At 26.3% G+C, this 72,089-nt stretch overlaps 4 protein-coding genes and 2 non-coding genes across 6 annotated transcripts; 2 read left to right on the top strand and 4 right to left on the bottom strand.

Annotated features, from left to right (window-relative positions):
* Positions 1-19,806: 19,806 nt before the first annotated feature.
* LOC128959310 (uncharacterized) lies at positions 19,807-21,744 on the bottom strand. The gene is made up of 3 exons (XM_054305253.1): positions 21,528-21,744; positions 20,715-20,963; positions 19,807-19,896 (listed from the first exon to the last, which is right to left on the bottom strand). Exons 1-3 carry the CDS (start codon positions 21,735-21,737, stop codon positions 19,870-19,872), a joined length of 486 nt encoding a protein of 161 aa, XP_054161228.1. The 5' UTR covers positions 21,738-21,744; the 3' UTR covers positions 19,807-19,869.
* Positions 21,745-34,865: 13,121 nt separating this feature from the next.
* On the top strand, positions 34,866-34,937 carry Trnae-cuc (transfer RNA glutamic acid (anticodon CUC)). Its single transcript has one exon. It is a non-coding gene; the product is annotated as a tRNA-Glu (tRNA).
* Positions 34,938-34,988: 51 nt separating this feature from the next.
* On the bottom strand, positions 34,989-35,060 carry Trnae-cuc (transfer RNA glutamic acid (anticodon CUC)). The gene has a single exon. It is a non-coding gene; the product is annotated as a tRNA-Glu (tRNA).
* A 1,981-nt stretch (positions 35,061-37,041) lies between these two features.
* Positions 37,042-45,779, top strand: LOC128959315 (protein mesh-like). Its single transcript, XM_054305257.1, has 14 exons — positions 37,042-37,062; positions 37,571-37,944; positions 38,489-38,830; positions 39,474-39,599; positions 39,681-39,875; positions 39,965-40,142; positions 40,695-40,757; positions 40,857-41,273; positions 41,900-42,152; positions 42,560-42,692; positions 42,873-43,032; positions 43,111-43,584; positions 44,202-44,482; positions 45,165-45,779. Exons 2-14 carry the CDS (start codon positions 37,777-37,779, stop codon positions 45,738-45,740), a joined length of 3,366 nt encoding a protein of 1,121 aa, XP_054161232.1. The 5' UTR covers positions 37,042-37,062; positions 37,571-37,776; the 3' UTR covers positions 45,741-45,779.
* Positions 45,780-46,320: 541 nt separating this feature from the next.
* LOC128959291 (sodium/potassium-transporting ATPase subunit alpha-3-like) lies at positions 46,321-57,154 on the bottom strand. The gene is made up of 14 exons (XM_054305234.1): positions 57,117-57,154; positions 55,833-56,156; positions 54,965-55,174; positions 53,980-54,186; positions 53,136-53,766; positions 52,289-52,400; positions 51,333-51,655; positions 50,452-50,767; positions 50,133-50,362; positions 48,867-49,206; positions 48,321-48,495; positions 46,731-46,861; positions 46,508-46,609; positions 46,321-46,441 (listed from the first exon to the last, which is right to left on the bottom strand). Exons 1-14 carry the CDS (start codon positions 57,129-57,131, stop codon positions 46,321-46,323), a joined length of 3,237 nt encoding a protein of 1,078 aa, XP_054161209.1. The 5' UTR covers positions 57,132-57,154.
* Positions 57,155-66,087: 8,933 nt separating this feature from the next.
* Positions 66,088-66,615, bottom strand: LOC128959313 (uncharacterized). The gene is made up of 2 exons (XM_054305255.1): positions 66,562-66,615; positions 66,088-66,465 (listed from the first exon to the last, which is right to left on the bottom strand). The coding sequence occupies exons 1-2, from the start codon at positions 66,613-66,615 to the stop codon at positions 66,088-66,090; spliced, it is 432 nt and encodes a 143-aa protein (XP_054161230.1).
* Between the last annotated feature and the right edge of the window lie 5,474 nt (positions 66,616-72,089).

Genomic DNA, 72,089 nt, shown 5'->3' with positions numbered 1-72,089 from the left:
ATTAATTAGTCATAAAAACTATTTATTATTATTTTTATTAACTTTCAATAAATTGTAGTTTTTGTACATAAGTTTCAATTAATTGCTTAACAATTGAATTGTTTGATTGAATTTTGTTTAGTATTTTATCGATGGGTTCCCTATTGTATGAAACCATAGGTCTGGCATAGACTTCCAATATTACTAAATCTATTCACGAAAAAAATATACAAAAAATATATATATAATTAATGTATTTTTTTATAAATATCTCTCTCTCTCTCTCTCTCTCTCTCTGTCCATCTATCTCTCTGTCTATCTATCTATCTCTCTGTCTATCTATCTATCTATCTATCTATCTATCTATAAATTACTAATTAATATATTTTAATAAAAAAAATTTAAATGTTTTTTTTTTAAATTATAAATAATAATAAATTAAAATTTTTTTTTTATAGATATATAGAGATACATAAATAATTTTCAGTATAGATATTATTAAAATTATTATTATTAATAATATTATTAACAATTATTAATATTATTAATATTATTAAAACAATTAGCAATAGTTGCTTAAACATGGTATCAGTTTTAAGTGTAATTTATTATTTTATTATTAATTTTTAAAAAAAAAATTTAATTAGTTTTTTAAATTTTTTTTAGTGTGTTTATGTGTTTACTTAACAAATATTTTCTAACCTAATGAGTTGGCAATGATCTTTTTGTTGTATTTTTGTCTAAATAAATATATTTTAATAATTTATTAAATTAAATTTACGCCATTTTTTTCAATATCTATTAATATTTATAATATTCTTTAAAAAAATTACATTTATTTTTTTGTAAAATAATATTTTATTTATTTTTAGAATTTATTTTTAGAATTTATTTTTTTCACATTTAAATTTATTAAGCAAATAATATACAGTACTGTATAATATAATATTATATTATAAAAATTAATTAAAAATTTTTTTTTTATTGTGTATACTATGATTGATGACTAAGAAAATGTAGTTTTGGTACATATTCTCCAATTAATTGTTTAATTATTGAATTGTTTGATTGAATTTTGTTTAATATTTCATCGATGGGTTTCCTATTGTATGAAACCATAGGTCTGGCATAGACTTCCAAAAGTGCTAAATATATAGACAAAAAAATACAAAAAAAAATATATAATTAATATATTTTTTAAAATATAAATAGTTCTCTCTCTCTCTCTCTCTCTCTCTCTCTCTCTCTCTCTCTCTGTCTGTCTGTCTGTCTGTCTCTCTCTCTCTCTCATTGTTATTATAATTAGATATATTATATAATTATTTTGTATTAATTATCTCATATATATATTGATATATATTACGATGATTTGGATGTCCATGCGGTACAAGTAATACAATACGATAATCATTATCAAGATATACATAGTATTGATGTCTCAATTGTTTAGGTATGGTATGGAAATCGGTATCGACTAACAGTACACGACTGTCCCCACCTCCCAGTGCTACAGGTCTAACAATACCTGTACCCAGATATTGATTTTTGTAACTATTTATATTAAAAACAAAACAAAAAAAGATATACAGTTAGTATCATAAATATATAATATTGTCAATATAAAATCTATTATATAATACCCTTTATATATATATATATATAAAAAATTACTAACAAAGAAAATTTTTTCGATGTACATTAAAATTGCACACAAATATACTACATATAACATTTTAGTATAACGAAAAATCCAACTTTTTCTCCCCAACCATAGTATAAATCTATATAATATTTTCCCTATTCAGTGCCAGAATTACCAATTTTATATATATGTCATTACATAACATAGCATAAATAGTGTTATATTGAAACAGTTTTCGCACCAACACATCACAAAATTATTCCTTACCTCCCTTTAAAAAAATACATTGATGCGACCGAGACTATAAAACCCCGTGTATTCTCAATGATTTTATCATTGAGATACTGGTAGTCATTGGCATAGACTAGTACTGCTAAGAGCCGTTAGCAGATCAGTTCTCTCCCCCTCTGGTTCGACCCCCTTCTCATTGATGGTCCGTATACTTGGATGTATACCACTTTGATGTCTTTTTAAATAAAAACCTTTTGGATTTAATGTAAGTTTTTACCATTTATTGTCTCCTATTTTTTTTCTAAGCGACCTAAATCCGTGGGTTCCCGCGTCGGGAGCTCCAGTATCGTAAAGGTCCCTTCTTATCTACAGTCTTAAGGTAAGATGACTGGCCAGACGGTTCCGCCGTGTCGGGGGATCTGTTCGGTCATGTTGTCGAACCTTTCCGCGAAAATAGCTAACGGTCGGATCCGCCGTGTCGGGGGGTCCGGTCCAGTTATATGATGATACCATACCTTATCCTAACCTACCTTATGATGGTTGACCATCGGATCCGCCGTGTCGGGGGATTCGTACGGTCCTGCCGTCATTCCTTTACCATTGATAGTGTGCTAACGGGTCTGTCGTGTCGAGAGATCTGTACGGCTACGCTGTCCTCCTCCCTTACCTCCTTCGACCTATACTTAGTTATTGTTGGTATAGACTACTATATGTGTCATATGGAAGTCTCCGACATCCCCGAGATTGTACCAGGCCGCCGAAGGCTCTGCCCGATTTTTCGGCAATAGTCCTACGTCTTAGTGAAACAGTTGTAGTTTTGTCGGTTCTCAGTGTTATTTAACACTAATAGTCTGACCTTAAAATACAATTTACTAGGTGATCCAATAGTTGCTGTCTTCGTGACAATAGCACTAGTTTGGTTGATTGTTGTAATTATCGGCTGTTTGAGTGAATGTGTGTGTGAATGCATAGCAGTGGATTTCTCGAGTACATATGTGCTTTCGCTAACCTAGTTGGGAAATGCATAGTTACTATTCGATACCGACTGACTAGGCAGGCCAGTGGTCCCAAGAGGGTTCCGGTCTCCCGATCGCGTGATTGTGTGTTAATAGCCGATAACGGACACTGAGTTTAAGACCGTTAACATACGCTCCTCAATAGTGATCCGAGAGTATAGTTAAGGTTTGCCTTAACTTTATGAGTCTATAGTCACCTTCGGGATTGACTGACCCGGTATAAATAAATATTTGGACACCTAATAGTTTATTGTTGTTACATATGCACTGTTCTTACAATATCACGGCCAAAAACCTATAGGTGATGTCAATTGACCCCAGAGACGACATAGTTATGTCTGACCAGATTTAACTGAATACCGTATGTGAGATAATAGAAATGTTACGATAATTATGTAATACTGTCGGCAATCTGTCGGTCATGTATTGTCTTTATCGTACTTGAGTGTATGATGTGTTTCTATAGTTTTACGTTAATTTATGTGATCGGTGACTCTCCGGCGATGCATTCGTTGACCGATGCGGCGGCGGTTGTGTACGCGACACCGCTTGCTGTAGTTGATGAGCGCCTTGTCATTGCCGCCACCACACATACAATTTTGTCTAATATAGTCCTTGTCTATGTATGTTAGTTGAGTGTAATTTTGTTGTCTATTGTTATGATATACAGTACAGATTAGTAGTCCAGTGATAGTCACCGTAACACAGGTTTCGGGTGATATCACATTTCACCGACGAGTGTCGGGTAGGGTTTAACTAGTGTTTAAACGCCTTTATTTAGTGCCGGGTAGGTACGGCTGGAGAGACATAGATGGGTTAGATTCCCCCTGAGATTGCTTGTGACGGTTTCATGGTTATGTCATCAGAGTCAGAGGACTCTGATTTATAGTTTGGCCACAGGGTTGGTCAACGGGTATAGCATTACTTATCCTATAGTGGGTATTTGAATAGACTATACGCCGGTTTTACCGACGGTAGTACCGAGTGATGGTACTGACCATTAGACTCAGTCTTACTAGTAGATTGGGTATTGAGTTGCATGTTTTGGTTAGAGGGAGGCTTTGAGGCTTCTCTCGTTGGCAATTATTGGTAGGGCCCGACCAGTTAGTCAATCGTTATGTTTTAGTTACCAGTTTATAATTGCGACAAGACATTTGTTGTCATTGAGTAATGTCGGTTTTTGTTTGTTTTTAGCGCAAGTGTTGCGGCTAGCCAGCCATTGTATGGATGCTGATAACACTGTATCGTCCTGTCTTCAGTATACTATAGTTGTGTCACGTGTAGTGAGTGACCAAACTAGTAAAATAGTTTTTACTGGTCTCAGAGCTTCTGACCAGACCCGAGTGGTACAGACTTCGAGTCTTAACTCTCAAAACAATGAGTCTGTCTTAACATTGAATAGTGTTTCGTTTGATAGTAAAGGTCAAATTGAATTAAATAATCTCAGGACCAGAGATAATACCTTTTATATAATTGGTCCGCAAAGTAGTAATGTCTTAATTTACGATCAATCAGACATAGATTGTATTAATAATTGTGTAGTAAAAGCTAATATTGTGCCCAATGTACAATTAAGACAACCTAAACCACTACAGGAGTACTGTGCCAATAGTGGCGGCCATTCCAGTGGTTTACGTGAAATCATTGCATGGAAAGTGAAGCGAGTAACTCACCCCAAAAATTCTCATGAAACATCTAAATAATCAACACTTTCCAGATATAAATGGCAATGCTATTAAAATAATATTGAAACGGTATAGAAATAGGATATATTATAGTTATAACAGTAATGATAAAATCTACTCATTACATCATGGTGGAGGTGCTCCGGTATAGAATGTAGATTGAAATTATAATTACTATTTTTTCAACTCTTGAGCTCATTCTAATCTTAATATTTAAGCTGTCTTATTTGATTAAGCGATTTTCTGTACTTTATACGCAAATGTTATAACTATAATAGTTAAATTTATATCTATAATATGTACATCTAAGCGCATAAATATAATGTAATATGCAATATAAAGTTTGAATGAAAAAAAATCAATATACATATAACTATTAGAAATAAAAATTTGGTGGTCACTTGTAGTTTCGTATTTGAGAGTACAAAGTCGTTTTATAATATAAGTATTAAATAGTGAAAAATAAAATTAATGAAATTTTTTTTATGTGATTTAACTATTTGGTAAATTTTGTTAAAATTAATAAATCAATTATTATTCAGCAAACTTATTATATATTGGTGGTGTAATTTATTCAGGTATTTAATATAAAGAATAATATTTTATTTGTAATTTATTTTTTTTTGTTTACGATTATATATAACAGTGTATGCTATGCTGAGCTCGTGATTACCCGCGTCGGGTGGTACAATGCCGCCAAACAGCAAATTAGACTGCATTGTTGTATATGATTTTATTGTTTTGTGTATTATATTAGACAATATTTTATTTTTTTTTATTTTTGAATTAAAATTTATATTTTAACATATAAATAATATTTTACTTAAATTGTATACACTTTATAGTTTATAAAATAAAAATTGACTTCAAATCAAATGCTTAACTATTAGTTACAGACTTACGTAAAACAAAATAGCGAATATATATTGTTTTTTTTATAATAAATAGAGTGAAAGTTTAACAACTTTAAAAAGTAGAGACAATTGATTCCCAATATTAACATAAATAGATTTAAATGTAAATTTTTATTATTTATTATGAAAACTTTTTCTGAGTTCACAATAACAGTCTTAAGAAAATAACAAAAGTCGGGATAATTCACGTAATTTTATTTTCCGATCTATTACTTATAGAATATATTATTAAAATTGAATTAAATTTTTAACAATAGCTCATATGAATGACTAATACTATTACTATTATACATAAATTCCCAAAGTATTTCCTATAATAGAGTTATAGTTAGTAGAGTATAGAGATATTAAATAATACGATGAGCCGTCACTCCTATGACTACCCGACCCAATACTTCTATTGAAATTGTTTTGATTGACTCACGCTTTGGTTATCTCTAATCTCTTTGTTTGCTTACTGTTTCCCTCAAAGATCTGGTCGCACGTGTTGCTGACACTCAGATATATATATATACCGTACCATATGTACTATAGTGCAATATGTTATACAGTGTCAATATATGCATATAACTGAACTTAAGCTTTTTAGGGGAACCGAACCTAAATCAAATAAACCAAATATAAAGTGAAATATAGCGAAAACCAGATAATTATTGTTTTTATAATCACTTTTTCTAACTATCTATTATATAATAATAGTAATAATTTAAAAAAAAACAAAGTATTCAAATATTAATGATTTACTATTAATTAACAGATAATAATATTTATTTTATATTATAATTATGTGATAATTATATATCGAAAAAATTATACATTATAAATCATAATTATCAGTACAGTATATAAGCTTATTTGTAGTTTAATATGTTAACCTTTGCATCATTTTATATATTTTTAATAGTAAATATATTGGTGCAAAATATAGTAAATTAAAAAAAAAAAAAGCTTAATAATATTTGTATTAATTATGTCTATATATTAAATATGTTTGCTCTGTATATATATTAAACAATATTGATATTATTAATATGAATGAAGAGATGTTTATTTAAGTCAATCATTCATTGAAAAAACTATTATTAATTACATTAAATGTATAAATATTTACTTAATTTTATAATTTTTTATATTTTAAGCTCAACTTGTTCCGAATTGGTAATAACTCTCGTGACCCCAAATTTTTGTCTATCGCTAATAGAAGTGTGCGATTTTTTTGGATATTTATAATTTTGGCCGCAACCAAAATAAAAAGTATGCCTATTTGCATAAAAATTAATAAGAAAATTTTTAAATTAAGTAGTTTTAACCATAAAAAATTTGAGAAAGAAATTTTAAAAGATAGTAAAAGAGCAATCGATATGTTTTGTAAAAAATTTTTAATTAAATATCAATTTAATTTTGAAAAATTTTATAATGAAAAAGTTTGTGGCGTAACACAGCAGTTTGTTAGTTATAAATTAGAAGTACAAGGTTTTGACAAAATTTTAGTAGATATTTCAACTAAAACTCATAATTATAAAAATAAAATATATACCGAAGCGGCTTTACAATTGCATAAGCAATTTTTTAATTTAGAACAAGAAATTATTTCTAATAAGGAAGCTAAGCAAATATTTAAAATAAGAAAGAGAAAAAATACGAAAAAAATAAATTAACCTTGCTAATTTTTAATAAACTATTTCATTATATTTTTTTTTTAAAAAAAAATATCCTTTATATTAATATATAAAATAATTAAACAACTAACATAAACACTATATTTAATATAAATCTAAAATTTAATATTTAACTATCTTAATAATTATTGTATATGATTTAATAAAATACTGTAAATTTAAAAAATAACCTAACTAACCTTTTATATCTAACATGATTTTATAATTTACATAATTGTACTGAATTTATAAATAAAATAAATAATTCCCATCAAAACTAATCCATAGATTAGGATTAACGGGACATTTTTTTTGTTAGCGAAAGTCGTCAAAAGCGAGAGTTAGCTAAATCTTTGAACGGCATTGAGTGCCTGCTTTAGCCGTCAGTATTATTGCTCTCAATTACGCTGCATTACTGCTGTAGTGAGTGAATGCATTGATTGCATTAATGTGTTATTATGGCAAACGTTAAACTATTTTTTAGTTACTATATACTACACTTATTATGAAATATTTATTATTATTTGATATCATATATGGCTTCATATTTTGTAACAATTATATGTCTAATATATAAATAATACAAATTGCATACTATTTGAAATCTCAAATGACATCTCAATTATTTGATTTGAATAATCAATATTATATATACTGTATATATAAGTATTGTTTTGTAGTAATGAATATCCAAAAAAATGATGTTTGTCTGTGATTATCATAGATTATAAGTGAAGCCAACATAAGATAAGTGATGTGAACATTAGGTGATGTTTTCTAGTCTATCATCTGTAACACAACTCCCTTCAGAGCGGATGTGTTAGGTATATATCTATACGCACGACTCACAGCTTATATTTATACTTTATATATATATACTGTCTGTCGGTCTATAATCTATGTGTTAGTCCCACTCATAAAAGGAAAGTCACTCTATTAATGAATCGACGTTTTTGTTGACCTTTTTTATTTGTATATTTATCATATAATATCATTTATCTACCCAATTCACACTTATGTTTATCGATTAGTTTAAAGATGAAACTTATATTTTGTAATTACATTAATTTAAATATCAGTTGTTTTGCGACAAATTTTTTTTTGAAATATTTAAAATACTGTCACTATATGTTAGAAACTTATTTGAAATACAAAAAGTTATTTTTGGATCAAATTTCTATAATAGTGTGGTTTTATTATTAAAAAGTGCTAAAAAGTTTAAGTGAACATTGATTTTTAATAATTATATTATAAAATACTTAAATATTATTAACAAATAGTCTATTTTGAGTCACTTGATTATCTCTAATTTAAGTATAAATTTTGGATTTATCATTTGTTTGTTTGATTTAAAGTTTCCTATATATAGCTTTAATTGAATCAATGACGTACTCTCCCGACTTTCGATATTTGTGAGTCACTGACGGGTAGTTTTCGTATAAGTTAGTATTAGCTTTGTATGAGATATATAGGGAAATTCCTGTATGCATTAAATAATGTTCCCCTCATTGTATATAATGCAGGTTATTGTTCATACCATACATACATTGAGTTAAACTATTGATAACTTTTCTATGAGTCACTCTCTCTCTTTTATTCATTTCCTAGCGATCCCTCAATTTATCTCCTCACTTGTTATCGACCCTATCTTAGGCTGTATGACTCAACAATTGGAGTCCCTTTATTATAATGCAACTAATATAAATAAATATTGTAATCATGTATAGTATGTATTGCATGTACTGCTTGTGCATCACCTCGTGCTTTGCTCCACATTAGCCTAAAAAGACTTAACGAAATACTATTTCAGTTACCATAGAGATTGCATTCAATTCATTTGATCCAGTGGTGTGTATATGAGGCACTGGTATATCGCGGTATATATATATATGTGTGATATTGTGAACACTTTGATATACAGTTTATATTAAAGAAATTTTGCAATTACTAAATGCATTATCATTTACTTTTGGATCACACATTGAAAACACATATACAAATATACTGTATATACCTTTTGTGTCATCCATTAAAAGACATTTATTTAGTAAGTCATTTGAAATTATTAGTTGTTTTTATTTATGATAAAAAATTTGATTTCATTTGATTGAATTCAATACTATCCAGAGAGTAGATAACCAATGCTAGAGTGGGTGTATTTATTTGATATGCCGTTTAGTAACAAGTTTGTAATCTATAGCTTTACAGGGGCTAACACATGCATAAGGGCTCAGGGATCACTAGACCTGTGAGCACTAGAAAAACGAATTAGTTTAAGCAAACATATTATTGTGATAGAAGTAGTGATGTCTGAATAGTATGTGAGTGTATGTTTTGCACACAAAAAGTAATAATCTTTTTAGTTATGCCATTCATTTAGAGCCCAAAATCAATTGATTTTTGTCGCTTTTAAAGGTCTGCAAATTGCATCCCAAATGAAAGCCCATAATAATGTAGTTAAATGCCATTTCATACCATTCCATAGCAAACTACTACACTATTTCATACAATTTGATAGCATTTCATAACAGTGGTATTAATGACATAGACATTCAGTGGCAAATGTTGGTCTCTACTTTAGTTTAGTATAGTATTTGATCCATTCGTACGATTCATAGTATATATGAGTTTTATATTGTATTTGATCCAAATATTTCTCTTGTGTCACACAGAGGAGTATTAATGTCTAACAGTATACTCTAATACAATTCTGTTGTATACTCTATACCACTGTCATAGCTATACAACACTCAATGCCATCCATTTGATATCTCTTGTGTATCCAGTTTGGTATAAATTTATATTGTGTCTATCTATGCCGTAATCACACAAAATATTAGCTGTCTTCTATAGTAGCAGTAATATAAGTCCGTTAAAATAAAAATTTTTAATATATATATATTGTTACGGTATTAAAACTATTTATCGCATAATGATAAAAATAACAAATACTAATAAATTATTAATTATATTACAGACCTAATATCCCGGACCAAAACGTTCCCTTCCCTCCGTCGCAACGTTTCCCAAAATTTTTCTAGTAAAAATTAAAATAAATTAAAATTATAATCATTTTATTGTATAAAATTTAAATCACAATTATGAATGAAATATACACTGAAAACTGTGAAGTAAATGCCACTAAACAGAGAAATTGTAAAATTAGTAATATTATAAATAAATTCAATAATGACTATAAAGTTAATTACCAATTTCAACAAGATATTAGATTAGGTCTACACCATAGTAAAGATAATTATTATTATGAACTTTATAGTTTTGGTGATTTTACTTATAATAAAAATACAATTCATTTCTTGATTAAACAAAAATTCAAACCCAAACGGCCTCTTATTAGACTTAAATATATGTTAATCAATTATAAAGACATAATAGAACAGTATTATAAAACAGATAATATTAAGTTGCTAACAAATTATAATACACCAGATCTAAGCGATGAATTGATAGAAATTATTATAAGAAATAATAGTATTATTAAAAATAATTTTGATAAGTATTTAAAAGTAAATTATTGTCCATTTTGTGATAATTTTAGAAGTACAAGTATTTCTAATACTAAGAAGCATTTGCTGAATGAACTAAGTTTGAATAATTATTGTAATCACTTATGTTCAGAATTGTGTTATAAGAATACACATTTTAAAATACATAAACATATAAATTATGTAAAAACTGATTGGATTAATCAGTTTATATACAACACAAACAAATTTAATTATAAACTATATTATTGTCAACTATGTCAAACAAATTATAATCAAATAGAAAATTTTTCACTTAAAAATACCTTTTTAATATTAGAGCATTTTTATAATCACTATAATTTTAAAACCCTTATTTGTTTACTTTGTAAAGACGCAGAAACATATGTTGCCAATGATATTGGTTTTGCAATTATTCATTTTAAAACACATTTGAATTCATTGGATAAAAATTTATCAAATGAAATCAGTAATTTTTATTATGGAGATAATATTACCATAAACCTACTTAACTTATTATTTACCAATTATATTATATTAACTGAATCAATAATTGAGAAAAATATTAAAATTAAATGTTTAGATAATTATCCAAATTCTAAAATATACAATTCAGTTGCTTTTATTCGTAAATCCTTGAATATTGTAAAAGATTTTACTGATAAGAGTAATTTAGACAGTATTATATTTAAAAACTCTGATTTAACGATAAATATAAATTCTTCCTATTTGAAATGTAAAAATATTTCAAATAAAAAATGTTTGAAACGATTAAATAAAGTTAAGTTTTCAAGTTCAAAGAAAGTTAAAGTATGGTTAAAAAATAATGAAAATCTTAGAAATTCTTTCTCTAAAATTAGCACTTCAGTTAGCACTTCAAATTATATAATTAAAAGATTCACTAATAAATATGAATTGCCGTTGAAAAATTTAAATAAAGATATAATTATTTGTCCTGAATTGTATTTAGAATTTGATTTTAATTATCTATTTGAAATGTCCCAAAATGTATGGTTAAAACAAAATTTTGTTGATGGGTTCTTATATATTGCCCAAAATTTTGTAAACAAAAATGATTGTCTTGTATTACTTTCTACTGAAGTCAATACCATTATTAATCATAAGACTGATTTTACCAAAATTTTAAGACGACAGCAATATTACATAAAAAACACAAAAATAATCATTTTTCCAATTATTTACAACAAACATTGGTTATTATTGTTATATAATAAACAAAAAAACACACTGTATAATTATGATTCAATGCTTAATTCTCGATATACACAAACCAACTGTCACAATCAAATAATTAAATACATTCAAAGTGTTTTTAATAAGACACCAGAATTAGTAATTGAAAATTGTTTAATACAATTTGATAATAATTCTTGTGGATTATTTATGATTTATAATTTATGTATATATTTAAAATTAGCCGAAGAAGACACGATCCTTGACGTTAATAGATTTAGAATATTTATGTTAAATGTAATAATTGATAATAATTACCAAAATTGTAATTTATTCTTATAGGTTTTAACGTCAAAATCACTGTGTAATAAAATAATAATAAAATTTTTATAATTATAATAATAAAACTATTTAATTTAAGAACTATATTTGAGAACTATATATTTTTATAATATCAATACAAAAAAAAAAAGAAAATCACCAAAATATGTCACATTTAATATTAAATTTAAAACATAATTGTAACATAAATTGTAAACTATATGAACAACATAGAGCACCAACACCCGAGTTGCCAAAGCTTACATCTGCTGATTTACGTCCATTTGAAAAAACAATTATTAAATTAAATAAACAATTTAATAAAAAATATTTTTTAAGAAAAGATATTAAATTTGGTGATCAGTATGTGATAAATGACAATAATAAAGGTTTACTCTATCAGCAATATTTATTTGGACCAATTAAAGAAGATGACAATAGAGAACGTATGAAATTTCTTGTATGTTCAAGTTTGCTTAAAAAAAGATCATTGAAATATAAACTTACTTCAGATTATACAAAAGTTTGTATTAATAACTATTATAAAACTAACTTTTTACCACCTGTTTATTATATACCTAATTATTCACATAACTTAAATAAAATCATTAATAACAATTTTTCACTAATTAATAAAAATAAAATCAAATTTATTTGTGTATACTGTAATTATAAATGTAAAGACAGCAAAGAGTTTATTAATCATCTAAATAAAGAAATGGATACTGAGATACAACATATTTGTAATAATTATTGTGTAGAAATGTGTATAAATCATATACATAGCAAAAACGACAATAACATTAATTTGAATCATTGTAAACATATATGTATTATTAAAAGTTTTAATAATATCATCAAAACAAAACTTACTAATAATTTTATTAACAATCATAAAACATATAAATTCTGTGCTTATTGTCAAGGATTGACCAGTCGAACTGAACTGAAAAAACTAATTAAAACAAAAAATATAATTGAATTATTAAAAATTTTTTACAATCACATTAATATGAAATCTGTGTTATGTTTGTTGTGTCGTGCGAAATATTTTAGTCAATACAAAAATGGACATTCTATTGAACATTATATTACAAATGATTTAAGCATTATTATTGATCATTTGATATCACATCATGTAACCGATATCCAAGAACCTCTACATCTGGAAGTCTCTACATTTAATTATGGTGATGACATCACAATCGACGCTCTGGCATGGATTAGACAGTACGTCTACGATGTTGGAGTAACTAAAATTGAAGAAATCATCAAAAACAACATCAAGAAAGCATCGCCGGATTCAGTTGTCTATTCATCACTAACAAAGGCGATTTCGGATATTGGGACACTGGGTGAATTTAATTCGTTTTATACCATACCTACTGAAGATGATAACATAGCAGCCGATGATATAATCAATGACTTATTTAATAAACTTAATTAATAATTTAAACTTACTTATATAACCTTATAAACAATGTTTTTATTATATAAAACGTATTTTATTGTCAACTAATTATTGCAACCAAATACTATTATAATCGATATACTTACATAATCTGAATATTGTATACACAATTTTACCCTTTTATAATTATATAATATACACTTATTATCCAATAATTTTACTCCTAGTATACTATTTACTATATATAAATATCACAATTAATGAGACTATTCTGATATAATTTATATTATTATATAACCGTAACTATGAATATATTATTATATAATCTATTAATATATTTTGTGACTTACATTACATTACATGCAAAACTAAAATAACCAATTCATTTATTTGTTTAAATATTTCCCAATATAAACACCTATTAGTGTAACTTAATATTATACTCTAATCAATATTATATAATGAATATTTAAACATATTTATTATAACATTTATATTACATTTATAACAATTTTACTTTATATCCTATTTAATTGTAATTTTAATCTTTATAAGCGGACAGATATCATGAGATTCGAGTCGAATCTACAGGGAGAAGAGAGTGATGTCAATATAAAATCTATTATATAATACCCTTTATATATATATATATATAAAAAATTACTAACAAAGAAAATTTTTTCGATGTACATTAAAATTGCACACAAATATACTACATATAACATTTTAGTATAACGAAAAATCCAACTTTTTCTCCCCAACCATAGTATAAATCTATATAATATTTTCCCTATTCAGTGCCAGAATTACCAATTTTATATATATGTCATTACATAACATAGCATAAATAGTGTTATATTGAAACAGTTTTCGCACCAACACATCACAAAATTATTCCTTACCTCCCTTTAAAAAATACATTGATGCGACCGAGACTATAAAACCCCGTGTATTCTCAATGATTTTATCATTGAGATACTGGTAGTCATTGGCATAGACTAGTACTGCTAAGAGCCGTTAGCAGATCAGTTCTCTCCCCCTCTGGTTCGACCCCCTTCTCATTGATGGTCCGTATACTTGGATGTATACCACTTTGATGTCTTTTTAAATAAAAACCTTTTGGATTTAATGTAAGTTTTTACCATTTATTGTCTCCTATTTTTTTTCTAAGCGACCTAAATCCGTGGGTTCCCGCGTCGGGAGCTCCAGTATCGTAAAGGTCCCTTCTTATCTACAGTCTTAAGGTAAGATGACTGGCCAGACGGTTCCGCCGTGTCGGGGGATCTGTTCGGTCATGTTGTCGAACCTTTCCGCGAAAATAGCTAACGGTCGGATCCGCCGTGTCGGGGGGTCCGGTCCAGTTATATGATGATACCATACCTTATCCTAACCTACCTTATGATGGTTGACCATCGGATCCGCCGTGTCGGGGGATTCGTACGGTCCTGCCGTCATTCCTTTACCATTGATAGTGTGCTAACGGGTCTGTCGTGTCGAGAGATCTGTACGGCTACGCTGTCCTCCTCCCTTACCTCCTTCGACCTATACTTAGTTATTGTTGGTATAGACTACTATATGTGTCATATGGAAGTCTCCGACATCCCCGAGATTGTACCAGGCCGCCGAAGGCTCTGCCCGATTTTTCGGCAATAGTCCTACGTCTTAGTGAAACAGTTGTAGTTTTGTCGGTTCTCAGTGTTATTTAACACTAATAGTCTGACCTTAAAATACAATTTACTAGGTGATCCAATAGTTGCTGTCTTCGTGACAATAGCACTAGTTTGGTTGATTGTTGTAATTATCGGCTGTTTGAGTGAATGTGTGTGTGAATGCATAGCAGTGGATTTCTCGAGTACATATGTGCTTTCGCTAACCTAGTTGGGAAATGCATAGTTACTATTCGATACCGACTGACTAGGCAGGCCAGTGGTCCCAAGAGGGTTCCGGTCTCCCGATCGCGTGATTGTGTGTTAATAGCCGATAACGGACACTGAGTTTAAGACCGTTAACATACGCTCCTCAATAGTGATCCGAGAGTATAGTTAAGGTTTGCCTTAACTTTATGAGTCTATAGTCACCTTCGGGATTGACTGACCCGGTATAAATAAATATTTGGACACCTAATAGTTTATTGTTGTTACATATGCACTGTTCTTACAATATCACGGCCAAAAACCTATAGGTGATGTCAATTGACCCCAGAGACGACATAGTTATGTCTGACCAGATTTAACTGAATACCGTATGTGAGATAATAGAAATGTTACGATAATTATGTAATACTGTCGGCAATCTGTCGGTCATGTATTGTCTTTATCGTACTTGAGTGTATGATGTGTTTCTATAGTTTTACGTTAATTTATGTGATCGGTGACTCTCCGGCGATGCATTCGTTGACCGATGCGGCGGCGGTTGTGTACGCGACACCGCTTGCTGTAGTTGATGAGCGCCTTGTCATTGCCGCCACCACACATACAATTTTGTCTAATATAGTCCTTGTCTATGTATGTTAGTTGAGTGTAATTTTGTTGTCTATTGTTATGATATACAGTACAGATTAGTAGTCCAGTGATAGTCACCGTAACACAGGTTTCGGGTGATATCACATTTCACCGACGAGTGTCGGGTAGGGTTTAACTAGTGTTTAAACGCCTTTATTTAGTGCCGGGTAGGTACGGCTGGAGAGACATAGATGGGTTAGATTCCCCCTGAGATTGCTTGTGACGGTTTCATGGTTATGTCATCAGAGTCAGAGGACTCTGATTTATAGTTTGGCCACAGGGTTGGTCAACGGGTATAGCATTACTTATCCTATAGTGGGTATTTGAATAGACTATACGCCGGTTTTACCGACGGTAGTACCGAGTGATGGTACTGACCATTAGACTCAGTCTTACTAGTAGATTGGGTATTGAGTTGCATGTTTTGGTTAGAGGGAGGCTTTGAGGCTTCTCTCGTTGGCAATTATTGGTAGGGCCCGACCAGTTAGTCAATCGTTATGTTTTAGTTACCAGTTTATAATTGCGACAAGACATTTGTTGTCATTGAGTAATGTCGGTTTTTGTTTGTTTTTAGCGCAAGTGTTGCGGCTAGCCAGCCATTGTATGGATGCTGATAACACTGTATCGTCCTGTCTTCAGTATACTATAGTTGTGTCACGTGTAGTGAGTGACCAAACTAGTAAAATAGTTTTTACTGGTCTCAGAGCTTCTGACCAGACCCGAGTGGTACAGACTTCGAGTCTTAACTCTCAAAACAATGAGTCTGTCTTAACATTGAATAGTGTTTCGTTTGATAGTAAAGGTCAAATTGAATTAAATAATCTCAGGACCAGAGATAATACCTTTTATATAATTGGTCCGCAAAGTAGTAATGTCTTAATTTACGATCAATCAGACATAGATTGTATTAATAATTGTGTAGTAAAAGCTAATATTGTGCCCAATGTACAATTAAGACAACCTAAACCACTACAGGAGTACTGTGCCAATAGTGGCGGCCATTCCAGTGGTTTACGTGAAATCATTGCATGGAAAGTGAAGCGAGTAACTCACCCCAAAAATTCTCATGAAACATCTAAATAATCAACACTTTCCAGATATAAATGGCAATGCTATTAAAATAATATTGAAACGGTATAGAAATAGGATATATTATAGTTATAACAGTAATGATAAAATCTACTCATTACAATATGTTTTTAAAGTATTATTTAAAATATTTATTTATTTTTTTTAAATAATACAATTTTAATGTTATTACATACTATTTGGTAATTTTAATACCACCGGGAATTTCCTCGAAAACATTTTGCGAAAATTTAACATTAGTTGGCAATAAATTTGATGCCCTTATCGACCAATTGCCGACCAACTAAATAAATTAATTAATTAAATATATATATATAATATACAGTATTATTAGTAATAAAAATTTTTAAAAAAATATATTTATAAATATTTTTTAAATTAAAAATTAAAAAAAAAACTAAATAAAAACTTTTTTAAAGTCGACTTTTATAATATCATTTTCGGCAAATTTAAATGCGCTTGGTGTTAATTCTAAGTTAAATAAAATAATAATTTATTTTTTTTAATAAATTAATTACTATAAATATTTAATTATATTAATATTATATATACTGTATATAAATTACCTGTACTAGTTGAATTTGTGCCAGCTAAATTATTGAATATCATCATGCTAATTAAACTAATTAACAATAGTAATTGTTTCATGATTGCAGCAATGTATCTATAGTTTAATATTTTATTATTATTATTATTATTATTATTTAGTTAAAACTTGGAAAAAATTTTCAACTAATTTGTTGTCCAAATAAATAAACTTTATTTTCATTTAACTATATTTTTTTGTTATTGAAAATATATTATTAAATTTACGCCATTTATTTTTTTATAGAAATATATAATATTGATAATTAAAAATTATTTCCACAAAAAAAATCTGTTTTATATAAACTATATAAACTATATATATATATTTCATATGATTTAATTTTCAATAAAATAATAGTTATTTAAAAAAAAAAAATTACTTTTAATAATATCAATAGTTTGTGCAATACTATTATTATTATTATTAATATTAATAGTTAAATAAAACATAAAAAACTTAATTTTATGTTTTAATGATTAAATTGTATTTATTATTATTATTATTATTATTAATTTGAAACAATATTGTGTTTTACAAGAAAATTAATTAAAAAAAATTTATTTATAGATATTATTATTATTATCGTTATATTAATTAGTTATAAAAACTATTTATTATTTTATTGACTTTCAATAAATTGTAGTTTAGGTACATATTCTCCAATTAATTGCTTAACAATTGAATTGTTTGCTTGAATTTTGTTTAGTATTTTATCGATGGGTTCCCTATTGTATGAAACCCTAGGTCTGGCATAGACTTTCAAAAATGCTATATTTTTTTAAACAAAAATATTTTTTTTAATAAACATTATTATCTATTAGTATGATTACCGTCATCTGACTGTCCATTAGGCACTACTACTACCAGTACTATATGATACTGACTGTCCAGATATAGATAGTATAGATATTTCAATTGTTTTAAGTGTATGAAATCGGTTAGTGTTTTCAAAACACGACTACCCTTTACTACTACTGGCATTAGTATAGCTGTACCTAAATTTTCCGTTAAATTACTAAAAAAAAAATAATTATTTTTATGATATTTTTTTTGAAAATAATAAACTTATAAATTAAATAAATAAAAATAAAAACTCATAAATAAATTAAAAATAAACTCATATAAAGTTTAGAGTTATCTGTAATTTGAATATATATTGATAAATAATTTTTTTTTTAAATTTATATAATTTTATTAATTATTTTTTTTTACTATTTAGTTACTTTAATGCCACTATTTTGATCTAGCTGATAATTATTTAAATGTTTAAAATTATTTAGTTTAATATCCGATTCAATTATTGTTGTAGCCCTTAATGTCCAATTGCCGACTAACTATAGTTATAAATAATTAATAAAATAAAAAAAATAAAATAAATATTTATTGAATATTTATAAAAAAAAATTATTATTATTATTTTAATTAAAAAATTTTATTATCAAAAAAATAATTAACCTTATTCAATTCAACTTGTAGTATATTATTTTCGGCAAATTTAAATCTACTAGGTGTTTTATCATCTATTTTATATAATTTTTTTTTAAAAAAAATTATTAATTACAATTTTATGAATTTAATATTTTTTTAAATAAATATATATATTTAAATAATTTACCATCAATTGGTGTATTATTGCTAACAGTTTTCAGTGTAATAGTAATTAAAACAATTATAACTATTGTGTTTAACATGGCTTTCAAAATAATAAAAATCTAAAATTTAAATAATAGCACAAAATAATAAAAAAAATAATTTATTAAATTTTTTATACACCATTTTATTAATTATTAAATAATTAATTAAAGAAATTTATTTATTTATTTTAATGTTAATTTCATAAATTAATTGAATTTATTTGAACCAGATTTTATGCAATTTATTTATTTTTTAATTTTTTTTTCGAAAAAAAGTAATTTTTGAATAATTATCACAATTAACATTGAATTTAGTTTTATTTATAAAATGTAATTTCAAAAATATTTTATATTTTATTTTATGAATTTTTAAAATAATTTATATAAATTATAGCAATTTATAAAAAATATTAAAAAAAATAGATAACTTTAGCGGACAGTCAATCATTCAATTAATTAATCAATTAATCAATCAATTAGTTAATGATTTTTTTAGCTTTTATTTTATGGCAGTTCTTATACATGTCTATAAACAAAACAAAAAGTTAAAAAAAATTATTAAAAAAGTAATAATTTATATATCAATCCAATAAAACATTTAAAAAATAAAAAATAGTGAGTGACTGAGTGAGTGAGTGGGTGTAATAATAATAATAATAAAGTATATATATATATATAGATTTAAATTTAAATGTGTGTATGGTTGGGGTAAGGGAGGGCGATTGAAGTATAGGGAGGGGTGTTTTATTTTATTGATTTTTGATAATAAAATCAAATCTACTACTAGGGTATAAAAATTATTAAAAAAAATAAAACACAAAATACTAGATAAACAATATACTACTGTATATACAGTATATATATATATAATTAATGTGTGTTTGTGGGGGAGGGGAAGGGCTGGGCTATTGAAGTATAGGGAGGGGTGTTTTATTTTATTGATTTTTGATAATAAAATCAAATCTACTACTAGTATATAAAAAAAAATTTTAAAAATAAAACAAAAATACTAGATAAACAATATATTACTGTATATACAGTATATATATATATAATTAATGTGTGTTTGTGGGGGAGGGGAAGGGCTGGGCTATTGAAGTATAGGGAGGGGTGTTTTATTTTATTGATTTTTGATAATAAAATCAAATCTACTACTAGGGTATAAAAATTATTAAAAAAAAATAAAACACAAAATACTAGATAAACAATATACTACTGTATATACAGTATATATATATATATAATTAATGTGTGTATGGGGGAGGGGAGGGACTGGGCGATTGAATGATAGGTATAGGGGGTGTGGTAGTAGTAGTAGTAATTTAAAAAAAAAATCTAACTAACCTGAAATTCGGTTATTTTAGCTTGATCAAATTTTTTGGGTGCATCATCACCATCGCCGGCACCGGTACCCGAAGCAGCGGATTCTTTATGTTTTTTAACCCATTTATCTTTCATACACTTATGAAACGATTCGCTACACCACGAGGACAGTGTCATCTTGCGTTTGAGGTCACCGGCCGTATCGACTTTGGTATAGGCCTTGAGGTCGGCCTCCGATCCCGGACTACACTCCTTATCCAATTCGGCCATCTATTTAGGTGGGGGGAGGGGGGGTTAGCTATTAAAAATCAATAATAATAATAATAATGAGGGATCAGTTAGACATATAATAATATGATAGATAAGCGATCAAAAATAGATAGGATAGCTAACTAACTGAGCAATAAGTTATTAATTTTAATTTAAATAATAATAATAATAATAAACAAATAATAGGCTTTTAATAATTAATTAATTAAATAACTACTTTAAATGATTATTAAATAAACTATTATTATTATATAATAGTTATGTGAAAAAAAATTTAAAACAAAAAAAATTAATTTTTTAATAAATATTAATTTAAAAATTTTGTAAATAATAAACTAATTGTTTTGTTTGTTTGTTTGTTAAACAAAACAAAACAATTATATAGTATAACAATAACTACTAAATTTGAATTGAAATTATATTTAATAAATACTAATTAATTAATTAATTTTTTCTTTAAAAAAATCCTTAAAAAATAAGTTAAGTTATTTGAATAATTAATTTAAATTAAGTATTATTTTTTTTTAATAAAATAAAATTTTTTTTAAGTAATTTTTAATTTACTTTAGCATTCATTTCATCGGCATTTTTGACCATATGTTTTGATTTGCATTCAACTACCCGATCGACTTTAGCCGTATCGGTAGTATCGGGTTTGCATAGGCCGTCCTTGATTTCCTTGTGAAAGGCCATCCATTCGGGACTGGCCAACGAGCACTGGTAGGTCATGGAGGCAACTAACAAACCGACAGTCAGTAACTTATTGATAGACATATTGTTGTTTTTTTTTAGTTAAAACTGAATTTTTTAAACTAAAAAAATTAATTATTAGTAACTCTATGATGATATCAATTGATTATAATAATGTATAACAAAATAAAATGATAATAATATGATTGTTTGACACTAATTATATACTGTAATGAAAAATATAAATGTATTATAATTAGTGATTTATTTAGTTATCATTATTATTGATATTAATCAACTGTTTAAACAAACAATTTTTTTTTTATTTTTTTTTTTTGATAGTTAAGTCAATAATATAATGAATGTTAAAATATATTTGAAAGATAATTAACTTGATTTTGCAATTTTCTATATATATATATATATTTAATTTTTGCGATAAAATACATAAATACATTGTTAGTTGTATTGTATGCCAAACAAGTAAACTATCTAAACAACTAAAATACGGTTCATTGTCACAGTTAGGACCGGCTACACAACCATTTGAAATTATATCAATTGATACTAAGGGTGGCCTAAGTGGCTACAACTCACATAAACAGTACATACATATAGCTATAGACCACTTTACCCGCTATTTATGGACATTTGCTTCCCGTACTCAAAGTGCAAAAGATTTCATTAATTTAATTAATCTAATAGTCAAAACTGAAAAACCAAAGCTAATACTCGCTGATAGATATACTGCTATCAAATCAAATGAGTTTAAAAAGTTTTTAGAAAAAAATAATATCAAAATAATGTTTATCTCAACAAACTGTAGCCAAAGTAATGGTTTGTGTGAACGTGTTGTCCAAACAGTTGTCACTAGACTTAGATGTAAATTCAATGATAATAATACACAGAAATGTTGGCCAAAATTATTGATTGATGTAACAAATGATTACAATAATACACCACACAATGTAACTACATATACACCTAAATATCTAATGTTTGGGATAAAACCATATGAATTGTATATTACAAAAAATACTTTAGAAAATAATAGAGAAATTGCTTTTAATAATAGTATTAAAAGTCATGAATTGAATAAAAAATATTACGATAAGAAACATATACCCATTGAATTAAATGTTAATGATTTAGTTTATATTGAAAATAAAAATGTTATATCTAGAGGTAAATTAGAGCCCATTATGATAGGTCCATATAAAATACTTGAAAAATTATCAAATGTTTCCTATCGTATACAGTGTGACAAAAAGGGTAAAACTTCAGATATATWTCATATCTCAAAACTKCGRTTATATACCCCATAAACAAAGTTATAAAACAGGGGGATGTAAGGTATGCCGAAAATTATAACTAAACATACAATTAATACATTTATTTTTATAAACATTTATAATAGAAAATTTACAGTAAATATATTTATACTGTATTTTATTACACTTTACATATTTCAATACCTATGTTAAAAGGGTTTTCATTTAATTTTATCAATAATTATACACTAAATATAAAATCAATTGTTAAACACAATAAATAAACTTAATGTCAATCCATACGCAAACAATGAAAATACATATTTGATAATTGATACAAAAGTACCGATAAAAGTACTAAAATTTAAATATAACTTCACTTTCAATATTTACAATATATTTAACATTATCTCAACTTTTCAAATATTTTAATTATTATATTTCACTTGAATTTTGTATCCTAAATATGGGTCACCAGTAATGTAGGTATCCTTGAGTCCCACCATAAATAGGGAGACTCACTGGACATACCTCACGGTGTCATATGAGGAGCACATACAGTATAATAGTGCTAAAACTTTATACTATAATAATATTAATACTGTATTTTTCAATGAATTTAAATAAAGTTATATTTCCATAAAAWCAACAACACGACTGCCAATTAATTTAACTAGTTTTAATAAATTTAAAATATTATATTAAATAATAATAGTTTTTTTAAATCCAAAAAATATCCTACAAGTCGGCAGGATTAGTGATCCTCCAAAACATATACTTTATGTTATTATATAAAAAACTTTTAATTATCTGTGTTGTGCTCTGTGTACTGAACGGCACCGTCATCTGTGGTCGACTTCTCACTTTTGTCTTCAAAACAATCAAAAAAGTTGTGCTCCCGGTTGTGGCTACCGAAGTGGGCATAGAAGCTGCTGAAAGAGGTATCGACGCTCTCATCACTCATCAAACTAATCAATCAAAAGAGGAACTGTTGGACGCATCCATACAACCAAACAATGCCTACGAGACGTCAGCGACGGCAACGCCGACAGTCAGTTTCATCTCAACCACCAGTACTACAATCGGAACCGGAGATCGAAATACCACCCAATCCAGTGATGCCGTCACCAAATCAAGTGTTGATCTCATCAAACCAATCGACGGACTCAGAAACTGAAGACATCTCATCCGACAAACAAATTGTTGTTTCTAACAGTAAGCCTAAGTTACAGATTTTTCGCGGCTCTAGCGATAAGGTTTCTATTGAAAACTGGTTAAAGAGATATGAGATTATATCTAATTATTATAAATGGTCTGATAGTGTGAAAGCAGTTATGTTAGGTAACTATTTAATGGATGATGCATTAAATTGGTATATTGAAAATTATTGTAATGATAACTATTTGGACATTAAACACAAACTAATTAACCGATTTGGCGTTGAAACAGTAGATCCAATCATTGAGTTTATAAACATTAAATATGATATTAAAATTGGYGTTAAAGAATATTTTGAGAGTAAAAGACGATTAGGTTTATTAGCGAAACTAACTGAGCAACAAATGATACCTCTATTAATCAATAATTTGCATCCAAAAATGATTGACAATTTCATTGCYGTTAAACCGAAAACTTTCTGTGAGTTTTATAATATAGCAAAATCTGCTGAAAACAATCTAAAGAGATTTCAAACTTTCAAAACTAATACAAATTTTAGTAAYAAAACTCAGGCYAAACCTAACTTTAAGTTTAATAAATCAAAGCCTCCCAACCCTTGCATGATATGTGAGAAAATAGGTTTCAACGGCCGATATCATTGGGCCAGAGATTGTCGAAACAATAAGTTTAAGAGAGATAACAGTCAATCACATAGTAATACTAAAGCAATCAATACTATTGATAATAATACAGTACAGTCGGCACAGTCTGAAAACGATATCAATGATATCGATTTAAACTAATAGTGAGATCTAAATATGTTCCCCTGATATACATATACACTATACTTAATAATCAAATAATTTATGCACTATTTGATCCAGGGGCAAACATATCAATAATTAATAATAAAATATGCAAACAATTAAATATAAATATTAGTAAAACATATACTAATTTTAATACTATTAGTAATACAAATACATGTTTAGGTCTCTCACTAGTATACCTCACCATAGGTTCTCAAACGCATAAAATAAAATTATATGTCATAAGCAATGCTAATTATAATCTATTATTAGGATTAGATATTATTAAAATATTTAAGCTAAAAATGAATGAAAATTTTCAAATATTTCAAGTAATTAATGATAATAAATGTGAACAAATAGTTTCAAATTATATGAACTTAGAGTTAAGTAAATACTGTTTCAATGAAACAAATGAATTAAAAAAGTCAATAAATATAAATGAATATAAAATGACAAATATATATGACATAAATAATGAATATGATATTAAATTAAATAATTTACTTAACAAATACAGTAATATGTTTTCTAAGGATAAGTATGACATAGGATGTATAGATATTGAATACTGTACACTAAACCTAACAAACAATATGCCAATTAATTTAAGACCCTATCGGTGCTCAGATACCGATCAGCAAACAATTGATCAACAATTAGAGATGTTGGTAGAAAAAGGTATGATTAGGCGTTCCCTTAGTCCCTATGCTTTTCCCGTGACCTTAGCTGATAAAAAAGATGAGGGGACACGATGTAGGCTATGTTGTGATTACCGGAAACTGAATCTAATTACTGTACCTGATAATTTCCCATTTCCTTTATTTAGTGATATAATTGATAATTTGCTTGATTGCGTAYATTTTACAACACTAGATATTACTTCAGGTTATTGGCATATAAGAGTACATCCAAATGATGTATATAAGACAGCTATTGTTACAAAAAATAATCACTTAGAATGGCTAGTAATGCCATTTGGCTATAGAAATAGTCCATCAATTTTTCAAAGAGCTATACAAACTATAATAAATAAACATAATTTGCAAAAAATATGCAAAAATTATTTAGATGATATATTAATATTTAGCAAAACATACAATGAACACATAAAACACATTGAATTAGTGTTAAACTCATTGCGATTAGAAAATATAAAATTAAAATTATCAAAATGTAATTTTGCTAAACAAACTGTAAAATTTTTAGGTCATATTATACAGTGTAATAAGTATAGCCCACTAAATGATAATACAATAGCTATCAAACAATTCCCAGTCCCTAAAAATGTCAAATCAATACAAAAATTTTTAGGTAAAGTTAATTTTTACTTTAAATACATACCTAATGCATACAATATGTTAAATCCAATGTATAAGTTATTAAAGAAAAATACACAATTTAATTGGTCTAATGATTGCGAAAATGCTTTCAACAAAATTAAAGATTATTTAATATCTAACCCTATATTATGTATTTATAACCCAAATAGGGAATGCATACTATATACTGATGCCTCTAAAATAGGTGTCGGTGCTGTCTTCAAACAGTTACAAAATGATGGACAGTTACATCCAATTGGATATTTTTCAAAAAAATTATTAAGTTATCAAATAAATTATGATATTACTGAGCTTGAGTGTCTGGCACTAGTATTAGCTATTGAGTATTGGCACCATTATCTCTATAATAAAACAATTATCGTTTATACCGATCATAACCCACTTAAATGGTTGAAATCCGTTAAAAAGCCAAACACACGGCTATTCAATTGGTCAGTCAGGTTAAGCCAGTATAACATTGAAATAAAATATATACCGGGTTCTCAAAATATTGAAGCAGATCTGTTAAGTAGAAACCCAATGTCAGATCAATCAAATGATAATTATATTTTAAAATACGTTAATCTCATTGATATAAATGTTATTAAAAATTCACAAAAAAATTATCTAAATAATTTGCCTAAAAATACTATAGTTAATAATGATTTGATAGTTAAAAATAAAAATGATTTGATGAAAATCTATATACCTATTGATATAGAAAATACGGTAATTGAAAATTGTCATATAAATTATGGTCATATAGGTTATCGAAAAATGTTGCAATTAATTAGTAATAGTTATCACATTGAAAATATTTGCGATAAAATACATAAATACATTGTTAGTTGTATTGTATGCCAAACAAGTAAACTATCTAAACAACTAAAATACGGTTCATTGTCACAGTTAGGACCGGCTACACAACCATTTGAAATTATATCAATTGATACTAAGGGTGGCCTAAGTGGCTACAACTCACATAAACAGTACATACATATAGCTATAGACCACTTTACCCGCTATTTATGGACATTTGCTTCCCGTACTCAAAGTGCAAAAGATTTCATTAATTTAATTAATTTGATAATCAAAACTGAAAAACCAAAGCTAATACTGGCTGATAGATATACTGCTATCAAATCAAATGAGTTTAAAAAGTTTTTAGAAAAAAATAATATCAAAATAATGTTTATCTCAACAAACTGTAGCCAAAGTAATGGTTTGTGTGAACGTGTTGTCCAAACAGTTGTCACTAGACTTAGATGTAAATTCAATGATAATAATACACAGAAATGTTGGCCTAAATTATTGATTGATGTAACAAATGATTACAATAATACACCACATAATGTAACTACATATACACCTAAATATTTAATGTTTGGTATAAAACCATATGAAATGTATAACACAAAAAACACTTTAGAAAATAATAGAGAAATCGCTTTTAATAATAGTATTAAAAGTCATGAATTAAATAAAAAATATTACGATAAGAAACATATACCCATTGAATTAAATRTTAATGATTTAGTTTATATTGAAAAYAAAAATKYTATATCTAGAGGTAAATTAGAGCCCATTATGATAGGTCCATATAAAATACTTGAAAAATTATCAAATGTTTCCTATCGTATACAGTGTGACAAAAAGGGTAAAACTTCAGATATATTTCATATCTCAAAACTTCGGTTATATACCCCATAAATAAAGTTATAAAACAGGGGGATGTAAAGTATACCGAAAATTAAAACTGTATAAACATTTAATACATTTATTTTTATTATCATTTATGATTGAAAACTTGCAGTAACTATATTTATACTGTATTTGATTACACTTTACATATTTCAATACCTATGTTAAAAGGTTTTTCATTTAATTTTATCTATAATTATACACTAAATATAAAATCAATTGTTAAACACAATAAATAAACTTAATGTCAATCCATACGCAAACAATGAAAATACATATTTGATAATTGATACAAAAGTACCGATAAAAGTACTAAAATTTAAATATAACTTCACTTTCAATATTTACAATATATTTAACATTATCTCAACTTTTCAAATATTTTAATTATTATATTTCACTTGAATTTTGTATCCCAAATATGGGTCACCAGTAGTGTAGGTATCCTTGAGTTCAACCATAAATAGGGAGACTCACTGGACATACCTCACGGTGTCATATGAGGAGCACATACAGTATAATAGTGCTAAAACTTTATACTATAATAATATTAATACTGTATTTTTCAATGAATTTAAATAAAGTTATATTTCCATAAAATCAACAACACGACTGCCAATTAATTTAACAAGTTTTAATAAATTTAAAATATTATATTAAATAATAATAGTTTTTTTTAAATCCAAAAAAATATCCTACAAATATATATATATATATAAATATATTTATATTTAATTGTACTTTTATTCATGCTAAATTTTTTTATTTGAAATTTATATGCAATTTAAATAAATAATATATAAAATAATATGCACCTAAAAAATTAATCATTAATAAAATAATTTTTTTCAAAAAAAAATACTAACATTTGTACTAATACTGTACTATTAATTTGTTTAGGTTTTTATCTATTTAATTAATAAATTTTTATAAACTAGTATATTAGGGTATATGTATGTGACTTGTATTTTTTTAATTAGTATTTTTACTAGAAATACTATTATTAATATTATTAGTAAAAATTATTTATAAAATGATGATAATAGTTTTTTTTTTAAAATTACATTATACTAGTAATATAATTAAATCACTGTACAAACAAATGTTACAATAATTGTTGTTTTATTTAAATAATTGTAAATTTCACAATCAATAAATAGCATAGTATTTATTAATAGATCAATTTAATTGTATAAAAATTAATTTTTGTGAATTATTTAAATTATATTAACTAAATAATTATATTCAATAATTAAATAAATATATATATATATTAATAATTATTTATTTATAATGATAATAATAATTACTTTAAATTATAAGAGTTAAGTAAATTAAACAAAGTTTGATAAAATACATACAAAAAATTTCAATAAAATAATCGCAATTTTTTTTAAAAATAAATTGTATTTGTATTATTATTACTATTAGATATATTAATTGTATATTAACTAATAGATTTTTATTTATTTTTATTATTAAATTTTAATTATTTTATTATTATTATTAAGTTAAATAGTCTAACAATAACTGTACAGTTTATAAATTATTTGATCAAACATAATAATATTGAAATTTTAAATATTATTTTAAAAATTAATTAATTAATAATAATAATTAATAAATATATTTATACATTGCATGAAAAACTAAAAAATAAATAAACTATAATATATTGTTAAATAATATAATTTAATTTCTAGAGTTAATTGTATCAAAAAAAAAAACAATTGATAATAATTACTAGTTTTTGTAATAATTATATTTTTAAACTTTTTTTAAATATTAATTTTAAAAAATAATTTGCAAATATATTTTAAATAGAATAATAAATTATTAATACTTTTTTTTATTTTTAATTAAACATAAAAACATTTAATTATAACTGATATTAGATATGGAAGTAATAAAAAAATTGCGTAAATTTAACATTATATTTATAAATTTAAAAAAACAGATTTTTATTAATAATTAATTTAGAAAATAAATAATTTTTTTTTAAATTTTACATTGCTGATTTCACTAATAATAATAATTATGTTGAAAACAATATTAGGGCTAATTATTTTAATTAGCATGGTAATTTTTAACATACAAACAACATCAACAACAATTGATGGTATTTAATGTTTTTAATATATATATATATTAAATATTTTAATACTAGTATATACTTAATTATAATAGAAAAATTAATAAATTTAGTTTTATTACAAAACAAAATTTTAATCTAATTAAATTTTTATATAAAAAAATTAAAAATTAGAATTTAAATTTAATTTAACAATTTATATGTAATGTTAATAATAATTGTAATAAAACGATTCAAACAAAATCATACAAAACATACAAATAGACATAAAAAACTTAATAATAATAATAATAATAATAATAAACTAATTGTTAATACAGTAATAATAATAATAATCAATTAAAATGTAAAACTAGAAATTGTTTGAAAATATTTCAAACAATATATGTTTTAATCAAATTAATAGTCAATTTAAATGTTTTCATCTAAATTTCCAGAAATTGTTTGCCAATAATAGTTATGATTTTGAAAAACTTGATAAAAAACTTGATAAATGCAAAATGCATTGGCTATTTAAATGTGATTATAATAATAGTTGTCTGAAATTATTTTCACATAAATATTAAAATTAAAACTAAACATAAATTATCAGAACATTTGCCGATCAAAAAACAATTGTTGATTTATAATTGTTTAGATAATAATAATAATAATAGTTTGAAAAAAATAATCATTGTTTTAGACAATACAACATATCATCCGACGATTTAATTGAATTGAAATTCATATGTGATTATAGCGAATGTAATCAAAGATTTCAATCGTTATATCAATTAAATCTTCACACAAACTATCTGTTCATTTGCTTATAAATATCTAAAAACTAATTGTCAAAAAAAATTGTTTTTTTTGTATTAATTGCAAAATAAATTTGTAATAAATTTTTTATATTTTTTTCAATTCCTTATAAATATTGTTATTATTTATATAAATTGCTTAATATGTTTCATTGTATTAATATACAGTATATATATAATATACAAAAAAAATTGTAAATATAAAAATTAATTTACCTAATAAACTAATTTATTGTTATTTTATATATATATATATATATATAAAACTATGATTGATTATAATTTATAATAATAATAATTTATTAGTATAATTCAAATACATTTAATATTTTTTTTATATATAATGTTAACAATAATACTATATAATAATAATAGTAATCAAACTTTAATTAAATAAAATTATTATTCAATAATAATAAATTATTATTAAAAACTAATTTATTATTCATAATTTATATGTCAATATACTATGAGATATTATTTGTGTATATATTTTATTTATTACATTACATTAATTTTATTACAAAAATTCAATTCACACTAAAAAAACTCATATATTTTATTTAAATTATTAATATATAAACTAATTTCTAATAACAAAAAAATATATATAAAAATTCAAAAATAATTTATTTATTTTTTTTTGGATAAGTTTTTCAACAAAAAAAAAACTTTCTATTTATTTATCTTTTAATTTTTTGAAACTGATTATCACATTTAACACAAAAAATAATAATAATGTTTGTCAGCAAACTGTTTGTCCAACTAATCAATAGGCAAACAGTTATGCTAAGGGTTAAGGTATTTATGTGGTATTACCGCCTATTCAGTGGTACAACATTTGGCGGACTAACCTTTAACCCCTTAACCGATGAACTCCAGGTTAACCAATGGCTTCGTTACTATGGCTTGGGGTTCGGTATGGTATTGATGGGTATGAACTGTTTGGTTATGTATTATTTTATGCAAACCAAACTCATGCTAACCTTACTGAACACAACCGACCAACAAGTGGTCTACTATTTGATGTTAGCCCTGAAAGTCAGTCAAGATTTTCGGTCAATCATTATATTCTGGTTTCTCCAGATCTATGGCATCCGATTCTTTAGGTTAGTAGTAGACAATACTACACACACACACATACATACATACAAATAAACACAGACACACAAACACACACACACACACATACACACACATACATACATATATACACACACACATACATACATACATATATATACACACACACATACACACACATACATACATATATACACACACACATACATACATACATATATATACACACACACATACACACACATACATACATATATACACACACACATACATACATACATATATATACACGCACACATACATACATACACATACACACACACAKACAYACACACACACACACACACACACACACACACACACATACATACATACATACATACATACATACATATATACATACATACATACATACATACACACACACACACACTGTCAAAGCAAATTGTTGCAAACGATGGAGAGGGGGGGGGTAGGGGTACAAAATGTTCGCATAATAGATATTTTATTTTTTGTGGTGGGCAGAGGGGGGCGGGTGGGTTAGCGCTTAGTGGGTTATGCGATAATCATAATTTTTTTGTTTGTTTTTATATTAACATGCAAACAATTGAGAACATAGAGGATCGGGGGGGGGGTGAGCAAAAAGGGTGGTGGTCTAGATTTCTTACTATTTCGTAATAAGTGAATCATTCCCTCTAAATTAGGTTTTTCCTAATCTATCGTATCGATGGCTCCGTCCGATTGTTTATGATATTTGTCGTATGGCTACTACACATAATCATACCATTACTGGTAGGCCTATATCAACTATACCAACTACTGATTACATCCTCCTCCATCAGCTATGATGATGATGACAACGATGATGATGAGCTCCGGGATGATCCACACTATTGGCGCCAGAATTTCATACGTACATTGATTGTACTGATACAGGCATTCCTATCAAATTCAACCATATGGTCGGTAACGTTCCTCATGTGGAACATATCGCATGTTGCCTGGGAAGTACTCAAACAGATCAATGATAATATTAGACAACTGGCCAATAGATACAAGAGTAAGCGATATTTTTGTTGATTACACGATAGACTAACTAACTAACCTAAACCTAACTCTAACTCTACCAGTGCTCTACTATTGAATGTTATTATTTAGTATATATTTTTTTGTGTATAAAATATTAGTATATTTAATATCTCTGTTTTCTCTCTGTTTTTCTCTCTGTTTTTCTCTCTGTTTTTCTCTCTGTCTATCTCTGTCTCTCTCTCTGTCTCTCTCTCTCTCTCTGTCTATATCTCTGTCTATCTCTCTGTCTATCTCTCTATCCATCTCTCTCTCTATCTCTCTGTCTCTCTCTCTCTGTCTCTCTCTCTGTCTATCTCTCTGTCTATCTCTCTGTCTCTCTCTGTCTATCTCTCTGTCTATCTCTCTGTCTATCTCTCTGTCTCTCTCTCTGTCTATCTCTCTGTCTCTCTCTCTCAATGTCTATCTCTCTCTCTGTCTATATCTCTCTGTCTATATCTCTGTCTATATCTCTGTCTATATCTCTGTCTATATCTCTGTCTATTTCTCTGTCTATCTCTATCTCTCACTCTCAAACACAATAGATAAAGATGGCCAACAAATACATCCTATGGCTGGTCATCAGCGAAACGACGGCATACCGTCAAACAACGTCGTCCGTCAGCTCAGGTCACTATCGGAAAACAGGCGATTATTTTGCGAAATTAAACGCCAATTGGTATCATTGGATCGTACGGTAGCCAAAGTCAACATACTGGACATATCCGTTGCCGTATTTACGGTTATGGTTCAGGTATACTGTACGGCCCAGAATCTACCGATTCTCCGACAGTATTCAACGGTCACAACGTTTTTCATGTGCTCCGAGTGTCTGAAACTGGTGGTCAACTGTTGGGCCAATGGTCTGGTCTATGAACGATCCGAACGTGTGATGGCCTCATTGGACGACCTCGGGTTTGGTGTCGGCCAACAGTTAGCGGACGACCCGTCCGTATTTCGCCAATGGCTGGCCTTTAAGTCACAGTCACGGGACATACCGTTCGGGTTTACTATTGGCGGGTTCGCCAACTTTAGGAAACAGACACTATTGACGGTAATTATCGATAGTTTTTAGTCTATTTTATTAATTATTTTTTTTCATTAAATAAAATTATTAGTATATTACTGTATATATAATAGTAGACATTATTTTATTTAAAAAAAAATAAATTATATTTTAATCTATGATTTTAATACTTACAGTAATTTTATTTAATTTATAATAACATTTAATTTGTTATTATTATTAATTTTATAAACATTTTTTTTTTAAATAAATATTTATAATATAAGTTATCGATTTTTTTTAAAATTAAAATTATTAGTTTTTTTTAATATTGTTTTAATATTTTAATAATTTTGTGATATATTTGCAATTATTTTACAATCAATCATATTATTTATAATGATTATTATTATATATATATATATATATATAGTTATGTTGTTTTTTTTGTTTATTAGATATATTGCACACTAATAATAATAATTATTAGTATTTTTTTTGTTATCTTTTAAAAACTAAGACAACAAATATAATTATTATAATAATAATATATTTTCAATTAGGTATTCACATTTATGATGAATTATACGGTAATTGTTTTACAAACGGCTAAACAACAATAAAAATGGTTAACTAAAAAAAAAAAAACAATACAAACATTATATACAGTATATATACTATAATATAAATACTTGTATATATAATATAGTAATCTATTTAAAAAATAAAAAAAATGTTATCAACAATATCTATGTACAGTATATATATATATAGTAATATATTGTAAACAAACAAAAATATAAACATGTATGTTTGATGTTTGAACTTTAAAAAATTATTTTTAGACTAAAAATATTAATTACACAAAAAAATATTTTAGTTTTACACTAATTTATTCAATGCACATATCCGGCATGGTCTAGTGGTTAGGATAGCTGGCTCTCACCCAGCAGGCCCGGGTTCGATTCCCGGTGTCGGAACATTATTTTTATTTTAAAAAATTAATCACAAAAAAATTTAAATAAAAATTGTTCCGACACCGGGAATCGAACCCGGGCCTGCTGGGTGAGAGCCAGCTATCCTAACCACTAGACCATGCCGGATWGATATTTCAACYAAGTGTTAATTGTGCTAGCTACAAAATTAGTATACTATAAATAGTTATAAATATTTATACTTATATTTATTTAATTTATTATTAATTAATTTAATAAATATATATATATATAAACTATTTAGACTTTTATTTAATAAAATGTAAAATTATTTATTTTATGTTTTTATTGTTGTTRTAATAAATAAAACATTTACTAATATTATTCACTTATTTAAAAAACTATAGAAATTGTGTAAATTATTAAAAACAATAAAATATATTATTTTTAAACATTTATTAATATTATTCACTTAYTTAAAAAAAACTATAAAAATTKTGTAAATTATTTAAAACAATAAAATTTATTTATTTAAAAAAAACATTTATTAATATTAATTATTATTATATATATATACTTTTTGTTATTGAAATTATTATTATTACAATTGAAAAATTATTTTTATCATGCATAATTTTCAATATTGTATAATATAATAATATAAAAATATATATATTTTATAATTTAATAATATAGGTTTAAATTATTTTATTGGTATTATACATGTACAATATTAATACAATATATATATATATAGTATAAATTATTTTACTTTTACTTTATATACAGTATATACTATATATATATTGATTAAAAAAAATAAAAATTATATTGTTATCAATAAAGACAACAACAAAAATAAATAAATAAATAATGATTATTATTATTATGTGTGAAGTGTTAAAACATAATAAATGTCAATAAATTATTATWWWTATTATTATTATATATATATATATATATAATGTATAGACAAAATATGTACTGGCGCCTTTATCATTATTATTATTATTATTATTTAATTAGTATCAATCATACATTGTTATATAAATATTTTTATAGAAAATAAATTGAACTTTATAGTTTTAAAAAAAATTATAAAATATAATAATTTTTTTTATTTGACTAATAGTTATGGTAAAAGTTATATTAAATTAATTATTAATAATTAATATATTAATTTTGCAATTATTAATATTACAATATTTTTCAACAACAACAAAAAGAAACACATAATTATCATTAATTTTTTTTTTGGTTATATATTACTAATACTTAAAGTAACAATTTTAACGTAATATATACAGTATATATACAGTAAAAGCAAATATTTTATATATATATATTTATAACTAATACCTAAATTAAATACTATTATCACTTCACAAGTAATTGTTGTGTGATTTTAAGTAGTAATCAGTAATCAGTGATAAAAAATAATTAACAAAATTTGTTGTGTAAAGGGATTAATAATGGCAACACTTATAATCACATATTTAAAAAAATTAAGATATTGTTATTATAYRGTATATATAATATACTTATTAGTACAGACATACCTTTTTTGTATGTATGTGTGTGTGTGTGTGTGTCTACCTGTCCCACAAAAAATTTTACTAATATATTATATATAYAGTAATAWMTATTAAACATAACTATTAAACATAACTATTAGACATTCAAACACTTCAATACCTGAATCACTACATATAAAACACTTCCCTATTGTCTCAAAAACTATCAGTGGATTAATTGGTATATTAGTAAAAAAATCTAATATTTATTTATTTTTTATCAATATTTATATGTTCATAGTCTGCAAACATTTTTTTTTATTAGTTTAACTGTTATTTTTAATTACAATCATTTTTTTTGATTTGTTAATTATTTGTCATTTAGATAGCAAATAGTTATGCAAAAAATAAAAATATATATTATATATTGTTGTTGTTATATTGATAGCCTATAATTAATGTGATCTATAATTAAATGATTTATTAACAGTAGAAAAAATAATTGTTTTTCACTGAATTTCAGTGTAGTTTTGATTTATTATAATTTTTTTTTAATTATTATTATTTTTTGACAATAATGTCGTACATTAACCCGGTTTTGATGTCTAATAGTATTATTAATATTGTTATTATTATTTCAATTGTCATCACAAATGGTATTCAAAATTTTTTTTTTATTTATAAGACTTAATAATATTATTAAAATATTTTCGTTTATATGTAAAATATTATTATTACAAATTACAATGTATTAATGGTTCAAATAATATTAAACTAGTTTATTAAAATTAAAAAAAAACATTGACTTATTAATATTTAATAATAATAATAATAATAATAATTATAAATAATTAATTAATTTCGATTAAGTGTTATTTTATTTTGTCATAAATTATTTTCATAGTTCAATAAAATTAGTGGAAAAAACTATTTTAAATTTTCTGATAATTAGATAAAATTTTATATAAAGTATATTAAAAAAAAAAAATTAATTCATATTTATTTTATTAAAAATAAACAATTAATTAATTAATGCCTTTATTTCACCTAATGATATATATAATTAAATATTATTTTAAAAAAAAAATCTAATTATTTATTATATTCAATACTATTATAATTTATTAATTAAATGTGATTTATTTTTAATAAAAAAAAAATAAGTTACTGGTAATTCACCGCATCATCGGCCCCACCATACTCACCATGGTCATGATTACCAGGAGCCCAATTTACAAACCAATATAAATCATCCAGCACCCCCAGCACCTCCACCACCACCACCACAACAACAATTTCATCATCAACCGGGTGGTGCTCATCCGGGACACTATGGCCAACAATGGGGCCAACACCATCAACAATTGGAAATGGCACCACCAATTATTAATGGTGATGGTTGGGATGGTAGCGATCAGCTTATGTATCCGTACGAGCCATCAGACTATCTGACAACTATCAATTCGATGAAACAGATGCACGATCAGCCCCTACCGTTTAGGCTACCGTTTTCCGGGTTTGCCTTTACCTATATTTGGGTACGTAATCACTATATATATATATTCATATACTGTGTGTATGTGTGTTGTGTATGTGTATGTGTATGTGTATGTGTATGTGTATGTGTATGTGTATGTGTATGTGTATGTGTATGTGTATGTGTATGTGTATGTGTATGTGTATGTGTATGTGTATGTGTATGTGTATGTGTATGTGTATGTGTATGTGTATGTGTATGTATGTTTGTGACAAACATTGATAGCTATAAAGTTGATTAGATTTTTATTGATTTTATTTTTTATTTTTTTAAAGATAAATAGATAAAATAAAATTGATTGAATATTAATAGACTAAATAAAAGTTAAAGCGATATATCTTTTTATAACAATATATAAGATATATACAGTATATACTGATAAATGACTACTAAGTTAAATGTCAAATGATTAATAAATACTAAATATTTTTTGTCAGTTATGATGATTATCTCAAATAAACTGTAAATAATATGTGTTATATTTAACTGAAAAAAAATAAAATAAATAATTATTAGTAATAAATCATATTATAACATACATACAGGTGCACAAAGACGGTTACGTAACCTTCAATAAGGGTCTGAAAAGTTACTCATTTCCCGTGGAATTTCCTATGGTTCCCGACGATACCAATCTGGAAGAGGATCCGTCAATTATTGCCGCATTTTTTGCCCATCAGGACATACCCTCTGAGGTAGAGGGTTCGGGTGTCTACTATCGGCTGATTGAAATGGACAAAGAAACTAATCAGTCAATCAAACAACGTTTACAATCGGATTTTGGTCAGGCAATGGCCGCATCGGTTGGCTGGCAGCCGAAATTTGTGTTTATTATTACCTGGAAAAACATGACATTCCCTAATAGGCGCCGGGAACGGGAGCTTAAGGTATTTTTTGTTGTTGATTATTAAATATAATATATTAAAGTAATTTATTTATTAATAGTTATTTATTTATTACTATAGTATTATTATTGCTTATTAATATGTTAAATAAATAACTAACTAAAATACTTGTATATATATATATATATATATATATATTTATATATATATATGATTAATAGATATTTATTTATTTAACATATTAATAAACAATAATAATAGTAATAATAATATTATAATAAATAAATACAAATATAACTTATTAATATGCTAAATAAATAAATATCTATTAATCATATATATATATTTATATATCTATTTATTCGTATATATATATATATACGAATTATTAAGCATGCTAAAGTTAATTCAATAGATATTTTTTTATAATTTTATATTATAGTATTGAATATTTAAAAACTATTTAAAAAAAACTATTGTATTATTATTTAATACAGTATTTTATTATATATATATCGAGAGAGAGAGATAATTACATTATTTATATAGATTTTTTATAATTACATTATTGATATATTATTTTTTTATAATTACATTATTGTGATATTTTTTTATAATATAATATATTGTAATAAATAATAAAAACTAAATATAAAAATATTATTATTTAAAAAAAAATAAATAGACAAACACTTATCAAATGGTTTTGGCTACCGATGAGATGCAAACGTTTGTTATGTTTAACTATGAATGGATATCATGGATAACCCATTTGGATAACTATGCCGGCCTTAATGGACCGCCAGCTTTTGTAATTAAAAAAAAATTACTTAATTAATTTAAAACAAAAAATTTAGCTAGCTCAATTTTAACTTACATTAAATAAATATAGATTGGTTTCAATGGTGGCAACTCTACCCAGTCGTATGAATACCAGCCGTTTTCCCAGAATCCACGCCTAACTCTAATGCCCAAAATGGGTTGGGGTAACGGGCTACCTGGGCGATACTATTTTACTATTGATGAGGAACTGGAACCGGGTGCCTGTGTCAATAAGGAACTGGATCCCAATCTACCCGATCGATTGGTTTAGTATTATATATATTATAGCATACATATAGTACTATATATTGATTATAACATTACCTATTTATACCCACCCATCCCATACCATAGGGTTTGCATACATCAACCGATTATATACTGATGTTGGGCGGACAGGAACTGAATTTTACCGGTCCCTGTCTGACCCCTGATTCCTTAATTACATGTCGTTTTGATATATTTAAGGTCAGAGGTCGTATGATGACCCAGAATATTGGCTCATGTATTACACCGCCGATTATGTACGAAGGTATGGTATATACTGTATATATATATATATACAAAATATAATATAATATGATATATACTGTACTCATATAAATATATCTAAACTTTTTTAATTTTTTTATTTTTTTAACCACAAAAAAATCAATTCAGCTATTAATCAGTCAATTATTATATTTATATATTTTTTTGTTGATTTTTTTGTTGTTGTGTAAGTTATGGTTAAATAACTAATAGCTAACAATCCCTTTAATTTGTTGTTTTTTTATATGACTATATAATATTAAGTATCAGTTTATTTATTTATTTATTTATTTTGTGATAAAAATATAGTACAAAAACTTTTTAAAAAAAAGTATAAAAACATTTAAAACTTTTTTTTTTTAAAATATGATTTTTTTAGATAAAAAATTATTATTATAATTAATAAGTTTTTTTTTAAAAAACAAGTTTATTTTTGTTGTCTATAAAAAATATATATATATAACAAAAAATCTCTTATCTATAATACTGTATATAAATTATTTTTTTTTTGTTGTATATAAACACACACACCCACTCACCCACTTATCAATAGGTTATGTTGACTTTACCGTAACGGTCGATGACAAAACATTCTGGTATTCCCGTATGTATGTCCGTAAGTACTTAATACCGGTACTACTACCGGTGCTTATTTGCATCACCAATAATACTATATCATCATCAAAAAAAACATACCGTTCCTCAAACACATTAGAATCATCGGAAGCACGCAAAGAGTATGATGTCTGGGTCAGGGAAGAGGACATTGTCGAGAAACTACCCATTGATCGGACAGCTAACGGGGCGGCGGCGGCGACTGGGGGTGCGGACAACCCGCACATATTGACCATCGGCTGGAACAGTGATGACCTAACCTGGCTGGACAATGCCCAGGTATCCGTGTCCATATGGGGCTATCGTGAACTGTCCGATGTCTATCCCCAATTGACCTATCTGGTTGAACTGGCTCAGGGTGCCGATAATAATGGTCAACTTGAACTTGATCTAGCTAATCTACCCAAACTGGTCCCTGGCCAGTTTGATAACTATGAGTTTACTTTCGGTTATCTGGCAGTCAATGTTACCGGCGATCAATGGTCTCAAACATTGTGGTCCAAACCGATGCCATTAGGTATTTAGTATTTTTTTTTATATATATATATTATTTTATATAATATATGTGATACTACTAGTGTTATTGGGTGGGGGGTAACGGTATCGGTATGTATAATAATATCATATATATCGGTATCGCTATATATATATCTAACGATATCATGTATAATATATGTGTATCGATATACATATATATAAATATAACGATATCATATATATCGGTATCGCTATATATAACAGTATTATATATATAGGTATCACTATATATATAACTATATCATATAATATATGACATATATAATATATGGGTATCGCTATATATATATAACTATATCATATAATATATGACATATATAATATATGGGTATCGCTATATATATATATATATAACGATATCATATATATCGATATACATATATATAAATATAAATATAAGTTATATATAACGATATCATATATATCGGTATCGCTATATATAACTGTATCACATATATCTGTATCGCTATATATAACTGTATCACATATATCTGTATCGCTATATATAACAGTATTATATATATCGGTATCGGTATATATAATGGTATTTCATATATTTAACACACACACACACACACACACACACACACACACATAAATAAATAGGTTGGTTTATGCGACCCTATTGGATCAGAGAGTACGGCCACAATTGGTCGGGTAGATTTTGTTCAAAATGGTTCGATAGGGAACAGGAGCTTGATAGGTTTGCCCTAACCGTTTTCCGATGTCCCTGTACTATTGTCCAATCGGAACGTGATAGGGGTCGATTTGCACCCGACCTCCAGTGCAATGTTATCGACAAAAAGTGCGATACACAACATCACGGCGCCCAACACTGTGTCCGTACGGCCCGTCCATCGTTAGTATAGTTTTTAGTTTTTTAAATATTTTTTTCAATTTTTATAAATTCAATTAATATATGAAAACAATAAATAATAATTTTATTTGAAAAAATAACTTTTAATCTAAAAATTTAAATTAATTTTTTGTTGTTGTTTTGTATATATTTAAATCTTATAATTAACTAAATTATAATTTAATTTAAATAATTTATAATAATTATTACAAAAATAAATAAATATAGTTTTTAGATTAATTTATTTTAATATATAATTTTATATATATATATTCAATATTGTATATATTTTTTTTACTAAATAATTATAAATTGAATAATTTATTTATTATTATTATTATTTGATAAGTTATATCAATTGATAATTAGTTTTTTATATTTTATTGTTTTTTTAATATTAAATTCAAAAGAGTCGGCGGTTCGGGTCAGACCTGTTGTTACGACGACTACGGCGAGTTAGTACAGACAGCCGATACCATGTTTGGCGGCCGGCCCTCCCGTGCCTTTGTCTATGGCAAACATCCGTTCAAAATGGCTGTCATGGTATGTCTATGTATGTGTGTATGTGTGTGTGTATGTATGTGTGTGTCTATGTGTGTGTCTATGTATGTGTATGTCTATGTGTTTGTGTGTCTATGCTATGTCTATGAAGTATGATATATATATATATAATTTTTAAACTGAATACCTATCATTCATCCATCTATCCATTTATGAGCACAGGTACCTACACTATCCTATTGGCTATACGATATTATGCCGTTTTTCTATTGCTGTAAATGGTCGGCATCGGGTAAGGGTGACGACAATAGCGATACCTGTCAAATGTTTAACTACTGGCGCACATCGCAGGACTGTTCATCCTATCAGCCGCCCGGTGTCGGTATGTATACCAACAACAACAACAACAAAAATTACATACCTGTGCTCTAAATGTATGTATGTTTCATATTTTTTTAAGCTAATGTTTACGGCGATCCGCATATCGTAACGTTTGACCGGTTTAACTATACGTTCAACGGTAAGGGCGAGTTTGTATTGATAAATACCGATACCCCGGTCCACAAATTGGACATTCACGGCCGCTTTGAACAGTTACCCAATCTGGACGGTACCCATTTGACGGCGGTAGCCATCCGCGATAATATATCGGCGATAGTTGAACTACGGTTGAGGCCAGTGGCCGCCCGGTGGCAGTTTCAACTGTACCTGTTTGCCGATAAGGAAATGTATTATTTTTGGCAACCAGATATGCGATCCATACAGTTGAGGGGTGTCCAACTGTATCAACCGGCCGGCATACGTAATATGTCGCATGTGATAGCTATGTTTGATTCGGGTGCTGGGGTCGAGATTATGGTCACACCGGTCGGCTCGTTGATGCTTAACGTTTATTTGCCCCAGACTTTCATCAATAGCACTCGTGGACTGTTAGGTAAGGGATTGGGTTGGGTTGGGTTGGGTTGGGTTGGGTTGGGTTGGGTTGGGTTGGGAATGGGATCAATACAAAAAAATATATGAAAATTTTTACCTAAACTATAATAATAATCATATATATAAATAATTAATATTTTTTAATAGTTTATTTGAATTAACTTAAATTATTAATACAATTATTATTATAGTTATTAATACAAAAGTCAATTGACTTAAAAAATCAATATTCAAATTAATTTTATTTATAATTTTTTTTTGTTATTTAGTTTATTATTACTAATATTATATACTTATATATATATATAGTACGTTAATAAAAACTACCTAGTTTATCTATTTTTTAATTAATTAATAATTTAATTCACAAATAAAATAAATAAAAAATAAAATAAAATAAGCAATTTTAAATTATTATTAATTTATAATTTATATTTTAAAATTTTAAACAACCACTAGTTGTTAGGGGTTTGGGAGGTTTATATTTGAAGTACAATAACTGTTAGTAGTGGGGTGGGTGTGGTTGTGTAGGTGTAATGTGTTATCTAAATTTTTTTTGATGTATGTATTATATAGATATTATTATTATTATTACTGTATGTTTTTGTATATATATAGGCAAATGGACCCGCGATCCCTTGGATGACCTGGAACTGCCCGACGGTTCGCACGGTCCCAGTGCTCAACCAGGTCTGACCAGTCGTGATCTGTACCTGAATTTTGCCAATCATTATCGGCTGAAAGAAACCAAATCCCCTTACTTGGGTCAGTCCCTGTTCTGGCATAATCCAGTTCCTCATTCCCATTATGATGACCTAAAATTTGAACCAAAATTTGAGATCAGTCAACAAGATTTGGATGGACTGCCCGATGCCGACAAAGTGTGCAGCGATAGTCAGGTTAGGGTTTATTGTTAACAAATTTTTAGCAAATTTCCAAAAACAATTATAATAGGGAAATTTCTAGTAATTTTCCAATAAAACAACAATAATAGGGAAATTTTCATATAGAAAGTTTCTAATAAAAAAACAACAACAATAATAATAGAGGAAATTTCTAGAGTAAATTACACACATACATACACATACACATACACATACACATACACATACACATACACATACACATACACATACACATACACATACACATACACATACACATACACATACACATACACATACACATACACATACACATACACATACACATACACATACACATACACATACACATACACATACACATACACATACACATACACATACACATACACATACACATACACATACACATACACATACACATACACATACACATACACATACACATACACATACACATACACATACACATACACATACACATACACATACACATACACATACACATACACATACACATACACATACACATACACATACACATACACATACACATACACATACACATACACATACACATACACATACACATACACATACACATACACATACACATACACATACACATACACATACACATACACATACACTCACTAACTAACTAATCTATCTATCCATACATACATACATACAAAAGGCCTGTCTATACGATCTGGTGGTAACACAGGACACGGGTTACGCCCAGCAGACCAAACGTGACGAAGCATCAGCCGAACTGATACATCGGGAACTGAGCGATCAGATTATCCGATGTCCGGCATTACCGCGACCGAGAAATGGCCGCAAATCGGAGAACCGTTACTGGCCGGGAACTATCGTCAGGTTTTCGTGCGACGACGGCTATCGGCTGGTCGGCTACGAAGTACGCCGATGTCGGGAGGACGGGCTCTGGTCATGGGGTGTCGATCCCGAGTGTATCCGTGATCTTAAATATAAGCTAACATTGGCCGGTATATTCACGGGTGTTATACTACCGGTTATCGTATTGATTGCACTGTTTGTGGTTTGTTGGCGTCGCGGACGCAAATCGGTGGCCAATAATTATTATATGACCCAACCATTGATTAAGGATAGGGTGGTGGAGGACAGGGATCAGTTAGCCGTCAATAATAATGAATCTCACGATGAGGAGGTGGTAGGGGTTGACAACAAAACCAATAGTAATAGTAATGATAAGCATATAGCCATTGATGCTAAACAAGCTATTGTTTAGTGGGATGGATGGGGTGGGGGTATGGTATGGCAGGCCATGGGAGGTATGGGGGCTGTATATACCCCTATACCTTACAAAAAAAGCAAATAATAATTTTGCAACAATATATTGTCAATTAAAAATAATATGTGATTATATAAATAAAATTTTTWATTTTTTTTTTAGTAGTAGTATATAATTATAATATATATATAATATAAACATAAATATAATTATAGTAATTAATTTTTTTTTAATTAATGTAAAATCAATTTGAATAAATTTATTATTATTAATTTTAATGACTTATTTTAATTTTTATATTATAGTGTGTTATATATAAGTAAAATATTATTATAATTATTAATTATATAATAATTTATTATTAAAATATTATTATTAATACATTTGTTTTACAATATCTATAATATAATCTATATATCTTTATAATTATATATATATATATCTGTATATAAGTTATATTTATTATTATTATATATATATATATTTTTTTGGATAAAATTTAAATAATTGTTTCAACAAAACTATATATATACTATCATATATATCATAACAACAATTGTTTATTATTATTTATTTTTTAATAGTAGGTTTCATTATCCAGCCAACCTCCTGGACACCTCCTAATTATCAATTTTCTTAGCTCATCATAGATCAGGCATACAATGGCAAACGGTAGGGGCAATAGCCACCACAGGGGCCTTAAAAAAAGTTAATTAATTAATTAATTAATWAAATTATTAATAAATAAATAATTGATGGATTACTTTAATGGATAAAAGTTGAGACCCCTGTCCAGTCCGGGACAGTAGGATAGGAATACTACTAAAACCAACTCGAAAAACATGGCAAACGTTAGGACATGATTTCTAGATAGATAGGAAAGGGATGGGATGGGGGAAAGGGATGTATGGATTTTGGGGGTATTAATAATAAATAGTTAGTATATATAATATATATATATATATATATATATTATTAACTACTGACTTCATTCCCTGGCTAAATACGGACAGTCGTCTAGTCTTACAGCATACCAGTGCCGCCCATTTGGTCAGTACTACGGCCGCAAAAAAAGCCGTATGACAGGTGTACTCAAGTTTCTTGCGATGACTATAGGTCTGAGTAATTAATTAATTAATTACCGATAAATAAAATAATAATATTAATTATTAAATAAATTTTATATATTTTAACTAAAAAAAAATATTTTTATAAAATAAATAAAAATAAATTTATTATACAATATATTATAAATGTTTTTTTCTAAAAATTATTTTACACAACTAAAATTAATTGATTTATATTTACAATAATAAATTTATATCAATAGATGTTAATTATTAATTAATTAATTAATTAATTAATTTTTGAAATTAATTTAAACATTTATGATTTTTTTTATTTATATTTAAATCTATTGATAATTATTATTGTAGATATAAGTCAAGTAATGTTATATAAAATTATTATTAGAAAAAAAACATTTATAATATACTGTATAATAAATATATCAATAGATATATTTATAATTGTTTTATTTTAAATAAAAAAATTATATAAATGTCTAAATTAATTTCAAAAATTAATTAATTAATATAATATAAATAGATTAATATTAAGAGACAACCCTATGTTCAATATTACAGTTAGAGAATGAAAACTGACCTGATTTTTCAGGTCAGGTCCGAAAATTTTTTATTCATTATTTAAACGACAATTATTACAAAATATGACAATCAAACACAAAATTTATTAAATTATTATTTATAAAATATTTGTATAAATTAAACATAAAATATTACAAAAGATGATGGTTTTGATCTAATAAATAATAACATATTAACTTTATTAGAATCTAAGTTAGATCTACAATCAGTTATCGTTAATACCGAATAATTAAAGTTAATTTAGACAAATGTGTTGCGGGTATAGTATGAATAAAATTGTTTTTTGATAAAATTATTTTCGGACAGACATAGTCAGGTCATAAATTTGTACCCTATGTTAGGTCAAACATCAGATCAGGTACGGGTCAGGTACGGGTCCGAAACTTTTCGCTCTCTAATTACAGTAATACAATAATTTATAGAGGGGGTGGGGGCGGGGTGGGCTTGAATAACCAGTAGGGAATGGGTTGAGTGATAAACCTAGGAATATTAATTTTTAAAAATAAAATCTATACCCCTTTACTTTTGTACATATCCACTCCTCAAACACACACACACACACACCTACACACCTACCCATCCCACACACCTATACACCTAAGCACCTAAGCACCTAAACACCTAAACACCTACACACCTACACACCTACACACCTACACACCTACACACCTACACACCTACACACCTACACACCTACACACCTATACACACCTACACACCTACACACCTACACACCTACACACCTACACACCTACACACCTACACACCTACACACCTACACACCTACACACCTACACACCTACACACCTACACACACACACACACACCTACACACCTACACACCTACACACCTACACACCTAAACACCTACACACATACCCTTCCCCCCACACAAACACACAATACTAACCCATTCCTGTCCCAATGTATCCGATAGATCGTTGATCGCTTTTGAATCCCATTGGCTACGTATGCCCCACAGGGTTTGCGGGAAAAACCCGTTTTCGGTCATTATGACTATGTAGGCATAGAAACCGGCGGCCACTTGAAAGAAACCCATCTGACCATAGGATACCGACACCAATCTATATGTCGGGACATCCAAATAGTATGAGTATGGAGGACAGGGAGTATGAGTTAGTTAAGGACAGGGAGTATGAGTTAGTTAAGGACAGGAAGTATGAGTTAAGGATAGGAAGTATGAGATAAGGACAGGGAGTATGAGTGTTAAGGACAGGGAGTATGAGTTAAGGACAGGGAGTATGAGTGTTAAGGACAGGAAGTGTGAGTGTTAAGGACAGGAAGTATTATTTAAGGACAGGAAGTATGAGTTAAGGATAGGAAGTATGAGATAAGGACAGGGAGTATGAGTGTTAAGGACAGGTAGTTAGTTGTTAGAAAGGATCATATAATTTATGTCAAATTGAGTAAACACTCGTATGTATTATAAACTAACTTTTCGGTAACCAATCGGTCCTTACGTGGATTACGCGGTTTACGTTTCATTATATCGGATTCGGGTCCTTCGTAGGCCAAGGATATGGCCGGTACCATATCGGTACCGAAATCAATGCACAGTATGGTTATGGCACCCAATGCCAGCGGTACGTCCAACAGGAAAAAGGCGACAAACGGTGTCATTTCGGGCATTTTTGACGATAGTGTATAGCATATGGATTTTTTCAGATTATCAAATATGACCCGACCTTCCTCTATACCGGTTTCAATGGACGAAAAATTGTCGTCCAATAGTATCATATCGGCCGCCTGTTTGCTAACATCACTGCCAGCGATACCTTACGATATATTATATATTAATATATGTTTTTTAGTCAACAAAAAAATATTTCAAAAAAATCAACAAAAAATAGTATTTAAAATTTTAAATAAATAAAAAAAAATAGTATTTCAAAATAAATCAACTAAAAAAATAGTAATTCTAAAAAAATCAACAAAAAAATAGTATTTAAATAAATTAACTAAAAAAATAGTATTTCAAAAATTAAAAAAAAATTTATAAATAATTCAATAATAAAGTCTAATATTTATTATATTTTTCAATATATAAATATATATAAATTATTAAAAGTTTATCGAAAAATATTTTAACAATGAATATATATTTAAACAGTGATTAGGGTTTTTTTTATATAAAATTATTTCCACCCTCACTAACTATGTACCCCCCTCGCCCGGCCCCCACTCTCAAAGTCAATAATAAACAATTACTATTAATATATATATACAGTATATATATCTAAATATACTAGTAGTATATAATTGTAATATATTATAAATATTATACGTATATATTGTTAAAACATATTCAATACACTATTGGATTAATTGTTAAACTTATTAGATTTAAAAATTAAAAAAAAATATCAATAGTTTATATTATAAACTTTATACTTTATAATAAATATGAAGCTAATAATAATAATAATAAACTTTCCATTAAAATTTTACTTATATTTTCAATATTAACAATAATTACAATAACAGTATAATACATATGAATATAAATTGAACTATAACTGCCATTGAACTACCAATAAAACGGGGTTTGGGTTAATAAAAACTAAACTAATATTTAAATTATTTCAAAATAAATATATTTTTAATAGGAATTATTAGTAATTATTAGTTATTATATCTATTATTAATTATTGTATTAATTATTAATATTGATAATTATAACAAACACATTGCCATTACATACCCATTGCTACACCGATATCGGCTTTTTTCAGTGCCGGTGAATCGTTGACACCGTCACCGGTAACGGCCACAATGGCACCCTGTCGTTGACAGCCCTCGACTATTATGAGTTTTTGTTGGGGCGATGTCCGGGCAAATACAATCTCCGTATGATTGGCCAATACTTGGTCCAAGTCGTCGGCCGTGAAATCTTTGAGTTGCGAGCCGTGAACTACCGCTGCTTTGCATAGACTGTATGTATAGATACAGACAGTATAGACATCATCAGTATATCGGGTAAATCAATCAATACAATTGCTGGACATCACACTACTGCTTACGTGGGATCAACTTTGTCGACACCGATGGCCAACCGGTCGGCCATTTCCTCGCGGGTTTCGTTCTCGTCGGATATAATACCGACTGCCCGGGCAATGGCTTTGGCGGTTATCGGATGATCGCCGGTAACCATAATGACTTTGATGCCCGCCTGGCGACACTTGGCTACTGCATCGGGAACGGCTGGTCGCGGCGGATCGATCATTGATACGACACCGACAAATCGGAGGCCAGTCATCGGAAAGTTTTCGGTATCGTCGGCGTCAAACGGAAAATCATAGGGAAAACGATCGACGGGTAGAAACTTATCGCACAAACCTATTATTATTAAAGAGTGGGTATATTAATAGGTATGAGTCGAGAGATAGACAGAGAGATAGACAGAGAGATAGACAGTGAGATAGACAGAGAGATAGACAGAGAGATAGACAGAGAGATAGACAGAGAGATAGACAAAGAGATAGACAGAGAGAGAGTTAGAGAGAGAGAGAGAGAGAGAGAGAGAGAGAGAGAGTTAGAGAGAGAGAGAGAGAGAGAGAGAGAGAGAGAGAGAGAGAGAGAGAGAGAGAGAGAGAGTTAGAGAGAGAGAGACTGAGAGAGAGAGAGACTGAGAGAGAGAGAGACTGAGAGAGAGAGAGACTGAGAGAGAGAGAGAGACWGAGAGAGAGAGAGAGACTGAGAGAGAGAGAGAGACTGAGAGAGAGAGAGAGACTGAGAGAGAGAGAGAGAGACTGAGAGAGAGAGAGAGAGACTGAGAGAGAGAGAGAGACTGAGAGAGAGAGAGAGACTGAGAGAGAGAGAGAGACTGAGAGAGAGAGAGACCGAGAGAGAGAGAGAAACAGAGAGATATATAAGACTAACGTTTGTTAGTAGTCTAACTAACCGATAACCCGTTCCCCTAGACTGCCCAACTCTTCGTAGGCCAGCTGAAACTGTTGCCTAACCGAATCGGTAAGCGGTACCTCACGGCCACCCTTTACAATGATTGTACTACACTTTTCCAGTATACGTTCGGGTGCACCTTTCATGCACAGATAGTGACCATTATCCCCGCGACACTCGCTAATGGCCAGTGCATACTTGTTGGTCGAATTGAACGGTACTTCAAATACTTTTGGCTGCCGTTGCCGATAGCCGTCAACATTGCCGGTAATTATTTCCATATATTTCAATATAGCCACCTCTGAGGCATCGCCAATGGTTTCTCTATATATATATATACCATATATATTGAATATATTGTTTTTTAGGTATTATTGTTTGGTTATCACATATACCCCCCAAATAAGGTATAGTGTATTGTATTGAAATAATAAATTTAGTTTTTAAAAAAAATTAATTATATAAACTATTATATATAATTTATTAATTTAAAATATATTTTATTTTGTTGATATATATATATATATATTGATATATAGAAACTTTATATACTGTATATATGATTGACTTTTTTTAAAAAAAAATAAAATAAATACAGTATCAAAATACATAGTAATTAATATTAATTAGTAAATTAATTACAAATTAAACGAAAAATAAAATTAAAAAATAAAATATTAATATTTTTTAAATAATTTAAATATAATTTTATTTTGTTTAATCTGTAATTAATTTTATATATTAATATTTAATATATAAATTTATATTAAATATGATTTTATTTTTTATTATTTTTAAATACTACTCTATATTATACTACTGTTTTCATAATCTATTTTTTTTTGCTAATTTCAAAACTATAATTACAAAAACAATATGATTTTCAAATGCAGTTTAAATACAGTTAGAAATTTTTATTACTATTAGTTTTTAGTAAACCAAACAACAAAAACATACCGTTTCAATGGTGACACTTTGGACTGGCCAGCGGTAAACTCGGCTCTACTACACAGACAGCACACCCGGACCAGGGCTTTCCAAGCGGGTGAGTCCATGTCGACTTTGGTACCTTCAAAAATAATAATTATAATAATTAAGTAATTAATAGGCTTATACCTAACTATCATCCAACCCCTACCCCCCACAAAAAATATACTAACCGTCCTGATGGCCAAACAGATTGTCGGCATCGGTTATATTACTTAATTAATTAGCTAATAGACACTTAACCCTAACTATCATCCAACCCCTACCCCCACACACAACAAAAAAAAATTAGCTAACCGTCCTGATGGCCAAAAAGATTGTCGGCATCGGTTATATTACTTAATTAATTAGCTAATAGGCGCTTATCCCTAACTATCATCCAACCCCTACCACCCTCTACCCCACTCACAAAAATATATATACTAACCGTCCTGATGGCCAATGGGATTGTCGGCATCGGTTATATTACTTAATTAATTAGCTAATAGACACTTAACCCTAACTATCATCCAACCACTACCACCCCCTACCCCACCCACAAAAATATATATACTAACCGTCCTGATGGCCAATCAGATTGTCGGCATCGGTTATATTACTTAATTAATTAGCTAATAGACACTTAACCCTAACTATCATCCAACCACTACCACCCCCTACCCCACCCACAAAAATATATATACTAACCGTCCTGATGGCCAATCAGATTGTCGGCATCGGTTATATTACTTAATTAATTAGCTAATAGACACTTAACCCTAACTATCATCCAACCACTACCACCCCCTACCCCACCCACAAAAATATATATACTAACCGTCCTGATGGCCAATCAGATTGTCGGCATCGATAATAGTATTATTGCACCACAAATGCGAAACAGTCATCTTATTCTGGGTTAATGTACCGGTTTTATCGGTACATATGGTTGATGTTGACCCGAGGGTTTCGACGGCCTGTAGGTTTTTGACCAGACAATTTTTGGCAGCCATACGTTTGGCCGTCAGAGTTAGCACAACAGTCATTGTTGGTAGTAGGCCTTCGGGTACCTGTGCTACGATTAGGCTGATAAAAAATATACAACTATTTAGCCACGAGTAGCCTAATAGGTAGGATGTGATGGCAAATAGGGCACCGAAAAACATCGATACAGCCGTTATGACCGATAGGAAACGGCTAACGTCTTGCGATAGTGGGGTGTCGTTGGCTTCGAGACCGGCAGCCAGTATGGCTATCCGTCCCATTATTGTACGATCGCCGGTACGTACGACTAGTCCCCGAGCTGTACCTTCGACACAGTTAGTCGAGAAAAATGCTAAGTTTTTTGTCTCTAACGGGTTTTCATGGGTACAGTCTAGGGTACGGGACAGCGGTTCCGATTCACCAGTCAATGACGAGTTGTCTACTTTGAGTCCCTGGGATTTGACGATACGTAAGTCGGCCGGCACCTGGAGGTGTGTGTGTGTGGTTAACATATGGGTATTAATTATTATACAGTGTTTAGATAGATATAGGGCTAATAGGGCGTGAGGACAGTGAGGACAGTGAGGACAGTGAGGACAGTGAGGACAGTGAGGACAGTGAGGACAGTGAGGACAGTGAGGACAGTGAGGACAGTGAGGACAGTGAGGACAGTGAGAGGACAATGAGGACACCCTTACCTGATCGCCGCCCTTAATCTCGACGAGATCGCCGCAAACCAGTTGCTCGACCGGACAGTTCATTTTGGCACCGGATCTGATGACAGTAGCCGATCGGGGTATCAGATCTTTGAACGAATCCATTATGTTAGCACTTTTTGCCTCCTGATAGTAGGAGAAGCAGCCGGATATGAATACAACGGCTCCCAGTGCTATACCCAGATAGAGCTATTTGAAAAATTGATTTCGGGGCGGGGGGTGGGTGAACAGTCAGTTAGGTTAGTTAGGTTAGTGATATAGAGAGGACAGGGATCAGTAATCAGTATTAAAAGTGATGGTGGATACAGATAGCGTATGCATACATGCATGGGGGGGGGGTATAGTATTAATGGGTTAAATAAGGTAATCAATCAATCAGTTAGTTTATATTAAATATCTAGGGTAAACCATACATTTAATTTTTTTTTTGAAAAAAATGACCAAGGGTGCATAATTGTAGATAATATTTTTGTAGATAAATCAACATTATTTTATAATTGATTATTTATTTTTGATTTTTTGTTGTTGATTTAATTGGTAAAATTAACTAGATAAGTCAACTATGTCGATGCTATTATCAATAGTTAATTTTTAGCAATTAATCAAAAATAAAATTATGTATAATTGATTATTTATTTATTTTTTTTTTGATTTAATTGGTAAAATTAACTAGATAATAGCATTGATATTAGTTGATTTAGCTAGTTAATTTTACAATTAATCAACAACAATAAAAAAAATAAATAAATAAAATTATGGCCTTGGTCATTTATTATTTTAAAAAAAAAAATTTGAATGTATGGTATTAATTTAATATATATATTATATATAAACTAACTGATTGATTGATTAACCCTGTTTAACCCATGGATACTATACCCTCCATGCATGCATGCATACACTACTGTATTTGTATCGACCATACAATTAATACACCAACTGTCCCCTAATATATACCTGTACTTACATTATCTGGCGGTACTTCCATGGGTTCCAATGTTGTTACTTGGATGGTATAGGCAACAAAACATAGTACCGATCCGATCCATAGTAGTATATTAAACCAGCCAAACATATTCTGTAGGAACCGAACCCATTCGGGTGTGATTTTTGGCGGTGTTATCGAATTAGGTCCGTCCCTATGGAGTATCTCTTTGGCCAAACCGGGCGATAAACCCTTTTTGATTTAAAACAACAATTAAAAAAACAAAACAAAATATATTAACATATTTTAACATATTTTAACAGTTATTAAGTGTTTGGATAGATTGAGAAAATTATAAAATTATAGGCAATTTTTTGTTTTAAATTTTTTTGTTTTTTTTAGAAAGTTTCTAAACACAAATTTCTATTAAAATAAGGGATATGACCATGATGAGTTAATTTTGTTGTTATCAATATTTGTTATAACATTGTTGTAACAATGCATGTACAATTAAATTATTAATAGTAGTTTATTAATTATAAATTAATGTATAAAAAATCTATAATTATTTTAAATTATATTAAACTATATATTAAAATAACTATATTATATAAACTATATTAATATATATATATATATATATATACAATAAAAATATCAATAAAATTTTACAAAATTTATTATTATATAAAAATAATTATATATATATATATATATATATATATCCTATTTTGTTTAGTAGTATTAAATATAGTATACATATAATGACTATAGATATAGAGGAGTATACTTATTGTATAATAAAAAAAATAATTAATAAAAAATTCTATAGAAATTTATGATTGAAAAAATTTATTTTTATAGAAACTTTCTATTTGTCTAAATTAAAAACAATTATAATAACACCAACCGTTTCCGTATTGGTAGTCAAACGGCGGCACAGGTCGGCCATCGGTATAATATGGTCGTCCATTTGGACTTCCGACTTAAGTTTGTCCATTTCGTCCTTTTTGCGGCCTTTTTTGCCACCAGTTTTGGCCAATGATTTATCGGCAGCACCTTTACCTTTACCACCAGTTCCTCCTCCTCCTCCTCCTGAGCCACGTGTGTCCACATACTTGTCCGTATAGCTGATGGCCCGGACATTGTCATTCAGATCAAGTGGTTGTCTATTATTATTATTATTATTGGTAACGGCATTAATGGTGACGGCATCCGATTCCTTGACAGTATACTTAAAATTATTAATTATTAAAATTAATTAATTAATTTAATTAATTTATTTAAAAAAAAACAATAAAATAATAGTTATGTTTTTAAATTGTGTTTTAATTTTTATTTTTTTATATAGAAATAATTATAAATCTATCTATAATTTTCTAATACAGTTATTATTATAGTATTATTATTATTATTATAAAGTATATAGAAATTATTTTCTAGTATTTTATTTGTAATTTTTTTTAAATATATATATATAAATTAACAATTGCTGAGACATTATGTGTATATATATTATCCAAAATAATAATAATAATAATTAAAATTAATAAAATAAATTGTTTATCTTTTTTAAAAATAAAAATATGATTCAATTAATATTCAATATAATAAAAGAAAAATTAATTTAATATTAACTGAATATATTGTATAATATTTATATGAGTTGTTAATTAAACTATTTTTGTCTAAATTTTTTTTAGATTATGATTTAAATTTTTATTAAAAGGGCTTATATTATTATAGGATATTGCAAACTAAACTTAATATATATAAATTTACAATTAAATTGTAATAATTAATATTTAAAAAAAACAATTAAATAATATAGTCTTTTAAAAATTGAAAAAACAAAATGAAATACAATATATGTTTATTTCAAACAATATTGAAATTTAAAAGAAAAATTGTTTTTATAAGTAGTAACTAAATTTAAATTATTACATTTTAAAAATATTATGTATCATATTTTTGTTATTTAATTTAGAAATTAATATTTAATATAAAATCTAAAATATTGCAATTAAAAATAATTGTAATCTATAGTTTATTATAGTTTAACTATAAATAATATTATAAACATATAGTAATTAATTTCTAGTATTCTATAAAAATAATATAATAGTAATAATAAGATAATAAAATTTTTTAATATTCAAAAATAATAATTTTTATTATAAAAAATTAAAATTACCAATTGCCGAGACATTGTAGATTATCACACAAAATACTAACAATAATTAAAATTTAATTTTTCTTATTTTTTTAAAAATATGAATAAAACAATAAAAAATAATTTATATTTATATATCAATTTTTTTAACGAAAAATAAAGTAAATTTTTTTAAGGACAATTTAATTTTAATTATTATTTTTATTATTATTAAAAAAAATCACAGCAAATTAATTAATTTATTAGTTAACATGGTATATATATATATATTTATTTTTTTGTTGGTAACACTTGAACGATAACATACACTATTAAATAAAAATATATATAAATATATATATTTATATATATATATAATCATAAAACTATGAAACTATGAAAATAACATTTATAATAATAAAATATAAATTATATCTAAAAAATTATTCTATAGTTTTATATACAATAATAGAAAATAAATAAATAAATAAATATTACATTTATAACAAATTAAATAAATAAATCTTAATTAATGAATTGAATTAATTTTAATTATATTAACTATTAATAATCAATTAATATTATTATATTTATATAATAATTTTATTAATATATATATATATATATATATATATATATATATTGAATATATATTTGTTGTCTAGGTTTTAACACTTACCTCCTTTGACCACGTTTTTAAATAAAACATACACATCAATTTTGAAAAAAAAATTTATTTTATTAATACTATATAAAATAAACATTAAAAAATTAATTTTATTTATTTTGAATAACACAAAGCTCCTTTACCAGAGTTTTACCATAATATATAGACATAAATTTAGAAAAATTAATATTTTATACATTTAATTAGATTTATTGGAGATATATTTTTTATTGTTTCATTGTACAAAAATATAGTATAAAAGCAATTGTATAATAAATTTTCAAGTCATAATAGTCTTTATGTAAAAGTAGTGAACAAGTGAAATGGATGATATAAATTACAGTGACTTAAATAAAAGACTAGAGTCATATAAAAATTTTCAATGGACAGAAAGGATTACAGTAAATAATTATCAACAATTTGCTGAAGCAGGATTTTACTCAATTGGATTACAAGATTTTTTGAAATGTTATGAATGCAAAGGTGGACTATGTCTATGGTTACCTGGTGATGATCCATGGATTGAACATGCGAAATATTATCCACATTGTGCATTTTTGCGTGAAAATAAAAGCTTAGTTTTCATAGAAGAATGTACTAAAATTCATAATGAAAGACTAAATAATGATAAAATAAAATGTTTTGATATAACTAATGTAATAATGAATAATAAGATAGAAAATAACATGTTATGTAAAATATGTTATATAAATGAATTTGATATTGTATTTTTTCCATGTTCTCATTTATTAACTTGTTATACATGTTCAATGAAATTAACTAATTGTCCAATTTGTAATGCAATTATTGTATTAAAACAAAAAATTTTTATTTCTTAATAATATTTTACATGAATAAAAAATAACATTATTTAGTAAAACGTTCATTAAAAATTTTTTCTCGAAATTCTTTTTCTAAAACATAAGATATATTTTCTCCAATAAGTTTACATTTTATTTCATGAATACGTCTATCCCATACTATCCAATGCCAATTAGAAATTCTTGCTTGTTTAGAAGCATATGGCCAAACATACATTATTTTTACTTGTACATTATCACAGAATCTAACCGATTTCATGTTTTTTTTAATTTATTAATTATTTTAATAATTATTTTATCATTCAATAATCTATTACGTAAAAAAAAGTTTAATATTCTTTTAAGACTATAATTTCTTGTTCGCAGTAATATATAAAATATAGAATAATAACCACAAGTAGTTGACAAATAATGTTGTAATGGTATTTGATTAAATATATATTTTTTACCATTTAATTTAATAAAGGAATATATTTCTGGGTGATAAGGTTTTCTTCCAAATGAATCAAAATATTCAATTGGTCCAGTAAGTGGAACATATATAGCAAACCAGTGTTCTCCAGGTTGTGATGATTTATGTGTGTTAACAATCAATGCACACGGTTTAATAGTTTTTATATAACTTATCTGATTTAAAGCTAAAACACCACAAAATTGTTTTTTTGCTATTTTATCTCTTTTAATAAAACTTAATATTTGAATAGAATTCATGTTTAGTAATCAGTAGTTACATTTCTATTTTCATCAATTTCTATAGTATTATCAAATACAGCATAACAAATTAACTTTATAGCATTTGCTAAATTTTCTGAAAATTTTAAATGCACATTAATATATCCACTTTTAGGTAAATTTATATATTTGTTAGTAAAACTAAAATCATTATTTAAATTAAAAGCATATAAACATAATCCATTTTTATAATTTTTAACGTCAATTGGAGATGGGTTATTAACGTAATTATATCCTAAATTCAATAATAAATCGTGGTATTCTCTAGCAAATAAATCTGTTGTATAGTTAGGTTGATACGGTACTTTAGGTATCATATCTCCATTGACATTTAAACTTAAACTATTTAAATTAAAATTTTGAAATCTTAAAGGATCTCGATAACTATTTCCTCTGTAAGCTGCATCGTCAACCATACCTAAAATAATTTTACTAGGTAATTGACCTAGATATAAATTATCTATATTAAAAGTTGATTGTCCTTGAGTTAAATTAATTACTTTAATATTAGGTCGTTTAACTGTATATAATGCATTAGAAATTCTTAATGCTTGTGCGTGTGCATTAAGTAAATTTGGTGTTACTTTAACTTTTCGAGCAAAAACACTCATATCTGTAATTTTTAACAAAGGATATTGATCTGCTGTCATTGCTGCTGTTTCAGAAACTGTTGGCCATCTTTCATTTGCTTTAGTAAATTCTAATTTAATTGGTACACCACTAATTAATAATTTATTTGTTGTAAATATTGGCCCATGTAATTTTCCGTAAAATTGCATTACTTTACTAGCATTACATAAAGTTGCTAAGTGTTCATTTGGATTTTCATAATTATATGCTGGTGTCCAAAAAGTTGTAACAAAGCCAGATGATGCAACAGTTGAGTTAGAATAATTTGATTGCTCAGTAACCGCTTCAATAAATGACATATAATTATAATTTTGAGCAGCTTGACTCACTAATGTTGATCCGAGATAAATAGCTAATTGATCAAATGCTGTGTTTAAAACGTAATTAGTCGGCGCAAAATTATTAATTGCTGCTGCAAAATTTGTTCCGTCTCTGTTTGTTAATTTACAAGTCAAATATAAATAAATATTTCGCATATCAATATACTCATCAGCTGATGCTTGAATTTCAAAATCAATTGTGTTTGAATCTATTACATTTGATTTAGGTCGATATTCAAGTATTTGTTGACTTTCAATTGTTCCTTGATATTTTACTTTTTCAAATAAATCTAATTCATCTTTTAAAATTTCAGTTGCCATATTTAAGCAAATATATCCAAATTACGTTTTTGTTTATTTTTACCTTTTTTTGATTTTCTAATAAATCGTTTTTTATTTTTTTTATTAGTTCTGGGTTTTCTTCTTAAACCAGAAACTTTGTTTTTATAAATTTTAGTTTTTACAGATTTTGATTTATGTGGCAAAAAATCAATATTATTAGGTTCAATTTGATTTATACCTTGAATTGGTATTCCTTCACCTTTTTGATTATTTTTTGCTTGTGCACAATAATATGAATTATAATCCATTCTGATAAGATGTACACATGTTGCTAATAAAAATACAACTAAGTTATATTTTGTACTGAGGTCTTATTATAAGCGTAGCAAATAATTTTCCTTTTCTAAAAATAAGATTGTTGTTTTCTTCATCAGTGATACGCAAAGTGATTGTATTAAATTCATTGTATTTTAATGGTATAAAATTTTTAACGTTGAAATCAATTTTTATAACATCATCTTTTTCCGAAATATTTGTAGGGATAATTCTTAATATATTAGATTTTTTATTTTGATAATTAGATTCAATAATTATATTACAATAAACAATTAAATAATTTATATTTCTCGAGACACTTAATGGACGAACATCACTTTTAATTTCTTCTATATTTTTAATAGATGTTTTTAAAGCGTTAGGAATGTCAGAATTTTGATATGTTAAATTAATTTTTTCATTGTTTATTATTTTATATAAGGAAAAATTATCAAATAAATTATTTATATTATAATTTTTCAAACCTAATAGTTTTTTTAAATTTTCGTTAAAATCAATATAAAAAACACCTCTTAACAAATAATATTCTACTTTCTTTTCATTGTCAGGTATTGCTTTTTTATTTGTTGGTTTTATTTTTTCATATTCTTCTTTACTTATTAAAACATCATCATCATCTAAATTATACCAAAATTTTGTTGGCATATAAAAATTTCCATTTTTAATTTTATAGATATTTTTTGTACTATCAAAATCAAATACAATATTATTAATTCTCCATTCTAAACCAGAACTGTATTCTCCATAATTACCAATTACCTTTGTTGAAGGCATTTTGAATGTTTTTGGATATCTTTTTTTAATAGTATTTTCAATGTTTCCATTAATTTTAGTTATAATTTCTTTTATATGGTCTTTCCAATGAATATCTTTGTTATGTAATATTTCGTAATTTTCAGTTATATTTTCTCCTAATGAATAATTTGAATCAAACTGCACAACAAATTTTGTAATATTGCTTAATCTATGTTTATCGTGCTCAACAATATCATTTTTTATGTCACCATAAAATGATTCTGGTACCCATTTGAAATTATAAGTAAGAACTAAATTTTCTAAAGGTTCTTTTAAATCAAGCCTTTTAGGAATAATTAGCTCAGCTAAAGCACACTCTTGTGGTTGTTTAAAAAATATGGATGGATTATAATCTACTTCTACAGTACATTCGTTATTATTATTAGTTAAATAAAAGTATTTATCGTCACTTTCAAAATAATTCATTTTTTAATCAATTTTTATTAATTCATTAGAGTAATAAGAACCTCTTATAATTACACCTTTTTTGTCTTTTACTTTATATTTATAATAAGGTGATGTATAAAATATTTTATGTATTATAAATATTTCATTGCTATAATTAGGAATATATCCTTTTTGAAATATATTTCTCATTAATTGTATTCTCACAAAATCACCAATTTTGTAATTTTGATTCTCTTGTGAAACTTTTATTTTGTATAAATTATTATATACTATTTTTTCATTATTTTTATTAACATCAACTGGTTTATATTTTGTTCTGCTGTGTGTCGTGTTGTTATAGTTATTAATAATATTTTTTAATACATTAATAAAATTTTTTGTTTTGTTATAATACATATATTTGTATAGTTTAACTTTAATTGTTTGATTCCAGCGTTCAACTACTCTAGCTTTAGATGAATCTTTTAATACTAAATGTTTTATTTTTCTCCACTTTAAATATTTTTTTAATTGTTTATTAGTAAATTCAAGACCAGCATCAGTAGATAATATACTAGGTTTGCGTTTAGATAATTTAAATATTTTAATAAAAGCTGCTTTTACAGTTATAGCAGTTTTATTTTTAAGTGGAATTCCCCATCCAAATTTTGATAAATTATCTATTACCATAAGTACATATCTATAATTCTTATTTATTGTAGGATATTTAATTTCAATTAAGTCTGCCTGCCAATTATGATCAATATAACGAGAAACAATTGAATTTCTTTTAAATTTATGTTTTACTGGTCGATGAATTCCATATACATTTTGTTTTGTTAACCATCTTTTAATTTCATTATATGTTATAAATGGATATTCTTCTTTAATTACTTTATATAAATTATCAATTCCACTAAAACTTGATGATTTTGTAATATTATAGTATGCTTCAGATATAGTTTTATTAATATTTTTTCCATTCAAATGATTTTGAGACATTAGGTAACTTATAATTTGGCTTTTCTAAATTTCTTAAGTTGTAATTACGTTTAGCTGTAAATAATTGTTTTTTAATTAACGATAAAACATTAGGTTTAATATTTAATTTATTTTGACCAAGTTTATTCTTATTTTTGAAAGTAGTAAATGCTTTTCTTCTTAAAATTTTTGGAGTTACATAATCATCATCATTATCTTCTATTTTTTGAGGGATTCTATTTATGGGAACATTATCTTCAAATACATTATTTGTTACATTAATATAATCTTTGTCTTCAATATTGTTAAATTTCCTTTTAAATATCAAAAATCTTCTTAAAGAATCAGCATATAATTTAGCTTTGTCACGCTCTGTATAATTTGTGTTTAAAATTAAATGTATTTCTTTGTCCAAGTCATTTAATCGTAATAAATTTGGTTCAGTTTGTAATTTTTGAACATTTAAAAACTCTGAAATTTTATTATTGGAATTATTATCATTCATTAATTTAAGTTTTTTAAAACTCATTTTACGTATATTTTTCTCTGACTTTATTTATGATTTTTTTACCAAAATGACTAATTAAATGAGATATTGCTTGTTGAACAAGTATTTTTAAAAAGATATTGCCACCTTTTTGTATTAAAATATTTTTTCTTTTAATTATAGGAGATTTTATAGAAAGTTGTCGCAATTTATTTTTATAAATTTTAAGTTTATTGAAATCACAAGTTTTTAATGGTATATTTCCAAGTAAACAATTTTTAGCTATTTCTGATATTGCATTTATAATACAATTATTAGCTTGTTTTAATAATTGTTTTCGATCTTTTTTTGTTTTTGCTGTACTTAATTTTTTTAAATATGAAACACAACGTAAAATATTTTTTAATTTATTTGTTTTTAATGTAGACGCATTGGTTTTCATTTTCATGAAAAATGTTAGATCTAACTCTTATATTATCAGGTGTGTTTTGGTCAAAATCCAATAATAAATAACTGAAAGGTTTGTTTTTTGTTGCATCAATATAAGAGTCATATATAAACTTTGGATTACTGCTATCAATTTGATTACTTAATATTTTGACAGAAAGTGTTTCCCTTGGATTACTCATTAAAATAACATATGTGGAATTAGTTGAAATATCACGCATATATTTATTTTTAGGAAATAAATTTTGTATTAACAATATAACTGTTATATTTTTATGATGTGATAATTTAGTAAATAAATCACTTATAAATAAATCATTGCCTACAGTATGCATGTTATCATCAATTATTAATAAATTATTTTCGTTAGAATCAAACATTTCAATATTGCTTTTATCAAAAGTATTAACTTTTTTAATATTTATTCCATGAACATTGTTTATTATAGGAAAACCTTGTCCAGAATAATATACAATTTTGTCAAAATAAAATCCAAATAATTCATACATGTTATTTAACATTTTACAAACAAATTCAGTTTTTCCCGAACCCGATGGACCATAGATAATAAATCTTCTCGGGTGTTTAAATGTTGCATCATATGTTGCCATTACAAATTTTAAAATATTAATATTTAGTATTAATTAATATTACACTATATATTTATTAATGTCCTTGAATTTAGTTATAAATAAAGAAACTTTTTAAAATTTTGTTTTAGTTAATATTCGTTTATTATGGCTTTTCTTTCACCAAGTTTCAATGATTTAAAAATTATTATATGTTCTAATGGTTTCAAAATTGATTGTGAATTTATTTTAAGAGAAATTGGATTTTGTTTTAACAATATAAGTGGAAGTGTACCATTTAATTGTCGTATAAATCGAAATAAAATTGATGTTTCAAATCAATATTTAATTGACTACCTTGAAAATGAATTTCATGGATTAAAATTCAACAAAAAGTTTGAGTATGGATTATCAGCAAGTGAATTTGTTCCTGTTATTAAAGCAATATATCATTTAAATTCCAATACTAAAGCAAAGTATATTGGAATAACTAAAAATGATGAAGGGATTAAAGGACTATTATATAAAGCAGGATTTGGTCATTTAATTATTGAAATTGATAACATTGATGTTCTCAAAATTTGTGATAAAACTATTCCTACTGATGGAGAGTTAATGGTTATTCAACAAAATGATATAAGTATTCAACCTTGTAATATTCATGATAGACTTAAATCTATCTATAAACCTCTCTGCGCAAAAACTAAAGCTGAATATTTGTATAAATTATTAAACGACAATAAATCGGATTTAACTCAAGGCCAAGTTTTATATTAATATAAATAGTTGAAAAATTTTATTTTAAATCATTAATAATGAAGCCATTGAATAATGATATACCTTCTTTGAATAATCTTTATAAATCAGATAGTGTTAAACAAACTATATATAGTATTTTAAGTGAAGAATTTGACTACGTTTTTGATTCTCTATTAAATGATGCTAAATGCATCAAATCATTATTAGTTAAAGAAATAATTCGCAATAAAATTGACATTAAAGAAATGTATATTCAATATGGATTCCCTATGGAAAACTTGAAACAATTAAAAATTATATTGGATACAATTAAAGAATGGAAGACTAATGAAGATTGTGACAATGTATTTACCAATAATTGGGATAATGAGGTATATAATTCTAAAACTAATACTAATAACAACTAATTTTTAGTATTTTATAGGAATAAAAGAATTGTTCAAATAATCATCATTTGTTGGCACATATTATAATCAACTAGAAAAAACTTATTTTAATATTATTTGTACTGTACTTAATTTAATTAATAATTAAAAAATAAAAATGTTTTAATTTAATTTTTTTTATTTTTTAAAATAAAATAATTACAATATTGAAAATATATATATATAAAATTATATAATGATATATTTTTTTTAATAAATTGGATATATATAGTTTATTTAAAATTTAACAATGATTAAATAATAGTATAAACATTTTAATCTATTAAATATATAAAATAAAAATAGTTTTAAAAATTAAAATTAATAAACATTATAATAAAATAAAAATATTAATAATATTTAAAATAAAATGTATTATTTTCCAGTAGAACCAAATCCTTTGTCAGCTCTTTGTGTTTGTTTAAAAGTTGCATTAAACATTGTCACTTTTTTCAATGGTAATATAATAATTTGTGCAATTTTATCTCCATGAATATAGGCAAAATTATTAATGCTATTATTAATCAATAGCACTTTTATTTCACCAGTATAATCTGAATCGATGACACCAGCTCCTATATCTATACCCTTTAATGCCATTGAACTTCGTGCACATATTTGCCCATAACATCCATTCGGAATTTGCATTTTTACACCAGTTGAAATTAATTTTCTTTCATTTTGTTGCAATACTCCTACATCATTTGCATACAGATCATAACCTGCACTCTGTTCACTTCCTTTTGTTGGTATCTTTCCATCATTTATTAAGTTAATTTTCAATTGTTCATCTAAACAAAAAATAATGTTTATAATATTTAAGATTAACAACTAAATATATAATCTTACCATTCGGTACAATACATTTTGGAAGTGAAGATATACATTCAAATGATCGTTCATTATAATATTTAATATCTGCAACTATTGCATTGGCTAATAAAAGATCTTTTCTAAACATGTAATTGTCTAAAACATTTTCGTTAATTATTTCTATCTTAATATAAGTATCATTATTATCAACCCAAAAGCAACGCATAATTAAATTTACATTTTTTAATTCAATTATATCAAAAAATTTTCCAGCTGAAAATTTTGGTATATCATAATTGTTTTTAATCTTAATAATACATCTATTCATTGGCTCAATTATATAATCAAACAAAGGTATTATATTAATAATACCAAAAGATGACAATTTAATTAAACTTTTTTGAATATTATCTTGGGTAATGGGTAGAGATTTTTCAGTTATATAGGCTCCATTAATTATGTTATTAGAAATTTTTGCCACAGAATTCATATTTAATAACTGGTTTAATTGTTGTGGAGAAGTTATTTTTTTAATAACTATTTTGCTAAATTTTTCTAGAGATAATGGGGGAGTTGATGATGATGATGATGATGATGTTGATGCTATCTGATCGTTTAAATGAATTGATGAATTTTGAGATGTATCTATAAAAATTATAAATAAGATTTATAATGACCAAACGGAAGACAATTCACACCATCATCTAAAATGAATGATTTGTCGTCAAAAGGTTGTAATACAAATTTTTGTAATTGAACAGATTTCAAATTATGATTTTTAGATTCAATTTTGTTCATCGTCGTATTAAAATATTTTTCTTCATTTAAAACATTTATGTAATGATTATGTGTCATATAATTATTTATAATATATTTTTTTACACCTTTAGCCACACGTTTATTCATAACTTCATCATATTTAATAGAATATAATTTACTTTTTAATCCAATAAATTCATTTACTGGTTTTTCTCCATATTCTGATTTTAAATATCCAATCATTTTTTGATGTTTGTCATTATATAAACTATGATTTTTTGAAAAATTTGAGTAATCCATTATAGGTGAGAAATATTTTTTCAAATCTTCATAATAGTCGTTAGTTTTAATTTCATAAACTAAACTGTCCGTATCTGTATATAATAATTTTATTTTATTATTATAATGATTTTTAAAAACTTTGTAATGCATAGAATACATGTAATATTTAGAAAGTTCTAAAACGGAAAATCCAATAAATATTGGTTTATCTAAAGTTACATTTGTCTTATTCATTTTAATCAAAGCAGAGTTCTCAGTTAGAATCTGTGCAGTATTAAAATTTAATTTTTGAATATATTTATTTGCTTGTTTCCAATTTAAAGCAAATTTTATATCTATATGTTTTCTTTTGTCTTCAATACTTTTACCAAATACAGAATTATTCATTAATTTATACAAATCTTTTTCAAAATCATTTGTTGCAATTTTTCTAAGATTTGTATTTATTGATATATAAGATTTTAAAAAATCGCTTTGATAAAACCCTATTCCGCGGTGAATTTTTTTATTTTTAATCCTAATTCCAAATACAGTTTTAAATTTTTAAAATGAATAATATATTTAGTTTTATCATAAAATGTTAATAATAATTTTTCCGTAGCTGATCGATTATATCCATACATTTTAAGATCTTTCAATAAATTGTGTTGATAATCACTTAATAAATTGTTTGTAATTTTTAATTTTTCTGGAGCAAGTGGAAAATCATGTTTGTCATGTAAATTTGAAGGATATTCTAAGTCACATTCTAAAATATATCCTTTGTCACCATTTGTTTCAATAGTATTCCAATTTATACTGTTAAGAGTAGTAATGTCAACCCAATTAAAATTTTTTAAAGGTAATTTTTCGCTAAGACTTTTACCATATAGATTATTTACATCTAAATGAGTTAAAAAGATAGTGTCGTTTTTATCATCAAAATTTTTACAATATTTATTATTAGCAATTGAATGTCTTTTAAAGACATTACAAATTCCTCCTCTTATTCCTTGTTCAATAAACATGTACATGTCAATATCTTGCATTAGTTCAATTTCTATTTTTGTTAATTTTAAAGCGGCGGCCCACGCCAAACCAGGTATAGAATAAAAATGACAAGGTTCAAGTTCATATTTATCAAATATCATTTTTCTAAAAGTTTGAAAAATATCACATAGTAAAGCTGTATCCAATAAACAATAGAAATCATGATATTCTCCCAAATTTTTAATTTTCATTATTTTCCAAATTTTTTTAGCAAAATTGTAATCTTCAACACTGATTGATGTATCATTTAATTTAGAATAAAATTTTTCAATTGTTGGTAACTCTGGTTCATCAAATTTTTCCCAACTATCCATGTATTCATATGGATATACTCCTTTTTTAAATAACATTCCAATAAAGTCATTATTAATTTTATTACAAAATATTTGTTTAGTTATCGAAAAATTATTATTTGAAGATTTTAAATTTTTTACTAATACATCTAAACTTTCACTTAAAAATTGGCACGAATCAAGTACTTTTATATTATCCAAAGATATTGAAATAAATTTTTCTATAGATTGTGGTATAACAGTACAGCTTTTAAAATAATTTGATTGTAAACTTGCTATTATAAAATGCGAGTCGTAATTTTTTAAATTGTGAAAAAATAAAGGTATTTTATAAGGTAGTTTGAATCTTATGTTACACATTTTATGAGCAGATCCTCTATATTTTCCAGTTAAATGATCATGATCATAAACCTTATCTTCAGGTTTAATATAGTTTTTACATAAAAAACAAATAGTTGATAAATGATGTTCTTTTAATTCAGAATCAGTAATTATCATTGAATTTTCTTGAACTAATTCAGCATTTATTTGTGTTGAAATTAAAGATAATGTATTTAAAAAATGATTCATACAGTTTTTTCCTCTGTAAACTTTATAAAAGTAAATTTCATTTTGATTTTTTATAACAATAATAGAGTAACCACAAGCGACATGTTGAGCTGTTTGTTTAGTTTTTTTATTAAGTTGCGATTTTTCTTTTACTAATAAAGATTCAAAATCAGCATACATTACATATGGAAATTTATACATATACTCATAGTGTTCAAATTTCATAGTTGGTTTTTTTGACATTTTGACAGTAAGAGGTTTAAAGTGTAAACAATTTTTATAATGTTCGTTTAATTTAATTTTAGTTAAAAATCCATTTAAGCAATTAGAACAGAAATGTCGATAATTTGCTTGCATACTTCCACACAGTCTATTGAAATTTTTAATATAATAGAAATGATTATTATACAACAATAATTTAATAGAATGCTTTGCTTTATGTTTTGATATATAAAGTGGTACAATTGATTCTTCATAAGTTGAAATTTTTTCCCAAGTATAAATATTTATACGAATATTTAGATGTTTATTATTAATTTCAAATTTTTTAATAGATTTTAAATTTAATGGGAATTTTAAATTTTTCAAATTTATATATTTTAAAAATGGTTTAAGTTGAGATAAACGTTCTAAATGAGGACTTTTTTTATTATTAAACTTATAATAATTATTAGCAATAAATCCTAATACAGACCAAATAAAACATTTTTTATCATTAGTTTTTATTGAAATAATTGCACGTTTTCTTAACACATGATCAGGTAGTTTAGTAGTTTCACAACCCCCTTTTAGTGGATTGTATTTAGCTATTCGTACATCTAATCTGTCTATTTCATTTATTATCCAACCGCTACCAAGTGATTCAAATGTATTAATTTTATTATCAAAATAATTTATTAGTCGATTTATTATATATTTATTTTTATAATATTTATTTATTATAAAATTATCACTTGTAAAATAACTTATTGTATAACTTCTAACGCCAGCAGTTTCTTTATAAAATGTACATTGCAAACAAAATTGAATTTTTGTTGATACAAATTTTTCCAAGACATAATCAATTAATCTTTTAATATCATATTGATATTTTAAGAAAAAGTCTTCACTGTTTTTGTAATCTTCAACTGGATATAGTTCATATTGTTGAAGAAAATGTTTGAAAGCATGTTTTGATAATTTGAAGTTTAGATTTTCTGGTAATTTTAGTTTACTTATATTTCCTGATCCAGTTTGGGTAAATTCTATTAATTTATGTTTAATAAACGAAAACATAGTATAAAATAGAATGCCACAAAGTAAACAATTTATCGGCATTGTAATATTTGAGTTTTTAAAACAATTATCATAATGTTTCCTCACTTCGCTATAATGACTTATTTCTGATAAACATATTTGACATCTAGTACTTGATATGATTTTATTATGGTGAGCAAGTCTTTGATGATGTATATATAACCGATGTGAAGAAAAACTTTCATTACAGTCATTGCAATTGAATTGTATAGTTGACTCCTCCATAATGTCTAAATAAAATGAAAATAAAAATAATTAATTTTTACTTAATTATACTAAATATTTTTATAATATTTAGTTGTTTTCAATATATTTATAAAATATTAGATGAAATTAAATCTCAAAAGCAGATAGATTATATAATAAAAGATGAAATTGATAATTGTTATTTATCAGTTCATACAATAATTAATTTAAATGCATCTATATTATGGAATGAAACCGAATCAAAGTTTATTTGGCAGAGCAAATTTCCAGACAATAATATACATTCATATATCTCAAGTTACACGAAACCATATTTACTAGAACTAATTCAAAACAGTACAAAAGATTGTATATGCTGTAATTAAAATTTATTTTTTAAAAAACTATATTTTTTATTTAAAACTATTTTATTATTGTAACACTATATAATTTAAAATTTTTATTAAATTAAATAATTTTTAAAAATTAAATACATTTAGTAATATATTAATTATTATAAAAAATTAATACTTTGTTATAAATATATTTTTTAATTAGTTATCTGTACTATTTTAATAACTTGTAAAAAATGAATTTTGATATTTATAAATAATAAACAAAATATAAATTTTAAATTTTATAATAAAATGCAAATTAATATTAATATATTATTAATAATATAAAATCGTCAGCAACATCGTGCTACTACAATATAAAAATAATTAATAACATAATAGTAGCACGATTGATGTTACTGTCTCCAATAGACAAATTTTATTATAGCCAAACAGTTAAAATAAAAATATATTAATAATATTAATATAATTAATAATATAAATATTTTTAGTAATATTAATATATTTAATAATATTAATATATTTAATAATATTAATATATTTAATAATATTAATATATTTAATAATTTTAATATATTTAATAATTTGAATAATATATACGGTTAACGGTACCAAACGGTTAAAATAAAAATATTTTAATAATATTAATATAATAAATTATATTAATATAATTAATAATATAAATATTTTTAGTAATATTAATATATTTAATAATATTAATATATTTAATAATATTAATATATTTAATAATATTAATATATTTAATAATTTTAATATATTTAATAATTTGAATAATATATACGGTTAACGGTAC

This window comes from Oppia nitens, unplaced genomic scaffold (assembly GCF_028296485.1).
Source record: "Oppia nitens isolate AA-2021 unplaced genomic scaffold, nextdenovo-longstitch-racon4-pilon3 scaffold44_pilon_pilon_pilon, whole genome shotgun sequence".
NCBI lineage: Eukaryota > Metazoa > Arthropoda > Arachnida > Sarcoptiformes > Oppiidae > Oppia > Oppia nitens.
Note: the sequence above shows the minus strand (reverse complement) of the source record. Positions and strands in the feature narration are given on the sequence as shown.

Excerpts from the sequence above, each read along its gene's own strand:
- LOC128959310 (XM_054305253.1), bottom strand. The coding sequence starts at position 21,737 with ATGTCTATCAATAAGTTACTGACTGTCGGTTTGTTAGTTGCCTCCATG. Across the intron at positions 20,964-21,527 it reads CCGATGAAATGAATGCTAAA|ATGGCCGAATTGGATAAGGA; the intron begins GTAAATTAAAAA and ends CCACCTAAATAG. Across the intron at positions 19,897-20,714 it reads CTAAAATAACCGAATTTCAG|ACATGTATAAGAACTGCCAT; the intron begins GTTAGTTAGATT and ends TTTTGTTTATAG.
- LOC128959315 (XM_054305257.1), top strand. The coding sequence starts at position 37,777 with ATGGCACCACCAATTATTAATGGTGATGGTTGGGATGGTAGCGATCAG. Across the intron at positions 42,693-42,872 it reads CGTTCAAAATGGCTGTCATG|GTACCTACACTATCCTATTG; the intron begins GTATGTCTATGT and ends TTATGAGCACAG. Across the intron at positions 43,033-43,110 it reads CTATCAGCCGCCCGGTGTCG|CTAATGTTTACGGCGATCCG; the intron begins GTATGTATACCA and ends TATTTTTTTAAG.
- LOC128959291 (XM_054305234.1), bottom strand. Across the intron at positions 52,401-53,135 it reads TCTGATTGGCCATCAGGACG|GTACCAAAGTCGACATGGAC; the intron begins GTTAGTATATAT and ends TTATTTTTGAAG. Across the intron at positions 46,862-48,320 it reads ATACATTGGGACAGGAATGG|ACCTATAGTCATCGCAAGAA; the intron begins GTTAGTATTGTG and ends TTAATTACTCAG.
- LOC128959313 (XM_054305255.1), bottom strand. The coding sequence starts at position 66,615 with ATGAACGATCATTTGAATGTATATCTTCACTTCCAAAATGTATTGTAC. Across the intron at positions 66,466-66,561 it reads AAAATGTATTGTACCGAATG|ATACCAACAAAAGGAAGTGA; the intron begins GTAAGATTATAT and ends AATGATGGAAAG.